At 38.0% G+C, this 72089-nt stretch overlaps 1 protein-coding gene and 2 pseudogenes across 2 annotated transcripts; 2 read left to right on the plus strand and 1 right to left on the minus strand.

The window, feature by feature from the left end:
* The first annotated feature begins 1350 nt into the window (after positions 1-1350).
* Positions 1351-30921, plus strand: REXO2 (RNA exonuclease 2). 2 transcript variants are annotated; one of them, XR_004250310.2, is made up of 9 exons: positions 1351-1563; positions 2543-2626; positions 5768-5845; positions 6454-6565; positions 7894-8002; positions 9436-9489; positions 11458-11782; positions 28778-28870; positions 30486-30921. XR_004250310.2 is itself a non-coding variant. In XM_032167464.2 (7 exons), the coding sequence occupies exons 1-7, from the start codon at positions 1417-1419 to the stop codon at positions 11585-11587; spliced, it is 714 nt and encodes a 237-aa protein (XP_032023355.1). In that variant the 5' UTR covers positions 1351-1416; the 3' UTR covers positions 11588-11895. The 2 variants fall into 2 exon arrangements, 1 of the variants encoding a protein (XP_032023355.1); XM_032167464.2 differs by lacking the exons at positions 28778-28870; positions 30486-30921 and having other exon boundaries at positions 11458-11895.
* On the plus strand, positions 13770-15934 carry LOC116476207 (nocturnin-like; annotated as a pseudogene).
* A 36684-nt stretch (positions 30922-67605) lies between the features above and the next one.
* Positions 67606-68263, minus strand: LOC116476208 (NXPE family member 2-like; annotated as a pseudogene).
* Between the last annotated feature and the right edge of the window lie 3826 nt (positions 68264-72089).

Below are 72089 nucleotides of genomic sequence, written 5' to 3' on the forward strand. Positions count from 1 at the left end.
AGAGCAGGCAGAATTGTTTTAGTTCATTTTAAGTTAGTTTGCTGCATAGATTTGTTATAGGAGGACGAAATTTAACTTTGAGAACTTTTAAGAACAGAGTAGCAAGTTGTCATCATGCAGTCACCTAATAGCTGAACTGAGATGCAGGCCGCGTTTCATAAGGAATAAGGGATAATCCTTGGCCAAATTGTCAGAGGCATTTGAAGAGTAACCCTATCTTGATTAGGGGCTGGGTAAAATAACACCGAGACCTACTGGGCTGCATTCCTAGGAGGTTAGGCATTCTAAGTACTAGGAAGAGATAGGTCAGCATAAGATACAAGTCACAAAGACCTTGCTGATAAAACAGGGTGCTGTAAAGAAGCTGGCCAAATCCCACTAAAACCAAGATGACAAAGTGACCTCTCATCCTCACTACTCATTACACACTAATTATAATACGTTAGCATGCTAAAAGACACTCCCACCAGCGCCATGTCAGTTCACAGATGCCATGGCAACCTTAGGAAGTTACCCTATATGATCTAAAAGCGGAGGAACCCTCAGTTCCCGGAATTGTCCACCCCTTTCCCAGAGAACTTATGAATAATCCACCCCTTGTTTAGCATATAATCAAGAAATAACTGTAAGTATACTCAGTCGCCCATGCCCCTGATCTGCCTACGGAGTAGGCATTCTTTTATTTCTTTACTTTTAATAAACTTGCTTTCACTTTATGGACTCGCCCTGAATCCTTTCTTGCAGGAGGTCCAAGAACCCACTCTTTGGGTCTGGATCTGGACCCCTTTCCCTAAGAAAATGAAGGAAGGTAACTAACTTTGACTGAACACCTAATACGTACTAAATTATTTGTCAGACAAGATCTTATTTAAATATTTCTAAATGATTTGATGATAATGTTAATGGCCTTCTGGCCCCCAAAAGCACACTGCCTCTTGGTCCCAAATAAATGAGGAAAATATCCAGTTTGTGGAATAGAGGGGCAGGTAAGTAAAAAAAGAAAAAGAAATGCAAAGAAGGAAAGAGATGCATGAAAAAAATGTCATACATAGATAATCAGATCTTTTCCAACCAACTAAAGAGTTCTTTTTTAACTGCGCGGTTACAGCTAACCAAAACTCAGGAAATAACTCCTGGAAGCAAACAAACTTAGCAGTGAAAAACAAGCGCGTCCAGTAACACCCGAAAAACACGTGGCGGGGGTGGGGCATCCGGTCGCAACCGCAGGTGAGACTCTAAGTCCCATCATTCCCTTCGGCAGCCAAGCCAGGCTGTTGAGGGCGAGCCGGCGCACCGCAAGCTGGGACGTGTGGTTTCAGCTCGTGCGCCTCCCCGCGGGTTTGCGACGTTTAGCGACTATTGCGCCTGCGCCAGCGCCGGCTGCGCGACTGGGGCCGTGGCTGCTGGTCCCGGGTGATGCTAGGCGGCTCCCTGGGCTCCAGGCTGTTGCGGGGTGTAGGTGGGAGTCGCGGACGGTTCGGGGCGCGAGGTGTCCGCGAAGGTGGCGCAGCCATGGCGGCAGGGGAGAGCATGGCTCAGCGGATGGTCTGGGTTGACCTGGAGGTGAGTGAGGTCGTCGGGGGGCTTGGGGAGGCGAGTGAGATTTCGCGCGTGGAACCGAGGAGCCGAGTCCGTCCTGGGAGAGCGGTGGGGGTCTGGGTCCCAGGTGTGGCAGGTGAGCGCGGCCGGTCAGGGGCGGTGCAGGGCAAGTCCGGAGGCAGGAGTCCTGCGGGTGTTGGGCGCCGTGCTGCGCTGTAGGGCTTCTTTCCACAAGGGAGGAGTCCTCCGTGTGGCTTCCTCTCCTCCCTACCCCTCCGCCCAGATGTGGACTTTTCCTAACGCTCTGGCGTCTCTGGGCTTGGGTCACTGGAGTGAGGGCGGGGGCAGCGGCTCTGTTCCCAGCCTCCCCCAACTAAATCCTTAAAGGACCCTAGGTCGTTAGAGGCAGACGGGACTCCGGAGATGACTCAGCCTTACCCTTCATTCCATAAGTGAGAACATTGAGGCCCACAGAAAGGATTCAACTCATTTAAGGTCGTGCTGTTAGTGAGAGTCTGAGTTGGGACCTGAACCCAGTTCCTATCCCTTCAGGCTTTCCATGCCCGAAACAAGGGCTCCTCCCTCCGTTGAGCCTCAGTTTATATGAAGTGAGGATAATAACAGTAGTTTTTCCATTAGATTGTGAAGATCAGGTGGTGTAATTAATGTGAAAACTTTGTAAACTCTGCAGAGACGTGGTGGTGGTAGTTACCCAACTCTTCCAAAATTGAGTGATGTCAGCACTCAGTTTTACTTACTTTGCATCTGTCCCGGAGTAGAATCTCAGTGCTTGACAAATAGCAGGCCCTTGGTAAATGTTTGTTGAATAAACGAGGACTCGTGTTTAGTACCTTCAGTAGTTGCCCGAGGAGCATTCTTCTCTTCTGTTTCGGCTACGGATTACAAGCTGACTATGTTTGAGGGAATTCTTGTTAAATAAACTTGGATAAAGGAGGCCAGAATGATGGCTTTGTGTGTGTTATATATTTATTTTTAATTGCAGATGACAGGATTGGACATTGAGAAGGACCAGATTATTGAGATGGCCTGTCTGATAACTGACTCTGATCTCAACATTTTGGCTGAAGTACGTGATGCCAAGTAATACAGTCATACTTTTTAAAGGGCACTGGAAATACAACCATCATTTTTGCAGCTTCTTTATTCAAAAAATAAGAAAGTTGAGGTCTATATGGGTTAAGGTAATGTGCTACGTCATGGTGGTACTAGAACCAAACTAATCCGTCTCACAGCCTAGTGAAAAATTAATTAAAAATTAAACATTATTTTTTAATTAACCATGCCAGGAATTTACAGAAACATAAATTCTGTCATTTACTGAGAGCTTACTGTATGCCAAATACAGTTTCTGTGTGCTTTATATGTCTTTGTTCTTAGTTCTCACAGCAACTATAAGTTAGTTATTGTTAGAATGCTCATTTGATAGATGAGGACGCTTGAGCATAGAGATGTTGGGTAATTTGTCTGAGGCCCCAGTGGCTATTTATTGGGGGAGCCAATAGTTCAACTCAGGCTGTCTCAGTAAGGTGCTTCTAACAAGTAGAACAGCCAGCTGTCCTCCCATCAGATTTGGTGACTCGTGCCAATGTTTGCGTCTTTATATCATAACCTTGACTTTAACTTGACTCCATATTTACAGTTCTGCGTTTTCAGCTAGGACGTGTGATTCTTCTAGATCAGTATTAAGATTTTAGAATTTCTGTTAATGCACACCCGTAAAGTGTTCTCTTGTTGACAGATTGGGCATGATTAAGGTTTTTGCGTGCTACTTCCAACTGAAACATTTAGCAAAACAAATAAAACACACCTGCTGCATTTCAACCACTCATGAAACATTTAATAAGGATGTGACACCATCTGGTAGGTGGTGAAATCCCTGACCCTGAATAATTCTGTTTTATACTGTCAGCAGTATTCACAGCCAGAAACTCCAGAATAGGAATAAAGTAGGGATATTAGTGGAAAAGAGAGTCTTGTTAAAATAAGTTCCTAGAGGGTAGCGTTGATACGTTACTGGCACTGGATAAATTTCGTAAATCTGCAGTTAACACTTTTGTTTGTTTTGCTGTGTAGGTAAAAGAGGTGAGGACGTATTTCTAGATGAATGACTGCGTTTGTGGAGTACCAGGGTTATCCTCCCCACATATCAGCTGTAGGAAAATCATGAGACTTTGTATTTCTCATCATAACAACTTTTTTTGACTTTGTATAAATAAAGCCCTGAGTTTTAGATTTGGTTGTTTTTTTCTGTTACTTGGGGTTTACTGGAGATGAATAGTGAAGAGAAGTGTCTTTAATTTACCAGCCAAACTTACCCTTGGCTGAAGAAGAGTGTTTCCTTTAGACTGTTGATATAATGTGAAATACTGACAGTTTAATGGACCGGTAGGTTGATATGTACCCTGGAGGAAATTTGGGTATGTATTCACACAGCTGCAGATGAATGCAGCATTTGTAAATGGACTAAGTCAGATGAGGATAAAGATGTTAAAAAAAAAAAAAAAAAAGCTTAGGGGCTATCAGTTCTGCAGTATGTTTTATTTTATAAGAGTCTGAGAAAAATGTTTTATGCTGGTAGAAGAGCAGGCATCCTACTCTGAAAATTTTTCTGTAGGTGTGGTCCCTTGGCTTGCTAAATTGGGATCTAGAATAGGTATCTAGCATTAGATCTGTAGTTGTTTGATTTTTCCATCATTGTTAGTATTTTTTTTTAATAGTATGAGTATTTTTTTTCATTTTCATAGGTTTGGGTTTTCTTTTTCCTTCGTGACTATCATAAAACATCTGTTATCCGAGCAGAATTTTTTGTTTCTTCGCAGAGATTGCCAACACCAGTTTTCTTGTTTGGCTAAACCTCCTTTTTAGTAGTAGGATGTCAGGCGTATTTTAATTGAATTCTAGCCATTTCTTTCAGTGATTGTGAACTGTTCTTACCACCTTAGTAGTAATAATACCTTGGATTTATAGAATACTTTTCTACCAGAGAGTTCAAAGAGCTCATATCTATAATTTCTTTTATCCTGTTAACATTTCTATGAGGGAAGGGGTACAGTTTATTACTATCACTGTCTTACAGAGGGAGAAGCTAAGGTGACTTGCTTTAATGCCATAGCTACTGTTAACTGCCAGGACTTATCTGAGAGACTCACACTTGGATGTTCTATGAAGTGGAGCTGAGAATTTGAGGGCTACTTTGTGTTTTGGATATCCACAATTACCTCTTTAAATTTTTTTTTAAATATAAAAATACTGTTAAACAGTGTAACTATCCAAAGTATGTGTGTAGTAAACTACTGGATTTTTGTCCTGTTCTATTGCTCCTTCTTACTGCAAATTTATGTATTGTCTTGATATTTTGTATGCTTATAGAAATGCGTTTTTTTTTTAAAACAAGTGTAAATGAAATCATACCTATACATATATGGTTTTGCAATTGTTTTTTTCACCTGCAATATAGATACCTTTTTTTTTTTTAAAGAGATAGGGTCTCACCCTGTCACCCAGGCTGGAGTGCAGTGGCATGTAGCTCACTGTAACCTCGAACTCCTGGGTTCAAGTAATCTTCCTGCCTCAGCCTCCTGAGAAGCTAGGACTGTAGGGGTTGTGCCACCAGGCCCACCTAATTTTTTTTTTTTTTTTTTTTTAATTTTGTAGAAATGAGGTCTTGCTACGTTGCCTGGACTGGTCTTGAACTACTGGCCTCAAGTGATCCTCCCACCTCAGCCTCCCAGAGTGCTGGGATTACCATGCTTGGCCTAGACACTTTTCAAAATGAACTCATAATCAAGGGTTGACAGACTTTTCTGGAAAGGGCAAGTTATTAAATTGTTTAGGCTTTGAGTGCAGTCACATTTTCTCGTCATATGTTCTTTTTTTTTTAAACAATCTTTTACAAATGTAAAAATCATTCTTAGCTTTCTAGCTATTAAAAAATAGCTGAAGTGTGGGGCCATAGTTTGCTGACCCTTGATAGATATCTGTGTCATCTATTTGTAGGATTTGAGTTTTCAGTGGTGTGTGTGTGTTGGTGTGTTCTATTTTGCCTTAATGAACAGTGCTGGAATGAAGGAGGAACACTTTTAAAGTATCCTTATCTCTTACTTTCTTTGATATGTATATTTAGTCCTTAAAACAGCTTAAACTTTCCCTCTGAAAGTAAGGTTATTCCTGTTGGTTCTTGGTGACTGATGGCGTTTCCCATCCACAGGGTCCTAACCTGATTATAAAACAACCAGATGAGTTGCTGGACAGCATGTCAGATTGGTGTAAGGAGCATCACGGGAAGGTAACATTACCAAATAACAGGATTGCTGCTTTGGGGATCAGTAACAAGCTTTTTGCTCCCACACCTGAATCCGGTACCATTGTTGGATGGTATTTTAAAAAGGCTTAGAGAAGATTGCACGGCAAGCCTGGGGAACTGCTTGCTTGTTTACTTTTCATCTTTGGGACCTCTCGAGATCATCTTCTCCTGAATGTCCTCTTTTTTTTCTCTCCTACATTCAGTCTGTCGCGAACGCATTGTGGATTGTCAAGTATTACTCAAGTCAGTCTTTTGGATAAGGTTAGACATCAACGTTCAGAGAAGGGGGATTGCTGCTCTCCTGTTAATAGTTGTTTCTTCCCAGAGGTTAATATCCTTGGACTTTGAACACCATCTTTTTTGACTGTGGACATGCCGTTAACAGTCAGGATCATAACTAAGTTGGCTTGGATTCTTTAAGAAAAAAAAAATGGTGCAAAGATGGCAGTTGCAATTTGAACTTGAGTTCTAAAAAGGGTCTATTTGTGGTTATATTTGCCCATTTTAAAAGTGAAGTTTCATTTCTGGATGCCTTTGAAAACTGACTTCACATGTGTTTTTGGTGGGGGGCTGGGGATTCTCTCTTGCAGTCTGGCCTTACCAAGGCAGTGAAGGAGAGTACAATTACATTGCAGCAGGCAGAGTATGAATTTCTGTCCTTTGTACGACAGCAGACTCCTCCAGGGCTCTGTCCACTTGCAGGTAAAATCCAATCCTATGTATATCTTATAGTCTTCCATATGTAGTGGTTCAAGAGACTGCAGTTCCAGAAAGACCAGCTGAGCCCATCCATGTCTTCCACTTAACCCTGCTTTGGGTTACACATCTTAACTTTTCTGTTCAAGTTTCTTTGTGTAGTTTATAGCATGAGTATTGGGAAAATGCCCTGAAACCTGACGTGAGATCTGGGAAACACAAACTTACTCAATAAAAATTTCTCCCATGTTTTTATGATGGAAAAATTTCACATGCACAGAGGAGTGGATTTAGTAATTGTTAACCTTGTGTCATGTTTGTTTTACCTATTTTTTGTTGGACATTTTAAAGGAAATTGCAGGCATCAGGACACTTCATTCCTAAATACTTCATCAAAACTCCTAAGAATGAAGACATTTTCTTATGTAATACGATGTCATTGCATTGAAGATAATTAAACATTATTCAGTATCATATGATATCTAGTCCACATTAGATGTTCCCCAAAATATTTGTTTTTGAACCAGGATTCAGTCAAGGCTCGTGCATTTCATTTAGTTATATTTCTTTAGTCTCTTATTGTAAAACTTTCCACCTATTATTTTTCCCCTGTGACATTGACTTACCCTCTAAAGAGACCAGGCCTGTTCTACCAGCATTTTTAAAGGGGTGACATTGCCAGAGGGAAGTTCATGTTTCTCTGAAGGTATATGTGCCTTTGTATATGTAAGTCGATGTGGTAGCTAATACTGTTCTTAAACATTTATAAAAATAAGTTTGGCATTTAGTACTAGAGCATATATTGTGTAAATGTTTCTGCCAGCCAGTGTGGCTGATATCTATTTTAAAGGTCTCATTTAAAATTTAGTGTTTTTAGTATAAGTTACTTTTTGGAAACATAAATATGCATATGATTTGTTTAAAAATTTGAATTGTAAATAAAGGTTTATCTACCTATGTGATTCAGTTAAATTTTTAGTGTTAGTGGTATGAATTTTGTGACATTGGGAGAAAGTTTGCATATCTGGTATGACCTTAAAAAGTAACAAATAGATTTGTGCATTACATCAAGCATGTGGAATGATAGATTTGTCCTTCTGTTCATGACAGGTCATTTACAAATTTATAATGAGCTAAACTGACTAAGTACTTGGAAATCTGTACTTGTAAGCTAATCACATTTACCCAAACCTGATTTAGAAATATAGAGGTGCTTTTAGGAATTGTTTGAATTTTAAAAAATCATCTCCATTTCAAATACATTTTATGAATTTTGATATCCTGTTGTATACTACTAGAAATATAGAGACGCAGTATGCTTCGTGTCTTTCTAGGAAATTCAGTTCATGAAGATAAGAAGTTTCTTGACAAATACATGCCCCAGTTCATGAAACATCTTCATTATAGAATAATTGATGTGAGCACTGTTAAAGAACTGTGCAGGTAAGGGCTATATTTGGGATCCATTAAATTACCTCATTTAGCATGTTTTAATTGAGAATTTGTGGAAAGTAATTGGATAGAGCTGTAGAACTAAGGCTGCCAAGTGGGTTCATATCTTCCTCATCCCATTCTTGCTTGTATAGGACCTTAACTTATCCTGGACTGGTGAGAATTGGGAGAAACAATGTCAGACATGTTCCCAGTAAATTAGCCAATGCCTGGCACAAAATAAGTGCTCAATACATTTTCTGAATTGATTAATATTATATGGAAGTCTTCTGACTGGGAGCATATAGATGAAAAACTCTTAAGTACTTTAGAAAGTAGTACATTGACATATGTGTAAAAAACGCACCCTAAAAATATACTCTATGATGACTTCTATAGTGAAAATGTGCATATGGACTACTGAGGTCACAAGGGAAGCAGCATCTAACTGCTGGAGCAAGAGGAAGAGGAATGGGGAGTCAGAGAAACCTTTACGTAGCAAGGAAATAGCTTTGAAATTGAGATGTGAAGAAGAATGGAAGTCTTCCAGGCATTTTATTGAGGAGGGAGCATTCAGAGAGAGCAGACAGAAGTATAAGAATGTGAGGGAGCAGGAAGCTAAGGCAAAATGTGTTAAATGAATCCCAAACCAATCATTAATGTTGGAGTGCAAAGCATGAGGTTGGAGAAAGTGGGAGGTGGTTCTAGGGCCTCAAGGGCTTGCATGCCATGCCAGTGAAGTTCACTATGATCTTGCAAGGAATGGGGTTTCTTTGAGAAAGTGTAGGTAGAAGAGTGAGTGATACGATCGTTCTGATTCGAAGGTGGCAAGAAAAGTGGTAGAGAGATAGAAAGGAGCCTTTTCTGCCATCTTGGAGAGAAGAATGAACTGGAGAAAGGGCAGGGCATGGAAATGAGGGGCTTGTATGATAAAAACGTGAGAGGGTCAGTTGACACTCAGTGTTCGAATGAGGTGGTGTGAAAAGGAAGAGGTATAATGTGATTCTGATGTTTCTAGTTTGAGCAGCTTTGGTGGATGATGGCAGTGTTCAAATAAAAAGGAGAAGAGGAAGAGTAGATATGGTGGATGGGGCAGGGGAGGTGCTGAGGATGGTGGGTGTGTTTTGATATATGTTGAATTAGAAGTGTCTGGTAGATTTTTAGATGGAGATATCTAGTGGGCAGTTGCATATCCATGACAGAAACTCTAGGGAGGGCTGGGCTGGATTTCCAGATTTAGCAGTCTTATACACTGATAAGCTTGCTCATAGAAAGTATATAGAAGAAAGAGAGGAGAGGGTGGAGGATAGAGGCCCCGGCAAAGAAGCAACTTGAGAATCATGACTCAAATGCCATTTTCAATGTTAATGGATTACTTGAAGGAGGTAATTGTTCAGTGTATTTGAGACAGCTTCCTTTGAGAGTTCCATTTCTGCTGTGTGTAGACGCTGGTATCCAGAAGAATATGAATTTGCACCAAAGAAGGCTGCTTCTCATAGGTAAGTTTGAGTTCTACCAAGCGTTTATCCAGTCTGACACACACTAACTCCCAAATTCCTGACTGCTTGAAATAATGTCCCTTAACTCTTTTTTCTCAGGGAAAAGATAAAGTTCAACTAGCATAAACATAACATTGTTTTACTGTTAGGAATTATGGTCAGGATTCCAGCGTTCCATTCTGAGAGGGTTATGTAGCCTTTATTGCTGTTTTAAAACTCTTAGATAGCTTGGTTTATAGGTATAATGAAACAATCTGTAATCTTTCTAGTAATGAACCATGTTAACTTTCTTCCCACAGAGGATATGGACTTGCAGCCTTTTGAAATTAGAACACTTTTTGTGTGCAATTGTGTAATATAGTTGCCTACTTTGACACTTGTTATAGTTTTTCTGATTGTTTCTCTTATGTCTGTAGCCTTAGGTACAAGTAGACAAGGAATTTAAAGATCTTGTATATTTATGTGTCCCGTACTGGTTCTTTTCTTTTTGATTTTGTAGTCTTTCAGGAGAAACATGAAACCTGATGGGAAGTTTAGCAGCTGGATTCTAAGAGTAGCATTTATTAAACCATTTACTGAACCCCTACAATGTACCTTGCACAGTTGTAGGCAAATAGAGAAAGACCAATCCCTAAAGAGTCTGGCATTCTTACGTTATTTTATTGAGTGTATGTAGACTGTAGCACAGACATACAGGCCTAGACTACCTTATCTGAAACAGCTGGGGTATGTTTTGGATTTCAGAATTTTTCAGATTTTAGAAAGGTGATACTACATCTGTATTGTTTATTATCTTGTAGCATCCCTAACAAGGTTTGAGAAGCAGCCCATAATAAAACACATAGGTATTCTGCAGTGAAACGTGTATATTCACACCAAATGGCATAACTAATGATGACTGTCAATAGCCTCACATTAAGATTGCTCAGGTTTTGCTACATAATAGGTTATGTAAGTACTGTGGGTTTTCAGGTATGTTTTGGATTTCAGTTTTGTGGATAAGCGATTGTGTGCCTTTATTTAGCCAGAGGCTATAATTTTGGCAGCTTCAGCTCTGACATATATCCAAGTCCTGGGAAGAAAGCAGATGGTTGCCTTAGCCACACAAATAATTGTCATAAAACTCTTGCACTAAAATTTGTGCAGGGAATTCTCTAGAAGTGGCCCTTGGCCCATGATTCAGAGCTTATTGATTTACTTGCACACTGTTCTAATAATCTTGGTTACCTGATTTCTCAGACTGCAACAGATGAGAAACAACATGTTCGAAGAAAAGAAAGGCTCTTAGGTGGAGGCAGGCTGCCACTGATTATAGCACAAATCACCATGAGAGAGGAGGTAGATCCTCTGGTATGGTTAGGTACTGTTTGATAATTGATGTTTATTATGATGACTGAGTCATGACTACGTTCAAGTATGTCAGTCTATTTTGTTCAGGGACATCATCAAGTATTGGGCAGTGTTTCTCAAACTGTGTTCCATGAGCTGTTTATAAGTATTCTACAAATGTGGTCAATTAAGTTTTAGAAATACTAAAATTTATTAATTTTAGAAAATGAATATGTTAGAAATATAGGACAGCTTCCTTTTGGGAATTCATAATACACATTAGTATATTAAATGCTTTGCAACTTTTTACTTCAGTAAAAAGTTTAATCTAGTTTTTCCTAAACTTCTTTGACCGTGGAATTATTTTTTCTCCCTGTGGAACATGTCACCATCTTATGGAACAATTCGGGAAACTGTAATCTTTTATATTTTACACATTTTTTTGTCAAAAGTTTTTAAAAAAACAAAACATTTAAAGAAAATTGCTTTTCTGAAATGTTCTACTTTTGATGATGCTAGACAGTGACATTCACAGTAGCACCCATTGTTCTTAAGTCATTTTTTAAAAGTTGTACTTTTAAAATGACTTTCATCTCCTGGTTTTGGACAGTTCATTCATTGTGGTATGTTTGCTTATAGGGCACTTGATGACATTAGTGAAAGCATCAAAGAGCTTCAGTTTTACCGAAATAACATCTTCAAGAAGAAAATAGATGAAAAGAAGAGGAAAATTATAGAAAATGGGGAAAATGAGAAGACCGTGAGTTGATGCCAGTTGTCATGCTGCCACTACATAGCTATCTGGAGGCAACTTCTGGTGGTTTTTTTTTTTTTCTCACGCTGATGGCTTGGCAGAGCACCTTCGGTTAACTTGCATCTCCAGATTGATTACTCAAGCAGACAGCACACGAAATACTATTTTTCTCCTAATATGCTGTTTCCATTATGACACAGCAGCTCCTTTGTAAGTACCAGGTCATGTCCATCCCTTGGTACATATATGCATTTGCTTTTAAACCATTTCTTTTGTTTAAATAAATAAATAAGTAAATAAAGCTAGTTCTATTGAAATGCAAACCTTTTTGTACCATCTATTCTTTAGTAGTTTAATCATTGGGAAAAGATGGCTTTTTCTTTTTTAAGTGGTATGGCTAATGTTTAAACTCTTGTAATGCAATTAGGAATGCGTTAATAAGTTCATGTCAAACAGGAAGTGAATATGTTTTGCTTTAGAATAACCGCGGATAAATTTAAAGAAGCAGATGTTGGCTCGTTGTTAGAGTTATTGAATTAACAGCACTGGACTAGGCTACTCTGCTACATTCAGGAAATTCAATTCAGACGGATTCTGTAACTAAGGTTTATTGCAAGTAATAATTAGGGCTTATTTGTATGCACAGCAGTGACTGCGTGGTTTACAGAATGTAAATAGCTTGTTGCCCTAGTTCTAATGGTCAGTAAGTAGCTGAGAAAGGATTTCAATTCGAACATACTAATTCCTAAGTTTACATATTCTAGACCACAGTACTAAGGTGATTTCCTAGCCAGAGTGTGCAATAGAATCATCTGTAGAACACATCTCATTGCTTTGTGCAGCTCATTCTGACAAATTCCCCTTGAAGACAAATCAGAATTGGGAAAGGCCCACAGGTTACTTTCCTTTCCTTGAGAACCACTAGGTGAGAAGACTTCTGTGGTGATGTCAAATTACATTTCTATTCTGTTACAGATATGAATATGGTAGCGTGATCCTGATGTGTGATAGTTACAGATAGATCACTAGCTAGTAGATCAGAATAACCCCATAGTATTTTCATCTGAGTAACATTTTAACATGTACTAAGTTGTGTTACCTATACTATAGCTGTATCAGTGGAGAGAGGGATTGTAGTGTAACTTTTTCCAAATGACTGAATTAAGACTGAAATTCATGAGTCTACTAAGAATGAATTTATGAAAACATAAGTCTGCTGATCTTTTTGACCACTTCTTTCTGGAATGGCATGGGTTTTAGCTCATGCACCAACTTCAGTGGCTTGGAAGGCAGGATTGGGTGGTACGGTTAACCCTTGGACAACACAGGTTTGAACTGCAGAGGTCTACTTACATGCAGATTTTCTTCTGCTTCTGCCACTTCCAGGACAGCAAGACCAACGCCTCCGCTTTCTCCTTCTCAGTCCACTAATGTAAAGATCATGAGGATGAAAACCTTTATGATGACCCACTTCCACTTAATGAATAGTAAATTTATTTTCTCTTCCTTAAGATTTTCTTAACATTTTCTTTTCTGAGAGCTTACTTTTATTGTAAGAGTATAACATATATATTGTTCCTGATGTTTGTATAAAAAACATATTATCTATTACATACAACATACAAAATCTATGTTAATTGACTGTTTATATTATCAGTAAGGCTTCTGGTCAGTAGTAGGCTATTAGTAGTTAAGTTTTGCGGGAGTCAAAAATTATACACAGATTTTTGCCTGCACAAAGATTTGGCACCCCTAACCCCCACGTTGTTCAGGGGTCAACTGTAGTTAAGAACAGGGCTCTTGAATCAAACTCTTAATTCAAGTTCAGGCTCCTGACATACTGAGTGACTTTGGCAAGTTGCTTTTCTAAGTCTCAGTTTCCGTATCTGTAAAATGAGGTTAATAACGTTACTTAATGAATTGTTGTTAGAATTAATTTAAATGCTATTCATACAGTTCTGAGCTCAGCACAGTGAGCATCTTGTAATGATAGCTAATGAATATTGATAATAGAGGGTACTATGATTAGTTATGAGGCTGGAGGCACTATCTTAAATCAGCGTTCACTTAATGCCTATGACTGCCTACATTGTGCTGAGGACTGTAGTAGACTTCACTAATAGTGTGACCTTGACTTGGTTTAGTGTTTCCAACTAAATTTGGCAAAAGGGTCTTTGCCCTTACTTGGCTTTCAGGAATGTTAAATTCTAATGTGATGATAGATAAGAAGACACTGGGCTTAAGAAAGGTTCGTAGGAACCAGATACTGCTATTAATGCCTCAAGGTTTCTTCCACACAGCTAGCTGGTTTATTCACCAGTTTAACTGTTCAAGCCAGTTTAAAAATTTTTAACTCCTGGTGTTACTGCTTTAATGCTGTCTTCTGTATCTTAATTGTGTAGCTAATTCTATTGTCCTTTAATGGAGCTTGTGTTGAATTTTAATAAAATAACTGGCAGCCTGTGAGTTAAGCAAAACCAGTCTAGTACAGGTATATATGAAGACATGCTGGTTCAGTGATTAGTTCATTATTTTTAAGTTAAGTTTAAATTTGTAGTGCTGGTATTTAGGATTTCACAGGGGATTCCTGAAGCTATGAAGTAATTTCTGTGAAATGAACTGCAGTGCAAATTGGTTTAAATAGAACTACAGCTTGAAAAATGATCAGTATATTTGCTTAGTAGAGCTTGCCATTCTAGTGCTCTTGGGAGGCCTCTCATTTGGTGGTTCTTTCTGTGCAGTAATTGTCCTGCAAGCTATGTTCTTAGGATCGTCCAGGTATATTTCCCCCCTATTAAACTCAAGGTGAATTAATCAGTACACATGCATTTTGACTTACAGTGGGGTTACACCCAGCAAACCCATTGTAAGTTGAAACTATTAAGTAAAAAATGCATTTAATAAATTCAGCCTATCAAACATGTTAGCCTAGCCTACCTTAAATGTGCTCAGATCACTTACATTAGCCTATAGTTGGGCAAAATCATCTTAACAGAAAGCCTATTTTATAATAAAGTGTTGAATATATCATGTAACTTAATACTGTAAAGAAGGTGAAAAGCAGAACCGTTGTATGGGTAGTCGAAGTACAATTGAAATAGTATGAGCAGACTGGTGCTCTCGCCAAGACACTGAACAGCAGTGCTGCCTCCTGCACCCAGAGTGTTTGCTATTACCTGACCTAGAACATCTGGAGCCCACAGATCCTGAAGAGCAGCTTTTTGAGGAATGCAGGGCTGTCCTGGATACTTAACCTCCCTGGTTCCAGAGAGGTTTTGTGGATCTGGGGACAGACTCCAGTAACTACCTATCTGTTAAAGAGTCATGCAATGGAACAACTTTGTCCAAGCTCTTGGAAAGACAAAGAAAACTTTGTACAATGCCGTGTTGAAGCACTCAAGTGAGAAGAAAGGAAGCTTCTCACGCTAGAAGAAATCCTATTCTACCAGCCTGATATATTTTGCCTCCAAGAGGTAGAAAAGTATTTTGAAACCTTCCAACCACTCCTCAGGAGGCTGGGCTATCAAGGCACATTTTTTTTCCCCCAAGCCCTGGTCATCTTGTCTAGGTACAGAACACAGCAGTGGATCAGACAGCTGTGCCTAATTTTTCCTCCAAAACCAAATCAAGCTAGTGAACAGTGCCAATATTAGGCTGATGGCCATGACATTGAAAACTGATCAGGTGGCCATTGCACCGTTCCTAGAGTGCAAGGAGTCAGACCAACAGTTCTGCATCGGTGTCACCCATGTAAAAGCACACACTGGCTGGGAGTGATTTTGATCAGCTCAAGGCTGTGACCTTCTTCAGAACCTGCAAAATGTCACTCAAGGGCCAAGATTCCCCTTGTTGTTTGAGGGGATTTCAATGCAGAACCAACACAAGAGGCCTAGAAACACTTTGCCTCCTCCAGCCTCAACCTGAACAGTGCCTACAAGCCCCTGAGTGCTGGTGGGCAGTCAGAACCCCCATATACTACCAGGAAGATCTGGACCCCAGGGGAGGGCAGGCACACCCTGGATTACATCTGGTATTCTAAACATGCTCTAAATGTAAGGTCAGCTCTTGATCTGCTCACCAAAGAACAGATTGGATCCAACTGGCTACCATCCTTCAGACCACTGGTCTCTGGTGTGTGACTTCAGATTTAATGAGGAATCTGATGGACTTATATAAACACTTGTTTTTGTCTTTTTAATCACAAGAGTCTTAACCAGGGATGTTTCAGGAAACTGAAATAGGATAAGAAGTTGCCTAATGAAGGATAGAAACATGGGAAGTTTTTGTCATTTCACTTTTTATATTTCTAGCATGCCCTTGGGAAAGGATCCCATTAGTTCACAAATCTATAGCAAAAAGGTTTTTGCTTTTGCACTCCAGTTTTGGCTTGTATTGTTTTATTTTCCTTAGCATTACATTTTGATTGTTTAAGGGCATTAAATTGGCTTGTTTTAGCTGGGCACAGTGGCTCATGCCTGTAATTCCAGCACTGTGAGAGGCTGAGGTGGGAGGACTGCTTGAGGCCAGGAGTTTTAGACCAACCTGGGCAACATAGCAAGAGCTTGTCTCTATTTCTTAAATACATAAATAATTAAGAAAAAATGGCTAATTTTGAAGCTTTTTCAGTTTGAGGATGCTATAAAAACTCAGAATTGCTTGAATCCTCCATAATTAATAAGTATATAGGAGCAGTTTCTCTAGATAGCATGTCAAGGTATTTGTGAGTTAAAGAAATGTCAACGAGGCCAGGTGTGGTGGCTCACGCCTGTAATCCCAGCACTTTGGGAGGCCAAGGCGGGAGGATCATGAGGTCAAGAGATTGAGACCATCCTGGCCAACATGGTGAAACCCCGTCTGTACTAAAAATACAAAAAATCAGCTGGACGTGGTGGTGCAGGCCTGTAGTCTCAGCTACTCGGGTGACTGAGGCAGGAGAATCGCTTGAACCTGGGAGGTGGAGGTTGCAGTGAGCTAAGATGGAGCCACTGCACTCCAGCATGGCGACAGAGCAAGACTCCATCTCAAAAAAAAAAAAAAAAAAAAAAAAAAAAAAAAAAAAGTCAACAAGATATGCATGGAGATATTTTAAAAAAAATTCACATAAAATTAAGTAAGAAATTATAGCATTATGAACTTTTTAGAACCATGCAAGACACAAATTATAGAGAAATTAGTTTTTGATAATTTTCTTAAAGCTTAAAAATATTTTCATTTGGGCTTTAATAAAATGTGTACAAAGAACTATTTAGCCTGAAGGGGGTTTTGTTTGTTATTCAGGTGTAAGTAAGTATCGGGTCTCCTTCATACATTATAAATAATCTTTGCTGTGCCTTCATGTTCCCCATTATTGTATTTCTCGAAGAGATTACAATTAGTTTTCAATTTAAACACTGTTAGTATCTAAGCTTTTTCACTGGAATAATATTGGTATACACTTGAGGTCACTCAACGTCGTCATTATTGGAATGTGCTTCTCACAATAGGTTATTTACAAGCTGAATGTGGTAGTGGCTAAGAAAGTCAGTAGGACTACTTTTCAGTGATGGGAAACTTTCTGGAAAGCCTGTTTGTTAATGGGCTGTCATTGACATTTCCTAAGATAGCCAGATACTGTGGTTCCAAACATCTACAAAAGAGAATGTAAAAAGTTAGAAAGGTAACGTAGAATTCTCTCCCATTGGTAATAAAAGTGGTAAAGATAACAGTTGAAGCCTCTTTCAAACAAAATTACCTATTGGTATTAAATTGATAAATATTTTAACCCATGAGTCATAAATACTTAAAATTAATAAATGGTCTTTTAAAGCTAAGAAAAGAAACAGAAAAGTCGTAAGTCAAACTGTAAGTTGGGGACCGTATGTCCTTTCCTGATAGTCTAAAGTCAGTGTTCTTTGAGTGCTCTTAGCCATGGTACTGAGTATGTGGGCAAGAAAGATCTCCATTTTTTAGCAGTTTAGCCATAGGAGAGGAGAATGAATCCTGAGACACCTGTGTTTTCTCATTTACAAAACAATATATCTCTGTTAAGAAACCAGCTTACAAATTTAGAGGGAAATTGATAGTTTGCTTTGCGTGAACTGCTGTTCTTGTATGTGTATGCCTTGAAGAACAAATAATAGTCGTAATGTTCAAGTGCAATTTTGTCATATTGATTGCTTTGTCGTAGTGCATCAATGTCCCAAGTTCACTCAAATGCTGTAACATTTTGAAAAATTAAGTAGCAGGGACAATGGAAAATTGGTTGTTGCAAGGATAAGCCTTATGTAGCAGATTGATGAGGGCAAAAACTGTTCTATGTCATATCTGCTTATGAGGACAAAGGCTGTTATGTTCTATATCTGCTGATGAGGACAAAAGTTATTATGCTAGGTATCTATTGATAAATACAATTGTCCCTTGGTATCCATGGGGGATTGGTTCCAGGACCTCCTGCAGATACCCAAATCCATGGATGCTGAATTCCTTGATATAAAATAGTGTTGTATTTACATAAAACCTAAGCACATCCTCCTGGATACTTTAAATCATTTCTAGATTAGTTATTGTATAATAACAAATACAATATAAATGCTATGTAAATAGTTGTGTTAATGTATTGTTTAGGGAATAATGACAAGGAAAAAAGTGTACCTATTCAGTACAGACACAATTTTTTAGAAAAATATTTTTGATCCACAAATGGTTGAAGCCACGGATGTGGAACCCGCAGGTATAGAGGGCCAGCTGTATGCTGAATGTCTATTGTGAAAATTAGTTGAGTTTTAATTATTTGAACAAAGCATTTAATTTTATGTGGCTCATAGTGAAGTATAGATAGCCATGGTAGTAGAATAAATGAAGAATTCTTCTCTGGTTGAGCAGTTTTCTATTGTGTAAAGGACTGCTGTGGCTTCAAAATTTCTTTATCTCTATAAAAACAACCCCCAAAATTAACTGGGCATAGTGCGCTTGTAGTCCCAGCTGTCAAGAGGCTGAGGTGAGAGGATCACTTGAGCCTGGGAGGCTGAGGCAAGAAGATTTCCTGAGCCCAAGAGGTCAAGGCTTCAGTGAGACATGATTGCCCTGCTGCACTCCAGCTTGGGTAATAGAGTGAGACATTGTTACAAAGAAAAAAAAAAATCGTGGGGGGATTGTAAGTTTTCATTCCACTAGAACACAAGCATTTCAGTTGACATGTCAAGTTGAATGCACAGGACCTGAGACAACTTGGTCTTCAGGGTAATTTAATCGGTTTAGCAATTTAATCACCCGGGTTATACCACTGGCTAGGCTACAGCAAACAAGTCTGTGGAGTAGGTGCTCCAAGAGTGTGGAACAAAATGTGTTATTGTACAAATGAAAGCGTACTGTGAGCAGCCTGCAGAATCCTTGGGGATCCAGGATAAGAAACATGATTTTGGTTATATGACAGTGTAACTATACTTAATGCGACTGCACTGTACCCTTAAAAATGACAAAAAGGTAAATTTATGTGATGTGTATTTTATCACATACACACCCATACATGTGCCCACAAAGATGCATAATTTTCCATGATCCATTTTCAGAATGATTCTGTTTTAGGACCAATATGTAATGGGACCAGCTTGGAGGAACTGAACTCTGGGACCCTTGCTTGTGCCCTTAGGAAGAGTAAATTCCTTTTGTTTCTCAACGTGGAGTAACAGGAAGTGGACAATTTAGGGAGGTGCTTTCTTTTATGTCATCATCAAAGTTGTATAAGGAATTGCAGTTTTGGTTTACAGATAAAGGAAATTTAACAAATTAATACGTTTTAGGAGCATGTTGCCTTCTTACCTCCACATTTAGTCATGAAATGGGGAAAGAGATGCTGCTGAATTCTGAGTTAGGTGTACTCCTTGGATAATCTAAATTAATAGGCCTATGTAGGTTGCCTTGGAACCTAGCCCTGTTTTGTTTCTGTGGAAAAACTTCCATTTTGAATTCCACTTAAACAGCTTACAATTCATGCTGAGCAATAGAATTGTTAAATTAGAGACTGCATGCAGTTTTATACTTTCACTCATCTTGGTTATACTATCTTTCCCCAAATCATTTGTTTTTCTTATGCATTTTCTTATCTTTACCCTCCTATGGGCTCTAAGATACCTTGTTAGATCATTCTACCTTATTCTGTCATCAAATTTTTTTGTGAAAATGATAGCCCAATCATTTTGTTTATAAGTAACAGCTAGCAGACAATTTCAGAATTGAAGGATAGCATAGATCTTAAGGACACTATGAAGAAAAATCTTAGCTTCGCTAAAGTGGAATAGGAGCAAAGGTTGCCACCGTTCAGCTATTTTTGTTGAAATATGAGCTTCCAGAAATGTGGGACTGGCATTACATGCCTCAGGGCCAACTCTTCCTAGAAAACCTTGTTCCTTCTTTAGGCCATCAATATTTGTTTAACACAGCTTTGGGTTTTGTGAATAGTACATTTTTTTTAAACATTATTTGGGTACTCTCTAGAAGTTGCCAACTTTTATTTTGCCAAATAAGGATGTTAAAAATACCACCTGCTATCCCCATCATTTCATAAAAGAAAAGACATTTTAAAACACACAAAGGACAGAATTTCATAATAAAGGACAGGCACTTTAAATTGAATACATTTAGTGTTGTGAAAAATTCAGTTATGTCTGTATTTTCTACATAAAAATCCAATAATGTTCTTTAAATTGATTTAAAAACACTCAGACTTCATCTGGGGCATATATCAGTCCCTCTGTTGGAGTCTGGGACTCTGGTGTATTTATGCTTGGGACTTTCGTCTGAAACCCTCTCCTACAGCATCGGAAGAGAGAGAGAAATGACATGCTGTACTACTAAAATTATTCTTGTTTTGCAAGTTATTAAATGAAAGCACTTCAGAAATCTCGAAAAAAGCCTTGTAGAATCTAGTTTAATAAAATTTTACGGTCTGTTAATGATCAGAGCATTAATGAAGATACCTTGTTCATGTGTCTCACACTACTGCTGACTTTATACAGTCTTTCTAGGAATGCTGCAGATTCTTTGGTTATTTGACCTTTGGTTTTCCACTTTTGATGTTCTGAAGTGGTTAATTGTGACCTTTAGCCATGAAGTCTGATGTTCAAACATTGCTTTTCTGAGGATGGATGGGGAGAAGGAACAGGTATGAGTTTTAAAATTATTTTAGAGTTTCAGATATTATCTGAAAATTTTATAAATAATTTTATTTGAATTAAATCCTAAATCTAGTTTAGGTTTGAATAATATAGATATGTGTTTCCTGTGGTTAATACCAGTTTTTTGAGAAAAGCATGACATACGCTTTTATACATTGAGTTACTGAAAGACTCTTGGAAATGGGATGTTGTAGACAATTGATTTTTAAAAAGTTCTAAAGTTATATGGGAGAATGGTCCATGCTTTGGAAATTTCTTCTTTGAAAATATATAGCTTAAACTACTTAAATAGGATAGCACACACCCAAATTTCTGCAGAATTAAATTAGATATTATTTGATAGAAAATTTTTGATTAAGAATTCATTGTTTTACTTAATTCATATTTATTGAGGATTCTAGTTTGTGTTGAGTATTGTAAAAATTAGGGATCTAGCAAGGACTTAGACATATCCCTACCCTCATAGAGTTTATGTTCTAATGAGCAAGCTAGACAATACATAAGTAAATAAAGAATTGTGATATGAAACAGAAAGATGTTGTGGTAAAGACAAATGATGGTGGGTGCTGAGGAGGAGAAAGGCTACTTTAAAATGGATGGTTAGCACAGGTGCCTTGATTAGGTGACAGTGTAGTCCAGGAACATGGGAAGAAGGCTGTAGGAGGCACAGAGAACAATGGCCTTGTGGTAGCGAATAACTTAGTGTATTCTTGGAACTATCAGAAAATCAACTTGGATGAAGCATGGTGAGCTAAGAAAGGGACACGCTAGGCTCTAATAGGGCCCTAGTAAATGTTTGCTTAGTGAATGAGTAAATAGATGAGTGAAAGATTTTTACAGTCTTAATTCTGGCCAGTACTTATTGCAGATAAAGAGTAATGATGAATCAGGTATAGATATCATTGAGGGTGATGGGCCAACTGGTCAACTCAGAGACTCTAGAGCAGCATCTCAGTTGGTGCCTAAATTTTAGGCTTCGTGCTACAGGCCCAGAAGTTTGATTTCAGTATATCAACAGTGGTCTAATCCCTTGAGGAGGAACTTATTCCAACCAAACACACAGGGACTGATGTGTTAATTCAGAATGCTGATCAATTTACATTGAGATCTTATTTTCTAATGACCAAAATACCGTATTAATGTATGTTGTAGGGAGCATTCCTTTTTCCAGTGTGAGGGCACTGGCAAATTGAATTAGTAACCAGAAGCCCGCTCAGTAAATTTAGAAGAGGATCAAGATCTTTGGGAGTATTTTGTGTGGGTCAAGTTGATGCTGGATGAAATATCCTTGCTCCATAGTGAAGAATAATATTACAAGTGCATGTATTTTTTTGTAGGTCATTTTTTTCTGATTATAAAATAACAGGTGTATACCTTAGAAAACAATTCTGTACAGAGAAGATCATTGTTAATATTTGTAGTTCTCTACATCAAGATCATGAAGATAATTTATATAAACTTTTATTTGCTTTTTATTTTACTTTTGCTTTTCACGTTTTGGTTTTAATACATCTGAAGTCCACATTTGGAGATTATGTGAGGTAAGGATCCAACTTAATATTTTCCAGGGAGTATACCAATTTTCCTATCCCCATTTCCAAAATATTTATCCTTTCTCCACTGGCTTGTGATATGACCTGTATCATACACCAGGTTTTCATATGGGTCTCTTTCTCAGCTTTTAAATTCTATTCCATTAGTCTTTGATCATATGCTACTGTTTTTCTTATTGTGATTTTTGTACTATGCCTTAATTTTTTAATAATGCCTTTTAGTTGGATGGTAATTATCTTGGGTTTTCTATGTGGATTATCAGGTCAGCTTCAAATAATGAACACCCTCTCTTCTCTTCCAATTGTTTTAACTTGTTTCTTCTTCTTGTCTTATATTAGCCAGAATGTCATATAGTATATTGAGCAGTAGCTATGGTGGTGGCGTTTTTATCTTATTGGACTTAAAAAGAAGTACATCAAAAGTTTCTCCCTTAATTATGATGTTTGCTATAGGGCATTGATAGATAGCCTTCAAAAAGTTAAGAAAGTTCTTTTCTTTCTAGCCTTCAAGGTTAAAAAGTTTTTAAAAATCTTAATTGCATGTGAACTTTATCAAATGCCTTTCTTATGTCTACTGAGATAATCATGTATTTTCTTCTTTAATACATTCCTGTGGTGAAATATGTTAATAGGTTTTCTGATATTAAATTATCTTTGCATTTCTAGAATAAAACCTAATAAGTATTATTAGTGTTATTTTTCTCAAATACCTGATTGGATTCTGTTAGCTCATATTTTATTGAGTGGATTTCCTTCTATGTTTGTTAGTGAAATTGGCCTATAATTTTCTTTGCTGTCCTCATCAGATAGTTTTAAAGATTGTACCAAACTGAAAAATGAATTGGGCAGTTTCCACAATTTTTCTAATTTTGGCTAAATTTATATAACATAGAAATGCTCTGTTTCAGTTCAGTGGGACTCCCTGTAAGATCATTGGGTAACACTATTTCAATTTTTCATGGTTGTCTATTCAAGTTTCCTATTTTATGTTATGCTAATTTTATTGGTAATATAGTTTTTCATTCTATTTATTGTAGGTTTTCAAAAATATTTGGCTATAGGCGTTTTATAATAAAACTACTTTTAAAGTCTTTATTATAGCTATAATTTGTTCCCTTAAGTATATTTTGTTTGTTTGCATTCTATTTTTATTTTGTTAAACTGTTATTTCCTGAGGTTATCAGCAATAGTCTTTTTCTAGAAGAAGCTTCTGATAGTATTAACCTTTTTTGTTCTATACCATTCCATTATTTTTTTCTTGGGTTCTATCTTTTCTTATTTTCTTTCTTTTTGTTTCTTTGGGTGTACTCTGTCTCTTGCTTATGTCTTCAGTTGTGCTTAGTTATTTTTCAGCTTTTCCTATTTTCTAATACATGTATTGAGAACCAATAATTTCCCTCTAACAAACTTGTCCTAATGAGCTTACACATAGAGCACTGTCTCCACCAAGTTGAAGTTAAACCTTCTTTTCAGGCACATGATAAAGAATTACAACAAATATTAGAAAATTGGAATCATTCAATGTTATGAGAACAATGCAATTAAGCTATGACTCAACAATTAAAGAGTAACTTGAAAAATTTTATATGGTTTCAAATAAAATTCAGGTCATAAATCAATTTAAATAGAAATTAGAAAATATTTTAAATTGAAGGATCATGGGAACGCTACAGATAAAAACTTTTAGGGTGCAGCTAAACAGGACTTTGAGGGAAAATTATAGCTATAAATCCTATATTAGGAAGGAATAAAAGTGAAGAGAATGTTAAAGTCATGAGCAAAAATTAATGAAATAGAAAATGAATATTCAGTAGAGCATGTTCAGTAGAGAATAGCAAGTAAGCTAAAAGGAATAATAAAACTGAAACTTTTGGCAAGATGGCTCAAGGAAAAAGAAGACGTATAGCCAGTATCAGGAATGAAAAACATTCAAGTGCTGCAAACAGGGAAAAGATAAGAAAATAATGTGAACGACCGGGCGCGGTGGCTCACGCTTGTAATCCCAGCACTTTGGGAGGCCGAGGCGGGCGAATCAAGAGGTCAGGAGATCGAGACCACGGTGAAACCCCGTCTCTACTAAAAATACAAAAAAATTAGCCAGGCGTGGTGGCGGGCGCCTGTAGTCCCAGCTACTCGGAGAGGCTGAGGCAGGAGAATGGCGTGAACCTGGGAGCCGAGATTCCGCCACTGCACTCCAGCCTGGGCGACAGAACGAGACTCTGTCTCAAAAAAAAAAAAAAAAATAATGTGAACAACACATAACATCAGGCTACAGAATGACAACCATTTCATACCTATTCCAATGTCAAAAATCAAAGGTTTGACAGTACCAAGAGTTGGAGAGGATGTGAATCAGTCGTATCACACAGTTTGTTGGTGGGAATGTACATTGATGCCGCCATTTTATGTGACAGTTTAGCATGATCTTAATAGTTAACCATTTGTATGCTCATCTGCCAAACACGTCCACCTCTAGGTTCAGGAGAAACTTGAAAATATATGCTAGGAGAAATGTACAAAAAGTTTATAGCAGCATTATTTGATAAAGCAGAAACCTGGAAATGATTCAGATGCCCATGGACAGGGGAATGGATAAAGCACATTCTCAAGTGAATATTATATGGCTACAAAATGATTGAACAATATCTATATTCAAAAATTCTACTACATAAAATTGAATGAAATAATTAAGTTCCAAAAGGTCAAATATGCTTAATATTCATGAAATAATTAAGTTCCAAAAGGTCAAATATGCTTAATATTCAAAGAGAAACTTAAACTAAGCCACATACTCTTCAGGAATATATATCTGTGTGCATATCTATTATTTATAGAGAGACATAGATATGAGTGATTGCAAGATTCAGGAAATATTTTGAGTGTGGGAGGTGGGGGATGGGATGGAGGGAAGATCACATAGCTGTATAAAAATGTCAGTTTTCTAGTTCCTATATTGGGTTCACAGTGTTTATTATTAAAAAAAAAAAGATGGCTTATATGAACCAATGATCGGAGTGTTACAAAGCAAGGATTTTGAGGCCGGGCATAGTGGCTCGTGCCTGTAATCTCAGCACTTTGAGAGGCCGAGGCAGGCGGATCACCTGAGTTCAGGAGTTTGAGACCAGCCTGGCCAACATGGCGAAACCCCATCTCTACTAAAAATACAAAAATTATCTGGGTGTGGTGGTGCGTGCCTGTAATCCCAGCTACTCGTGAGGCTGAGGTAGGAGAACTGCTTGAACCCAGGAGGTGGAGGTTGCAGTGAGCTGTGATTGGGCCACTGCATTCCAGCCTGGGAGACAGAGTGAGACTCCATCTCAAAAAAAAAAAAAAAAAGGATTTTGAACTCAATAAATATTAAAACATCAAATTAACATATTAACATTCTAAGGGAGAAAAATCATATGATCATCTTAATAGATGCAGGAAATCATTTGTTAGACGTCACCATCCATTTGTGACTAAAGGAAAAAGCAAACAAATTAGGAATACAAGGCAATTTACTTAAACCTGGCAAGGGGTATCTACAGACAACAATACTGCAGACATCAAACATCACTCTTAATGGTGCAAGTTCATAGCATTCCCAAGACTGAGGAACTTGTCAAGGATGGCTACTACCAATTCTGTTGGTCATCATACTGGAGCTAGCCCACATAGTCAATAAAGAAATTAAAGATATTAGGACTGGGGGCAAATAACAAAACTCCTCCATAGATGATTTGATTATCTACATGGAACATCCAAAAGAACCGTATACATATTTACTTTTTTTTTTTCTCAGACAGCATCTTGCTCCGTTGCCCAGGCTGGAGTGGAGTGGCACAAACATGGCCTCACTACAGCCTCCATCTCTTGGGCTCAAGTGATCCTCCTGCCTCAGCCTCCAGAGTACCTGGGACCACAGGCACACCACTATGCTTGACACATTTTTCAATTTTTTTGTAGAGATGGGGTCTCGGCGTGTTTCCCAGACTGAAAATATTTTTTAGAGATAAGAATTTGGAAAGTTAGTTGGATATGAAAACCACTACTGACCATCCTCAACCTACAATGGTTTGACTTAGTTTTTTGACATTATAATGGGTTTATTGTGGTATTAAATGCATTTTTGACTCATGATATTTTCACATTACTTTGGGTTTATCAGGACATAACCCCATTGTAATTCAATTGTATGTAGTCTGTATACAAAAATCAGTTGCATTTTAATATACCAGCAGATATCAGTTAAAAATGAAAATTTAAAAATATACCATTTACAATAGCATAGAAAAATATGAAATACATAGGAATGAGTTTAAAAAGCTATACACACATGTACACATGAGCACATAGCATAATGGAAATGACTAATAAATTCAATTGCATTAATATGAAGAATTTCTTTTCTCTAAATCTACCATAAAGGCACAAGTCACAAACTAGGTGAAGATAATTGCAAATTATATAACTGACAAAAACTCATACCTAATATACAAAAATATTTCCTACAAAAAAAAGAAAAAAGAAATCCAATAGACAAATGAAGAAAGCATGAGAACAAGTACTTCATAAAAGAGAAACTTGAATGTCCAATAAACAGGAAAAAATGTTCACCTCATTATTAATCAGGAAATTCATATTAAACTACAATAAGAAATTTATATTCCCACCACACTGGCAAATATAAAGTGTGATCATATCTGGGGTTAAGAATGTGAGTCTTAAGCACTTACTGGTGAGAATGTAAATTGGTTCAACTACTTTGGAGACTCATGTGACATTACTTAGTAAATTTAAATGTGTGTTCATCCTAAGATCCAGTGGTTCTACTTCTAGATATTTAAAGTAGAGAAAATCTTACACATATGCACAAGAAGACAAGTGTGAGGATATTCATAACAGCCCTAAAATGAAAATAACTCCAGTATTTATCATCAGTAGAATTCATAATTAATTGTGTTTATATGATACGGCAATAAAAAGATCTGCAGCTACATGCAGCAACATGGATGACTTTTACAGACAACTGTGCAAAATAAGCAGGCTACAAAAGAATAATTCCATATGATTTCATTTAAATAAAATTAAAGACCTGACAAAGCTAAGCAATGTATTTTTAGGGTGTACATAGTGGAATGATTATGAAGGAGGGGCATCAAAATCAGGATAGTGGCTTACCTTCATGAGGGAGGAAGGGTATGTGATTGGAAGAGGGCTACGCAGGAAGTTTCTAAGGTTTTGGCAATATTTCCTTCACACTAAAAATGTGTTTACCCATGTGTTTGCTTTATTATCTTTATCCTTTAAAATACACATGTGCTTTATTTCCATAGTTATTTATTTTACAATAAAAATACAATTACGTAGTCCCAGCTACTTGGGAAGCTGAGGCAGGAGGATCATTTGAATGCTGGAATTCAAGGTCAGCCTGGGCAATATAGCAAGACCCTGTCTCTAAAAAATAAATGAAAAATAAATTTAAAAGTTTCAATGTGATAATGTATGAAGAACTTAACGGCATGGCGCATAGAAAATACTCAATAAATATTTATTATTGTTTTGTTATTAATATCAAAATGTTTCACTCTATATCTAGTTATAGCTGCAGCCCATACATTTTTCAGGTACTGCTTTTATTTAGCTTGAAGTCTTTAACAAATTTCCCTCCTGCTTTAAAACAAGTATTATTTAGTAGACTATTTTAGTTTTCAGGCATATAGGATTGTTCAATCAATCTCTCTCTTTGTCTTATAATAGTGCTGCATTAGACTCAGAAGATGTGGTCTGTATGAAGGTAATTTTTCTGACAGTTATTGAATAAATTTATTTGTAGCTTGAGAAAAGAAAATGTACTTAGATGAATAAAAAATACCTTTGTTGAAATTCCTGCAGTGAAAATAATTTCAGTATTGTAATTCTGTAACTCTCTACTCTTCCTTTCTCTATTAGTCTTGATTTTAGTATCTCTATTTTTGAAAACCCAAGCCTTCTTAGTATCGTAACCATGATGATACTATATAAAAGACTATGATTTTGTGTTTATGTGTATTGTTTAGTATTGATTTATACCACCACCAGCAGTGTAAGAGAGTGTCCGTTTCCTTGTCCCTGGTGAGCAGCATTGGATAATATTTAAAAATAATTTCTGGCAATTGGATTTTTTTTCTGTTACATTTATTCCTTTACTTGTTAGTAAACTTTAATTTCTTGAATATATATATATATATAGTCCAATTTTCATTCTATGTGAATATTTATATACTTTACTAATTTTCTATTGTGAGAGTAGTGTTTTTGGTTTATTTTTTTCAAAAATTAATTTGTAAAACCAGTTTATATATTTAGGATGGTATCATTCCTTGTTGCAATTTTCTTCTCCCCAGTTTGGAACTGGCTTTAAAATTTCAACTTATTCTTTTTTACCTATCGTCTTTTCTTCCTCTTCTTCAGGAGCAAATATTCCCAGCCTTTTCTTCTTCTTTCATGTAGAGCAGTTTAGTCTTCTTTTATTGCAGGGGGAAGATGGTCATTTGGCCGTGATGATGTGGCCCCGATTGCAGAATTGAGTTGAAGGCCGAAGCATGTGAGCTCTGATCCTTGCCAGTTCCGTAAGTCAACAAATAACACATCCATTTAGACAGCTTCCAGACAACAGATAGCTGTGAAATATAATCTCCTTTATGATACAATAGTGATCCTAAATTTAAGTATGTCAAGCATTTATAACCTTCTGACTCCTTGCAAAATTTTATCTCAAGTGATTTCAATATACTGTGCATACTTTATCAGGCAATCCAAAGGTAAACATCTATCTGTAGTGAAAGCATAACACTGACGTTTGTCAAAGGTCAAAGATTCAGAGATTTAACTTATTAATAAATCTATAAGCTGTTAGTATTTTTATACTGTGGTGGTAAGAAAATTTGCAGGATTTTTAAAAACATGTTTTAGTTCTTACCAAGAGTTCCTAAGTACATTGTTTTTCTAGTAAAATCCAGTTTGTTCCAAATTTTTGACTGAGAAAAGCTAAATCTTTTCTTTTTGGGAAGAAAAGTTCAGTTTTTAAGGAGCTCTAGTCCTAAAAATATCAAGGATAGAGGCTTAGGAATTATGTAAGCCTCCACAGACTTCCCCACATTCCCCAAACTACTTAAGATGATCCCCAGATAGGACCAGCCCTAAATGAGCCCTGGAAATAGGGAAGAAGGCTATCTGTATGCCTCAGTACTAGGGACCATCTACTTACTGTCACACAGGAGGCGTTATGCTGAAAGGGGACATTAGAACTGGCCTGCAATGTTGCTTTTTCAAAACTATCGGCGGGTGCAGTGGCTCATGCCTGTAATCCCAGCCCTTTGGGAGGCAGAAGCAGGCAGATGGCTTGAGTCCAGGAGGTGGAGGCCAGCCTGGGAAACATGGTGAAACCCCATCTCTACAAAAAATAAAAAAATTTTGCCGGGTGTGGTTGTGCGCACCTGTAGTCCCAACTACTTGGGAGGCTGAGGTCGGAGGATCACTTGAACTTGGGAGGCAGAGGTTGCAGTGAGCCGAGATCGTGTTGCTGCATTCCAGCCTGGGTGAGAGAGAGACACCCTATCTCGAAAAACAAAACAAAACAAAACGAAACAAAAAAACAGATCCCTAAGAAATAAATAGAAGAAATTATGGGAGAACCTAATGATAACCCTTCATTTAGAGCAAGGGTGTCCAATCTTTTGGCTTTCCTGGGCCACATTGGAAGAATTGTCTTGGGCCACACATAAAATACGCTAATACTGATGTTAGCTGATGAGCTAAAAAAAAAAATTGCAAAAAAATCTCATTATATTTTAAGAAAGTTTATGAATTTGTGTTGGGCTACATTTAACGCCGTTCTGGGCCACAGGTTGGACACGTTTGATTTAGAGGGATGAGAGCTAGAGGTGGGGTGGGCTTGGGACAGAAAGTGAGCTCTCTCTGCTGTGAATCAGCAGCATCTGAAGCAGTGGGCTGGGAGACCCCAGGGTAAGTGTGGCCACATTAAGTAGTAGTCTGTGGCAATGGGGCTTCTGACATACCACTGGGCTTTTGCATGGTGCAGTGGCTAGTGGCCCAGAAAGGAGAAAGGGTCACATAATAATTGCCATAGAACACTTATTTAACAAATGCTGATGTAGCCTTTATTACCTCCCAGGGATTGTTTTAAATTATTGGTTCTTAACTGGAGGTGGTTTTGCTCCCCAGGGGACATTTGGAAATGTCTGGAGATATTTTTGTTGGCACAACTGGGAGGAGACTGCTACTGGCATCTAGTACGTTAGAGACCAAGGATTCTACTGAACATTCTAAAATGCACAGGATAGTCCCCACAACAGATTATCAGTCCCCAAATACAGTGTCAAGATTACAAACCCTGTTTCAAATATTTAATAAATATTAACTCATTTAATCTTCATAGCAACCCTGTGAAAGCTGCTCATTTTTCAGGTAAGGAAATGGAGGCAGATAAATAACTTGCCCAGTGTCATATCTGATGGAGACTCCAGGCCAAAGGGAAATATGCATGTTTGAAAAATGCAAACATTCTAGAGAAGAGCAATTACATTACTACTAGCCTAAATAAAATTTAAGGTGAAATGATTTACAGACGGTAATTTTTTAACAAAAAGGCATAATTCACAATGAAAATAGTTATAAAACTTTGGACACTAAATAGTATAACCCTGAAATATATAAAACAAAATCTGTTAGAATGTAAGGAGTAATTTAAATACAGTGCTAGCTTTTTTTTTTTTTTTTTTTTTTTTTTTTTTTGAGGTGGAGTCTTGCTCCATCGCCCAGGCTGGAGTACTGTGGTGCGATCTCGACTCACTGCAAGCTCCGCCTCCTGGGTTCGTGTCATTCTCCTGCCTCAGTCTCCCGAGTAGCTAGGACTACAGGCGCCTGCCACCACGCCCGGCTAATTTTTTGTGTATTTTTAGTAGAGACAGGGTTTCACCGTGTTAGCCAGGATGGTCTTGATCTCTTGACCTTGCGATCTGCCTGCCTCGGCTTCCCAAAGTGCTAGAATTACAGGCTTGAGCCACCGCGCCTGGCCACGTGCTAGCTTTTTAAGAATAGCTTTATTGAAGTATAATCAACATACAATAAACTGCACAAATTAGAAGTATAAAATTTCATACTTTTCTTTTTTTTTTTGAGACGGAGTCTCGCACTGTCGCCTGGGCTGGAGTGCAGTGGTGCGATCTCGGATCACTGCAACCTCCGCCTCCCGGGTTCAAGCAATTCTCTTGCTTCAGCCTCCTGAGTAGCTGGGATTACATGCACCCCCCACCATACCCAGCTAATTTTTGTATTTTTAGTAGAGACGGGATTTCACCGTGTTGGCCAGGCTGGTCTCGAACTCCTGACCTCCTGATTCTCCCACCTCAATATATGTCTATGCCTGTGAAATAATGCCACAGTTAAAATAATGAACATTTCCACCATTCCAAAAGTTTCCTCGTGCCTGTTTATAATCCCTCCTTCCACCCATTTCATGCCCTTTCTCCAATTCTGTCAACCAGTGATCTTCTTTCTGTCTTTATAGATGAGTTTGCATCTTCTAGAGTTTTATATAAGTGAAATTATGCAGCAGATACTCTTTTTTTGTATGTATTCTTTCACTCAGCATATTTATTTTGTGATATCCATGTTTTTGCAAGTATCAACAGTTCATTCCTTTTTATTGCTAAGGAGCGTTTCATTGTATGGATATACCACAATTTGTATATCGATTTACCTTTTGATGGACATTTGGGTTGTTTCTATTTTTGGCTATTATAAATAAAGATGCTGTGAACATTCATGAACAAGTCTTTGTATGGACATATGTTTTGTTTCTCTTGGAAGAATACCTACGAATGGAATGGCTGGGTTATATGGTGAGTATGAGTTTAACATTTCAGGAAACTGCTAAACTGTTTACTAAAGTTATTGTTCCATTTTATATTCTCACCAGCAATGTGAGAGAATTCCAGTTACTCCATATCCTTGCCAACATTTAATATGCTTACTCATTAGGATTTTAGACATTTAAATAGGTGTATAGTGGTGTCTCATTGTGATTAGATAATATATTGTGGTATATTTATACAATAGAGTGCTATTTAGCAATGAAAAGGAATGGACTTACAGGTGGAATCCAAAAAGTCAAACTCATAGAAGCAGAGAATAGAATGGTGGTTGTCAAGGACTTGGGGCAAAACGAATGGGGAGATGCTGGTGAAAGGGTACAAATTTCAGTTAGACAAGATGAGAAAGTTCTGGAGACCTATTGTACAGATGGCGACTATAGTTAATAATGTTTTGTATACTTGAAAATTGTTAAGATATTAGATATTTAATGCCCACACTACAAAACAGTAAGTATGTGAGGCAATGGATGTATTAAATCGCTTAATTTAATCATTTCACAATGTATACATATACCAAAACATTACATGTACACTGTAAATATGCGTAATTTAAATTTGTCAGGTATACCTTAATAAAATGGTGGAGGTACAAAGAAAGACATCACCCTCCACAAAAAAGGAAAGAATACTCAATAGTAAACCTGAAATTTTGGAGTTCTGTGGGAGGAAAAGTGTATGAATAGTACAATAAAGTTATTGTAAGAAAAAGAAAAAGGAATGGCTACTGACATGTGCAGCGATATGGGTGAAACTTCAAATACTATGCTGAGTGAATGAACCCAGACTGGGAGTAAATACTCTATGATTCTATTTATATAAAATTCTAGAACATGAAAATATTGGGTAACCTAATTCAAGTATTGAATTCAATACTTGAACAATTCAAGTATTATTATCTCCTTATGTATAAAAGAAAAAGAATCCCTTTGTTTTTGTTAGAGCATGGTAAGTTGGTTTGGCTAAAAAGGACAAAGTTCTCGATAAGTAAAGTATTGCTTTGCCTTTGGTGATCAGAGTGAGCTTAACAAAGAGTGGTACCTAGTAAAACAGTTTTACATCCCTCGGTGTTGCACGGAAACCTTTAACATACCTAAATAGCTATGGACTAGAGTCCCTGCTATATCTGCTGGCCGTTGTTTGACACTGCCTCCTCCCCCACCCCAAGTAAGAAAGAGGTTGTAGTAACACCATTTGTCACACACACATAGTTCATCCTAGATTCACCAGGTAATGAGGGTGGACATTTGTATTTGGTAATTGCTTTTACCCAAAGCAATAATAGTACTTCTCATATCTCTGTGACAGGGAGGTAGTTACAATTTGGAGCCAGATACTTAAATTAACTCTCACGGAGTCTCGGAGATAGGGGCACTGTCTTCCTTGATGTTTACATTTCAAAGAGATGGCTTCCAGGTCCTTGAGAAAGACATTCCTTGGTTGTAAAGCTGGCAAGAAGGTTTGTTTAGCTTTTGAAAAGATTTACAGCTATCTCAAAGAATTTACAATTGCAAATTTTTTAAAGCAAATGCTCCAGGAAAAGGGAGAGGAGGTGTCTTTCCCTTTCTCTCCCTTTTTACACCAGGATTTTTATTTTTTTATTTTTTTTTTGGATTTGGATTTACCCTTACAGTACTTATAATCTGAAATTCCTTGAATGTGGTCCAAAGTATATTTCTGTTCATTTGATCTCACTGGAGACTAGAGAAGAGTCTCCAAATATAATTTAACTTTGAAAAGTAAGCTTTCTCCTTCAGGCCACTAATTAACTTACTCCAATTATTGTTATCCAAGCCGTTTCTTGGTTTGTTCACTATCTCTACAAAGGAAGGCATTTTTAGGTAAGTTTAACCAACCCTGCTTTGGAGAAAGCCCTTCAAATTAAGTTCTCTTTTATTCTGGCAATGCCAATGAATATTAAATGTCAGATGTTGTGCCTATTGTCCCGGGCGCCAGGGACAAATGGTAAAAAAGACAGGCATGCTTCTGTTCCCTCTGGAGTTTATGTTCTGGCAGGGAATGAGACATTTAACCAGTGGTATTACCAGCAGGAGCCAGTGCCATGAGTGTGACTCATGGAAAAGCACAAAGTGCCATCTATAGGACAATATTGTGAAATGTCCTAACCTAGAACTGCAAGAGGTCAAATTATGGAGGGCCTGCAAACCTTAATAAAGATTTAGGATTAAAAATTCAGTGCCTTGAGCCTGTTCCTAGAGCTTTTGATTCTTTGGGTTTGGTGCAGCTCAAGAGCCCATACTTTAACAAGCTCCTCTATAGGATTCTGATGCAATTAGTCCCAGTACTTTCCTTTGGACACTCTGGGCTATAAACCCTTTGAACGTTTTAAAGCCAGAGATTGGTATAATTGGATTTGAATGGATTGGTGGAAGGATGGGGCAAGAATGGTTGTAAGGGATTTAGGGAGCTACTGTAGTAGTTAGGCAAAGAATGAGGGTAGCTTGGACTAGTGGGCATATAGAGAAGGGACATCTATATCACTAAGCATTTGAGAAATATTCAGGAGTGGAATAGGATCTTGTGATTGTTTAAATGTGAAAGGAGTTGCTGAGGCAGATGAAGGAATCAAGGATGACTCCCAGGTTTCAGACTTGAGTAATGGGCTGGGTGGTGGTGTCATTTTCTGAGATGGTGAACACTGGGAGGAAGAGCAGTTGGAATTGAGGTATAGGAAGGAGGAGTTAATATTTTGGACACAGAGACAGCCATGCAGAGATGTTTAGTAGGCAGTTAGATCCAGCAGTTTGAAGCTTAGGAGAGAGGGCTGGAGTTTGCATGTAGATTTGAGAGTGGACAGCTGAGAGATGGCAATTGGAGGGCAATGGATGAGACCCCATGGTGTTAGTTTGTTTTGCATTGCTATAAAGGAATACCCAAGCCTGCATAATTTATAAAGAAAAGAGGTTTATTTGGCTCACAGTTCTGCAGGCTGTACAAGAAGCATAGGGGGACATCCACTTCTGATGAGGGGGTCAGGAAGCTTATAATCATGGTGGAAGGTGAAGAGGGAGCAGATGTGTCACATGGAGAGAGAAGGAGCAAGAGAGACATCAGGCTTTTAAAAATAACCAGCTCTCCTGTGAACTAATGATAACTCACTCATTACTGTGGGGAGCACACCAAGCCATTTGTGAGGAGTCCAACCCCATGACCCAAACATTTCCCACTAGGCCTCATCTCCAACACTGGGGATCACATTTCAACATGAAATTTGGAGGGGGACACACATCCAAACCGTACCACCGCCCAAACAAAGCCTCTAGATGGAGAAGGAAAGAAGATCCAGAAGGAAGCCAGAGCAATGTCAGACTATGTTTTGGTCAAGGAAGAGGAAGAAGAGCCAGCAGTAGATACTAAAAAGGAACAGCTAGGGAGATGGAAGGAAAACTGGGAGATTATGGTATCCATGTAAATACCTATGGAGAATGGTCCCTAGTGATTTTCTATATTTGTAATTTAGCCAAAGCACATTCAAAACATTGCAGCATCCTTTCCAATCACATTTTCTGGAGGGTGGATATTCTTAGTGCACATATATGGTTCTATTCCAGGGACCAGTCACACTTACGCTGAGCACTTAAAAAATATTCTATTCTTTAGGATAAGAGAGTTATTACAGCCACAAAGGCTACCAAGTCCCTCTCCTTCCAAATGTACATCTCTCATGTTTTCCATCTCACTTTGGTGTCTGAACTTCTCAGGAGCAGACCCTCAATGGCCTTTTGACTTGTAGATGAAAACATCGATAGGAAAGGGTGATGACAACGACTGGGTTGTCTCTTGCTACCAGGTCAATTTCTTGGGTGATATATTCATATATTCATCTTTTAGGTCAGATGCGGTGGCTCATACCTGTAATCCCAGCACTTTGGAAGGCTGGGGTGGGTGGATTGCTTGAGCTCAGGAGTTTTAGATCAGCCTGGGCAACAGGGCAAAACCCTGTCTCTATAAAAAATACAAAAATTATCCAGGCATGGTGGTGTGCACCTGTAGTCCCAGCTACTCCAGAGACTGAGGTAGGAGAATCACCTGAGCACTGGAGGTCGAGCCTGCAGTGAGCTGAGATGGTGCCACTGCACTTCAGCTTGGGCATCAGAGTGAGACCCTGTCTCAAAAGAAAAAAAAAAAATTCATCTTTCAGTGAGAAACTCTTCAGAGTGATAGATGGGAGTCCATGTCTTTTCCACTGAATGTGAATGTCCTGCATTTTGAGATACATGATTTTTAAGTAATCTAGTTCCCTAATAATTTTTTAAAAATTAATATTGATGAAAAATAAACAATAGATTTTTTTTTTTTCAAAGGAAAGCATCTATCACTTTAAAATGTGTGACTGTATTGGCCATATATCTGCTAAATCTTGCAAGTGTATGAGTAGGGTGGTATATAAATAAAGTAGAGCTCAGGGAACTGTCTAGCCTTTACCCTATCTGTAATCCCTTGGCCAATCACTTGGCCAAGTGATTGGCTCAGGGGTGGCCACATGACTCATACAGATTTCTTTCTAGTATAGATAAATGAATGTTGGGGAGAAAATTCTTTCTTTCCTATTGTGGTTGCTAAACTAAAAAGACGTTAATCTGGTCCATGAGCAGCCACCTTTCCTGCTGCATGTGAGAGCTTTTCTGAAGAAGGAAGGTAGCGCACAACCAGAAGCAAAGTTGAAAAATGGAGAGAGATGAGCTCTGATGACACTGTGTGAGAGGTGAGTCTAGCTGTCATTTTGAATCCCTTATTTACCAGTTATGTGATAATGACCTTTCTTACCTAAGCTAATTGACTTACTTAAGCTTTTACCATTAGCAACTGAAAGTATCCTAATTAATACAGCGACCGTTGGTTAAGGTATTCACTTTATTGTTGTGGGAGACCCTTATTAAATACCCCTTATGGGCCTGAAGCCCACTATCCTATCCCTGTGCAATTACCATAACAAAAAAATAGGATAATTAATTTGCGACTTTTTAATTTTAAGTTACTTCAGAACAGTATGCTCCTTTTCAGGAAAATAATTATTAACAACAAGGGAGGGCAGTATTCGCTAGGTTCCTTTGAGAAATCTCTAGAGATGATACTTGCTTGCCGTTTTAATGTTTTAGCTAGGGGACGGAGAGGGACCTGCCTCAAACAAGATACCAGAGTTATGATTGGATTTGTCGAGATCCCTTTATTTCTATCCCAGGGGATAAATAAAAGGAGGCAGAACCCTTGTGCTGTTATGTCCACAAAACTTGGGTGTTTAACCCTCAGGACCAGGTGAGTTCCTAGCTTAGTGTGGGGCAGTGGCAGAAAGGTTTCCCACTTTTGACAGAAGGCTTAAAACTGTGATATAATATTTGAGTAATACTTAGTGTTGCCTGAGGAGAATGATCAGAGAGCTTTGATTGGTCTTTTGTGTCTTGGTGTCCTGAAATTTCTATCTCATTGCTTAACAGGTTTCAAAGTAAGCCTAGCACAGAGAAAGAACTCATCTCAGATTTTGGTAAGGTTTTAAAACACATAAGATAATTTAATTTAGAGCATTGTTGCCTAAAAAGAGCAGTACACTGGCTCAGATAAATTAAAATGGCAACAATAGCACTTTCCTTAGAACATGTGAAGAGGGCAGATACTTTTAATGTTTTGTGTGTGTGTGAAAAAGGAAGTGAAATTTTAAAAATAAAAAATACAAATCTAAAAGGTGAATGACACCTGGTAAGAACAACAATATAGATCACATTTAAGGAAATTCATAAAATTAAACTTGAATTTTAAAGTTAAGTTAGAAGACATATAATTTAAAAACCTTTGGGAAGTAGTAAATCTACTGGTACAGTGTAGAAGTCTCCCATGTAGTAATTCAGTTTCCTTTTCAAATGGTCATTGATGGCATTTAATTCTGTCTGTTGGCAAATTTTTGAAATCTGTCTCCCTTCTAAAGGGAACTGAGGACTTCATCTCAATTGTGTACTTTTCATTCACTTTTTCACTCTCCGGTAAAACAAATACCCCTCATAAGCAATATTCAACACCAGTATGTTTATACACCACCCTTCCTATACACTTGCAAGTACCTGTAGCGAAAGATTCAACCATCTTTTCCTCCTCCCTCGGCATTGAAGGAACATAGCACAGGTACCATTAAGAATAGCCATACACAAATTGAGAGAGGCTTTAATCCATCTTTCAACTGAAATGTACGAAAGATGGATTAAAGCCTCTCTCATTTTGTGCTCCTGAGCAAGTGGTGGCTGGCATGCACACATTTATTGAGTGCCTGTACCGTGTCAGTAGCTATGCAAGGTTGAGAGGATACAGAGATGAAAAAAATATATTTCCTGCTGTTAAGTAGTTCACAGCTTATTGTAAATTCAAATACAAAACACAGCAGTGTATAGGCTCCTCAGCATTGAGGCTGAGGTTAGGAATGCAGCTGTTAGCTCCAAAACAAGACAGTTGGCTGACCTGGGATTCACATTCAAGACACTGGCCTTGTCAAAATTGCAGTTTAATAAACTGAGTTAAGCAACTAGAACTATCTGTTCAGTCTCAGTGTTACCCTGAGTACTCATGAAAGAATTTCAGAAGAAATTCCTAGGCAATTTCCTCTTTACAGACAAAGCAATCCTAACATGATTTTTTATTTGGGACTTAGAGCATATTTTTCATTAGTTTTGACTATATTTTCAACATTTACATATCCTCTTTCTCCCTTCCTCCCTGCATAACAGTCAATTATGTTTCTTCAGTTATTCATCCCTGTTTGAAAGCAGGTGCAAGGTGCCTTAGTTAATACAGCTGCAACTACTAAGGTCTTGCATGGCCACCTTAGCCCCATAATGTCATCAGCTACTATCACATTTGTCTAATCTGTCAATCCCATGCCTTCCACCACTGTATTTTGAATCTGAGTACACTAAGACTTTCTCCAACACTTCTCTACTCTGTATGCGTGTCATTTCATAAGAAGCTTTGTTCCCATAGGAGGTGTGGTTGCCTTCAGAGATCTGAGAATGTACAATCAATCCACAGAGATTTTTTTCAGCCAATTGTTAGTTGTAATTTCACATCATTGGATTACAACAATTAGGTTCCTCCCACTGCTCCCAGCATCCAGCTACTAATAATTCTACTCCTCCTTCACTTCCTAGAGCTTGTCATTCACAAAGTTTCTACTTAGGAAACCTTGTGAAACTTACTTTATATTCTCTTTGCTTTTCATTTTTCATTTACTGCTACCCTAATCTATAGTTTGTATATTCCTTATAAACATAAGTTACGAAAGCAACAGTAAGATTTTACAATTTCAATAAATAGATTTGTTAAAATACTTAAATTGTTCAGGAAATAGCAACTGACATATCTTGAGCCAGACTGCTTTGGTTTAAACCCCAGCTCTGCCACTCATTGGTTCGGCTACTCATTTGGACTCTTTAAATATCTGAAAAATGAGTATAATAATAACATATAGATAGTATTACATAGTGGTTAGAGTGAGAGGATTCTGGCGTTGGGTTCAAATCTTAGCTCTGTCACTTCTTTGCTGTATAATCTTGATCCAATTTACGTAAGTTTTCTAAAGCACAGTTTGCTCTTTTATCCAAGGATAATGATAGCACCTGCCTTAGGACATTGTTGTATAAATGCGAGGCCTTAAGCCCAGTGCCTGGCACATCTTAGTACTAAACACATGGTCGCTGTTCTTAGGAAAAACACATAACAGAGTTAAAATTGATCAACTAAAACTCAGATATATAGCTTTCTAACTTTTCTGTGTCTGGCTTAATATTGTTCCTGTTGTTGATGGTGTAGGGGAAAAAGTAAAAGTTCCCATCCCAGGCTATAGTCTATTACAGTTTAAGTGGGTATCTTTCAGATGACTCCCACATTTCTTTTGTTGGTAGAATGGAAAGTCTTAGAGAATTCCTGTCCCTGCCATACCCCTGTGATCACACTCCCTTCCTTCTTCACTTTCCCTGATTGGTCTCTGGGCAGAGAAAGAAGCTTGCATCACCTCGTGGTAGTAGGAGTTCCATCCCAAGAGGACTGTTCCTCTGCTGGTTCCCACTGACCCCTGGCTGATGTGTAACTCATGCTACCTCAACTTTGAGTGTCTGATGCTATTCTTTCTGTATCTACCACTGATGCTTTTATGGGATGGAGAACTTGGGAAAGTTCTCCATCATGTCTCCCTGATGACTGAGCCCCCACTGGGCTCCTACTGATGCCAATGACCTAATGTGACTCAGCAACACTCCTCTTCCATACCCCTCCCCTATCCCTTTGTATTGTTCAACTCTGCCGTCCTTTCCAATTGACTAATGGAATTATATATCCTGCAAATTATTCAGTTATTAAAATTCCAAGTGGAAAGTGAAATTCAAGTCCCCCCTTAACTTTTGGCATCACCTCAAACTATCTGGGATATTTTTATTGCACTTTCCCTAAGTTTGGGATGTTGGGGGTAGAATTGAGGACGTCCTTGATGACTGCGTGTGCTCTCTCCCTCTCTCTTTTTCTTTCTCCTCTCTGGGCTTGTTTTCCCAGTGCCCAAAAGGTCTTCTACTTTTCCTCTCTAGGTAGCGGGAATGCCATATCTTTTTTGTTGTCTACTCCGTGGCTTTTTGTAAGATTCTGATCAAGTTGGCCAGACTTGACTCTCTTGATTTATGATCTACAATATATGAAGGGATATTAGAAACCCCCGTTATTCTCCTTAAAAAACAAACTAAGTTAGCTTTCACGTCTTTTCTGTTTCTGCGGGCTAGAATTCTGGTTTGAACATTTAAACTGAGCAACACTTCTCTTTCCACCTGAAATGATGAATATTGTTGATTAGGTAGGTGGGACTTGCAGGATAACACGACATATGGGAAATGAAATTTATATCACTTTAGTATTTCAACAATATTCTTATTTCTATTTGTTTATAGAATGATAAAAAAGCAGAAAAATAATCATTCATAATTCCATCTCCAAGAAATAGTCACTGTTAATAGTATTTCCTAGCTGGGTGCTAACTGGGTGACTTAGAGCAAGTTGATTTATCACTTTGATCCTTAGTGTCCTTTTCTGCTAAATGGGAATAACTCTTCCTCCCCCTCCCAGAGAGGGTTGTTTTGATTCAAAATGATATTTTTTTAAATTTCAAATTTTTGTGGTAACATAATAGGTGTATGTATTTATGGGGTATATGAGATATTTTGATATAGGCATACAATGTGTATTAAACACATCAGGGTAAAAGGGGTATCCATCACCTCAAGCATTTATACTTTCCTTGTGTTATAAACAATTCAATTATATATTTCTAGTTATTTTTATTTTTTGAGACAGTCTCTTACTCTGTTGCCCAGGCTGGAGTGTAGTGGCACGATCTCGGCTCACTGCATCCTCCGCCTCCCAGGTTGAAGCAATTCTCCTGCCTCAGCTTCCCGAGCAGCTGGTATTACAGGTGCCCACCATCACGACTGGCTAATTTTTGTCTTTTTTTTAAGTAGAGATGGGGTTTCACCATGTTGGCCAGGCTGGTCTCGAACTCCTGACCTCAAGTGATCCTCCCATCTCGGCCTCCCAAAGTGTTGGGATTACAGGCGTGAACCACCACGCCTGGCCATTCTAGTTTTTAAATGTACATTATTGTTGACTATAGTCACCCTGTTGTGCTGTCAAATAATAAATCTTATTTATCCACTATATTTTTGTACCCATTAATCATCCCCACTCCCCAAACACACTACCCTTCCCAGTGTCTGGTAACCATCCTTCTCTCTATCTCCATGAGTTCAATTGTTTTAAGTTTTTAGCTCCCACAAGTAAGTGAGAACATGTGAAGTTTTTCTTTCTGCCTGGCGTATTTCACTTAACATAATGACCTCGAGTTCCATCCATGATGTTGCAAATGACAGGACCTCATTCTTTTTTATGGCTAAATAGTACTCTATTGTGTATATGTACTACATTTTCTTTATTCATTCATCTGTTGATGGACACTTAGGTTGATCCTAACTTTTGGCTATTGTGCTGCGATAAACATGAGAGTGTAGATATTTCTTTAATATACTGATTTCCTTTTTTGGGGGTATATACTTAGCAGTGGAATTGCTGGATTGTATGATAGTTCTATTTTTGTTTTTTTGAGGAACTACCAAACTGTTCTTCATAGTGGTTGTACTAATTTACATTCCCACCAACAGTGTACAAGGGTTCCTTTTTCTCCACATTCTCACCAGCATTTGTTATTGCCTGTGCTTTGGATAAAAGCCATTTTATTATAACTGGGGCAAGGTGATATCTCATTGTAGTTTTGGTTTGCATTTCTCTGATGATCAATAAGGTTGAGCATGTTTTCATATACCTGTTTGCCATTCCTATGTCTTCTTTGTAGAAATGTCTGTTCATATCTTTTGCCCATTTTTAAATTGGATTATTAGATATTTTCCTATAGAGTCATTTGAGCTCCTTGTATATTCATGTTATTAATGCCTTGTCAGGTGAGTAGGTTGCAAATATTTTCTCCCATTCTGTGGGTTGTCTCTTCACTTTGTGGATTGTTGCCTTTGCTGTACAGAGGCTTTGTAATTTGATGTGATCCCATTTGTCCATTTTTGCTTTGGTTGCCTGTGATTATGTATTATAGTCAAGAAATCCTTGACTACTCCAGTGTCCTGGAGAGTTTCCCCAATGTTTTCTTCTGGTAGTTTCACAGTTTGAGGTATTAGATTTAAATGTTTAATCCATTTTGATTTGATGCTTGTTTATGGTGAGAGATAGGGATTGTTTCATTTTTCTGCATATGGATATCCAGTTTTCCCAGCATCATTTATTGAATAGACTGTCCTTTCCCCAATGTATATTCTTGGTACCTTTGTCAAAAATGAGTTCATTGTAGATGTATGGATTTGTTTCTGGGTTCTCTATTCTGTTCTATTGGTCTGTGTGTTTCTTGTTATGCCAGTACTATGCTGTCTTGTTTATAATACGTCTGTAGTATAGCTTGAAGTCAGGCAATGTGATTTCTCCAGTTCTGTTCTTTTTGCTCATGATAGCTTTGGCTACTCTGGGTCTTCTTTGTGGTTCTGTGTACATTTTAGGATTTTTTTTTCTATTTCTGTGAAGAATATTATTGGTATTTTGATAGAAATTGCATTGAATCTGAAGATTGCTTTGGGCAGTATGCACATTTTAACAATATTGATTCTACCAATCAATGAAAATGGAATATCTTTCCTTTTTGTATAAAAAAATTTCTTGCATCAGTGTTTTATAGTTTTCATTATAGAGAGCTTTCACTTCTTTGGTTAAATTTATTCCCAGGTATTTAATTTTATTTATAACTATTGTAAATTGAATTACTTTCTTGATTTCTTTTTCAGGTTGTTCACTATTGGTATACAGAGATGCTACTGATTTTTGTATGTCGATTTTGTATCCTGCAAGTTTACTGAATTTTCATATCAGTTCTAATAGTTATTTGGTGGAATCTTTAGGTTTTTCCAAATACAAGCTCACATCATCTGCAAACAAGGATAATTTGACTTCTTCCTAATTGCTATAAAATTTCCTTTCCAGTTTGGATGCCTTTTATTTGTTTCTCTTGTCTGATTGCTCTAGCTAGGACTTCCCATCCTATGTTGGACAACAGTTGTAAAACTGGGCATACTTGTCTTGTTCCAGACCTTAGACAAAAGGCTTCAAGATTTTCTCCATTCAGTATGATACTAGCTATGGGTCTGTGGCACATTACTTTTATTGTGTTGAGGTCTGTTCCTTCTATACCCAGTTTTATTAAGGGTTTTTATCATGAAAGGATGTTGAATTTTATCAAATGCTTTTTCAGCATTAATTGAAGTGATTGTATGGTTTTTATATGGGATATGATGTATCACATTGATTTGCATATGTTGAGCCATCCTTGCATCCCTGGGGTAAATCCCACTTGGTTATGATGAATGATCATTTTAATGTGTTGTTGAATTTGGTTTGCTAGTATTTTGTTGAGGATTTTTGCATCAGTGTTTATCAGTGATATTGACCTTTTGTTTTCCCTTTTTGATACATTATTATCTGGTTTTGGTGTCAAACAGCCTTCATAGAATGAGTTTGGAAGTATTCTAACCTCCTTTATTTTTTGGAATAGTATGAGTAAGATTGCTATTCATTCTTTAAACACTTGGGAGAATTCAGCAATGAAGCCTTCAGGTCCTGGGCTTTTCTTTGCTGGGAGACTTTTTATTATGGCTTCAATGTTATTACTTGTGATTGGCCTGTTTAGGTTTTGGATTTATTCATGGCTTAATGTTGGGAGGTTTTATGTGCCTAGGAATTTATCAATTACTTCTAGGTTTTCCAATTTATTGGCATGTGGTTGCTCATAGTAGCCTCTAATGATCCTTTGAATTCATGTAGTTTCGGTTTTAATGTCTCCTTTTTCTTCTTTATTTATTTGGATCTTCTCTCTTTTTTTCTTAGTTGAGCTAAAGGTTTGTCAATTTTTTATCTTTTAAAAACATCAACTTTCCTAGTTGGAAGTAAAGCACTCCTCAGCAAATGTAAAAGAACAGAAATTATAACAAACTGCTCTCTCAGACTACAGTGCAATCAAACTAGAACTCAGGATTAAGAAACTCACTCGAAACCGCTCAACTACATGGAAACTGAACAACCTGCTTCTGAATGACTACTGGGTACATAATGAAATGAAGGCAGAAATAAAGATGTTCTTTGAAACCAACGAGAACAAAGACACAACATACCAGAATCTCTGGGACACATTCAAAGCAGTGTGTAGAGGGAAATTTATAAGACTAAATGCCCACAAGAGAAAGCAGGAAAGATCAAAAATTGACACCCTAACATCACAATTAAAAGAACTAGAGAAGCAAGAGCAAACACATTCAAAAGCTAGCAGAAGGCAAGAAATAACTAAGATCAGAGCAGAACTGAAGGAGATAGAGACACAAAAAACCCTTCAAAAAATCAATGAATCCAAGAGCTGGTTTTTTGACAAGATCAACAAAATTGATAGACCACTAGCAAGACTAATAAAGAAGAAAAGAGAGAAGAATCAAATAGATGCAATAAAAAATGACAAAGGGGATATCGCCACCGATCCCACAGAAATACAAACTACCATCAGAGAATACTATAAACACCTCTATGCAAATAAACTAGAAAATCTAGAAGAAATTGATAAATTCCTTGACACATACACCCTCCCAAGCCTAAACTAGGAAGAAGTTGAATCTCTGAATAGACCAATAACAGGCTCTGAAATTGAGGCAATAATTAATAGCTTACCAACCAAAAAAAGTCCAGAAGCAGATGGATTCACAGCCGAATTCTACCAGAAGTACAAAGAGGAGCTGGTACCATTCCTTCTGAAACTATTCCAGTCAATAGAAAAAGAGGGAATCCTCCCTAACTCATTTTATGAGGCCAGCATCATCCTGATACCAAAGTCTGGCAGAGACATAACCAAAAAAGAGAATTTTAGACCAATATCCTTGATGAACATTGATGCAAAAATCCTCAATAAAATACTGGCAAACCAAATCCAGCAGCACATCAAAAAGCTTATCCACCATGATCAAGTGGGCGTCATCCCTGGGATGCAAGGCTGGTTCAACATACAAAAATGAATAAATGTAATCCAGCATATAAACAGAACCAAAAACCACATGATTATCTCAATAGATGCAGAAAAGGCCTTGGACAAAATTCAACCATCCTTCATGCTAAAAACTCTCAATAAATTAGGTATTGATGGGATGTATCTCAAAATAATAAGAGCTATCTATGACAACCCCACAGCCAATATCATACTGAATGGGCAAAAACTGGAAGCATTCCCTTTGAAAACTGGCACAAGACAGGGATGCCCTCTCTCACCACTCCTATTCAACATAGTGTTGGAAGTTCTGGCCAGGGCAATCAGGCAGGAGAAGGGAATAAAGGGTATTCAATTAGGAAAAGAGGAAGTCAAATTGTCCCTGTTTGCAGATGACATGATTGTATATCTAGAAAACCCCATTCTCTCAGCCTAAAATCTCCTCAAGCTGATAAGCAACTTCAGCAAAGTCTCAGGATACAAATCAATGTGCAAAAATCACAAGCATTCTTATACACCAATAACAGACAATAAGAGAGCCAAATCTTGAGTGAACTCCCATTCACAATTGCATCAAAGAGAATAAAATAGCTAGGAATCCAACTTAAAAGGGATGTGAAGGACCTCTTCAAGGAGAACTACAAACCACTGCTCAATGAAATAAAAGAGGATACAATCAAATGGAAGAACATTCCATGCTCATGGGTAGGAAGAATCAATATTGTGAAAATGGCCATACTGCCCAAGGTAATTTATAGATTCAATGCCATCCCCATCAAACTACCAATGACTTTCTTCACAGATTTGGAAAAAACTACTTGAAAGTTCATATGGAACCAAAAAAGAGCCCACGTCGCCAAGTCAATCCTAAGCCAAAAGAACAAAGCTGGAGGCATCACGCTACCTGACTTCAAAGTATACTACAAGGCTACAGTAACCAAAACAGCATGGTACTGGTACCAAAACAGAGATATAGATGAATAGAACAGAACAGAGCCCTCAGAAATAATGCCACATATCTACAACTATCTGATCTTTGACAAACCTGACAAAAACAAGCAATGGGGAAAGGATTCCCTATTTAATAAATGGTGCTGGGAAAACTGGCTAGCCACATGTAGAAAGCTGAAACTGGATCCCTTCCTTACACCTTATACAAAAATTATTTCAAGATGGATTAAAGACTTAAATGTTAGACCTAAAACCATAAAAGCCCTATAAGAAAACCTAGGCAATACCATTCAGGACATAGGCATGGGTAAGGACTTTATGTCTAAAACACCAAAAGCAATGGCAACAAAAGCCAAAATTGACAAATGGGATCTAATTAAACTCAAGAGCTTCTGCACAGCAAAAGAAACTACCATCAGAGTGAACAGGCAACCTACAGAATGGGAGAAAATTTTTGCAACCTACTCATCTGACAAAGGGCTAATATCCAGAATCTACAATGAACTCAAACAAATTTACACGAAAAAAACAACCCCATCAAAAAGTGGACGAAGGATATGAACAGACACTTCTCAAAAGAAGACATTTATGCAGCCAAAAAACACATGAAAAAATGCTCATCATCACTGGCCATCAGAGAAATGCAAATCAAAACCATACTGAGATAGCATCTCACACCAGTTAGAATGGAGATCATTAAAAAGTCAGGAAACAAGTGCTGGAGAGGATGTGGAGAAATAGGAACACTTTTACACTGTTGGTGGGACTGTAAACTTGTTCAACCATTGTGGAAGTCAGTGTGGCGATTCCTCAGGGATCTAGAACTAGAAATACCATTTGAACCAGCCATCCCATTACTGGGTATATACCCAAAACATTATAAATCATGATGCTATAAAGACACATGCACACGTATGTTTATTGTGGCACTATTCACAATAGCAAAGACTTGGAACCAACCCAAATGTCCAACAACGATAGACTGGATTAAGAAAATGTGGCACATATACACCATGGAATACTATGCAGCCATAAAAAATGATGAGTTCATGTCCTTTGTAGGGACATGGATGAAGCTGGAAACCATCATTCTCAGCAAACTATCGCAAGGACAAAAAACCAAACACCGCATGTTCTCACTCATAGGTGGGAATTGAACAATGAGAACACGTGGACACAGGAAGGGGAACATCACACACTGGGGCCTGTTGTGGGGTAGGGGAAGAGGGGAGGGATAGCATTAGGAGATATACCTAATGCTAAATGACGAGTTAATGGGTGCAGCACACCAACATGGCACATGTATACATAAGTAAGAAACCAGTACGTTGTGCACATGTACCCTAAAACTTAAAGTATAATAATAATAAAAATAAAAAATAAAAACATCGACTTTCCATTTTGTTGATACTTTGTATTTTTTGTTTGAATTTTATTTCTGCTCTGATCTTTATTATTTAAGAGCATATTGTTTAATTTTCATGTATTTGTATAGTTTCCAAAAATCCCTCTTGTTATCGATTTGTAGTTTTATTCCATTGTTTTCAGAAAGATACTTGATATAATTTCAGTTTTGAAAAAATCTTTAAAGGCTTTTTTGTGGCCTAACATATGGTCCATCCTTGAGAATTATCCATGTGCTGACAAGAATGTGTATTCTGCAGGCATTGGATGGAATGTTCTCTAAATATCTGTTAGGTCAACTTGATCTGTAGTGCAGATTAAGTCCAATGTTTCTTTTTCTTTTTGTTTTTGACATGGACTCTCGCTCCATCACCCAGGCTGGAGTGCTAGTGGCATGATCTCGGCTCACTGCAAGCTCTGCATCCTGGGTTCACGCCATTCTCCTGCCTCAGCCTCCCAAGTAGCTGGGACTACAGGCACCCACCACCATGCCCAGCTAATTTTTTTGTATTTTTAGTAGAGACAGGGTTTCATGGTGTTAGCCAGGATGGTCTCAATCTCCTGACCTCGTGGTCTGCCTGCCTCGGCCTCCCAAAGTGCTGGGATTACAGGCATGCGCCACCGTGCCTGGCCTAAGTCCAATGTTTCTTTGTTGATTTTCTGTCTGGATGATCTGTCTAAATTTTCCAACTATTATCGTATTGGGATTTTTGTTCTCTTTAGCTCTAATAATATTTGTTTTACATATCTGGGTGCTCCAATGTTGAGTACTTATATATTCTCAATTGTTATATCCTCTTTCTGAATTGACCATTTTATTATTACATAATGCCCTTCTTTGTCTCTTTTTATAGTTTTTGTCTTGAAATCTATTTTATTTAATATAAGTATAGCTACTCCTGCTATACTTAAAAACTTTTTGGTTTCCATTAGCATGAAATGTCCTTTTCCATCCCTTTATTTACAGTCTATGTACGTCTTATGGTGAAGTATATTTCTTGTAGGCAACAGATTATTTGGTCTCCTTTCAGCCACTCTGTTACTTTTGATTGAAGAGTTTAGTTTATTTACATTCAATGTTATTATTGATGAACAAGGGCTTACTCCTGCCATTTTGTTGTTTTCTGTTTGCTTTCTGGTCTTCTCTTCCTTCTTTCCCTTCTTCATGTCTTCCTTTTAGTGAAGGTGATTTTCTCAGTGGTATGTTTTAACTTCTTGCTTTTTATTTTGTGTAACTGTTGTATGTTTTTTGATTTGTTACTGTGAGGTTTTCAAATAATATAACCCATCATTTTGAACTGATGACAACTTAACACTGTGCAAACAACAAAATAACAAGCCAAGAGTAAACTAATGTGCACACTACACTTTATCTTCTTGCTTTTTAACTTTTTATTGTTTTTATTTATATTGTATACTGCCTATGTCTTGAAAAGTTGTAGTTATTATTTTTTATTTGTTCATCATTTAGTCTTTCTACTCATGATATAGTTTATACACTACAATTATGGTGTTATAATATTCTGTATTTTTCTGTGTTTTTACTATTATTAATGAATACCTTTACATGATTTTATGTTGCTCATTTGCATCCTTTTTTTTCCAGACTGAAGAACTCCCTTTATCATTTCTTATAGAAAAGGTCTGCTATTGATGAAATCCTTCAGCTTTTGTTTGGGAAAGTCTTAGTTTCTCCTTCATATTTGAAGGATTTTTTTGCTGGATATACTATTCTGTGGTAAAAGTTTTTTCCTTCAGCACTTTGAATATGTTATGCCACTCACTCTTGGCCTGTAAGGTTTCCACTGAGAAGTCTGCTGCCAGACATATTAGAGCTCCATAATATGTTATTTGTTTCTTTTCTCTTGCTGCTTTTAGGATCATTTTTAAATCCTTGACCTTTGGGGGTTTGATTATTAAATGCCTTGAGGTAATCTTCTTTGGATTAAATCTGATATCCTATAACCTTCTTGTACTTGAATATTGATATATTCCCTAGGTTTGGGAAGTTCTTTGTTATTATCCCTTTGAATAAACTTTCTACCCCTATCTCTTTATTTACCTCCTCTTTAAGGCTAATACCTCTTAGATTTGCTCTTTTGAGACTCTAGATGTTGTAGGCATACTTTCTTCTTTTTTATTCTTTTTTTCTTTTGTCTCCCTGTCTGTATATTTTCAAATAGCCTGTATTCAAACTTACTAATTCTTTCTTCTGCTTGATCATTTTGCTGCTAAGAGACTATGATGCATTCTTCAATAGACCAATTGCCTTTTTCAGCTTCAGAATTTCTGCTAGATTCTTTCTAATTATTTCAATCTCTTTGTTCAATGTATCTGATATGATTCTGACTTTCTTCTCTGTTATCCTGGATTTTGTTGAGCTTCCTTAAAACAGCTATTTTGAATTCTCTGTCTGAAAGGTCGCGTATCTCTTCCTCTCTGGGATTTGTTACTGGTGTGTTTAGTTCATTTAGTAAGTTAATGTTTTCCTGAATGTTCTTGATGCATGTGGGTGTTCTTCAGTGTCTGGGCATTGAAGAGTTAGGTATTTATTGTAGTCTTCATGGTCTGGGCTTGTGTGCACCTGTCCTTCTTGGGAAGGCTTTCCAGGTGCTCGGAGGGACTTGCGTGTTGTGATGTAAGTCTTTGGTCACTGCAGACATATTGGCTGTAGGGCACATCCTAAACCCAGTAATACTGTGGCTCTTGTAGACTCAGAGGTACCACCTTGGTGGTTTTGGGTGAGATCTGGGAGAATTCTCTGGATTTCCAGGCAGACATTTTTGTTCTCTTCCTTTACTTTCACCCAAGTGAACAAAAGTCTCTGTCTTTATGCTGAGTTGCTTGGAGCTGGGGGAGGAGTGACACAAGCACCCCTGTGGCCACCACCAGTGGGACAGTGCTGGATCAGACCTGAAACCAGCACAGCACTGGGTCTCACCCAAGGCCTGCGGTGACCACTGCCTGGCTACTGCCTATGTTCACTCAAGGCTCAAGAGCCTCTACAATCAGCAGGTGGGAAATCCAGCCAGGCTTACGTCCTTCCTCACAGGGCAGTGAGAGTTCTCTCTGGCTGCTGGTGGGTCCAGAGATGCCATTCAGGGGCCAGGGCCTATAGTTGAGAACCTTAGTGCTCTATTCTACTGTGGCTGAACTGGACCCAAACCACAAGACAAAAGTTTTCTCCACTCTTTCCTCAAGCAGAAGGGTCTTTCCTCATGGCCCCCCCTACCCCAGGAGCCCACTTGGTGCTCTGCCCCACTGTAACCAAGTTGGTACCCAGGCTGCAAAACAAAGTCCCCTTTACTCTTCCTTCTTTCCTCAAGCAGAAGCAGTCTCTTCTTATAGCCACCACAGCTGAGAATGTGCTGGGTCACACCTGCAGCCAGCATGGCTCTGAGTCTCACCCAAGGCTTGAAGTGAGTACTGCCTGGCTACTATTAGCTTATTCAAGGCCCAAGGGCTCTTTAGTTAGCAGGCGATGAATTTCACCAGGACTAGGTCTTTCACTTTAACGCAAGGGGTTTCCTTATTCCCCAGGGTATGTTTAGAAATGTCTGGGAGCTAGGACCTGGAATGGGGGCTGTAGGATCCTGCCTGGTGCCCTATCCTACTGTGGCTCATCTGGTTTCCAAGTTGCAAGACAAAGTCCTCTTTACTCGTCTCTCTCCTCTCCTTGAGCACAGGAAAGAAGTCTCTCCTGGAGCCACAAGCTGCACTGCTTGGGGTTGGGAGACACATGACACAAGCACTCTCCTGGCCACAGCAGCTTGTATCTCACTTGGTCATGTGCACCCCAAGTCAGCTGACTCCAAGCCCAGCATAGCACCAGGACTTGCCCAGGAGTTGCAATCCCTGTGGCCTAGATTGCCTTTCAAATTAATTTAGGACCCCACCCCAGAGCTTTTTAGCCCTTGGTGGTGGGTCTTGCTGGAACTCAGGTCCTTACTTCTGGGATGGACAACTTGTCTCTCATTACGGCTGGTCTAAATGCTCCCTCTGTGGGTGCCAGCTGAGTTCTGTCCCATGTTGCTTTCCAGGGCAGGACTTAGTTTCAGTGCCATGTCTCACAATCACTGTGCTCTCCCTCCCCAAGTGCACAGATTTTCCCTCTATGCCATGCCACTGCTGCTGGGGAAGGGGTGGCATAGGCAATTCAAGACTGTCTTTCCTACCTTCTTCAGTTTCTCTTTCCTTAACATGATGTTAAAACCAGGTACTGTGATATCCCTCACCTGATTTTTGGTTCTTTATTGTATGGATAGTTGTTCAATTTGTTGTTTCTGCAGTGAGGAGGATGACAGGAGGCTTCCATTTGGCCATTTTGTTCCACCTCCTCAACTCTTTTTTTGTTTTATTTTGTTTTTTAATCATAGAAGTAGTTGTTATATATAATTGGTTCTGATTCTTGATTTTCTGTCCCTGTTACAATACCCAATTACTCTAATATGCATGTCTTTATAGTACATTTTGATAGTCACCTGTTGTGTAATGTTTTGATGAACAACAGACCACATATATGATGGCAGTCTCTTTTTTTTTTTTTTTTTTTTTTTTTGGGGGAGGGGTCCTCGCTCTGTCGCCCAGGCTAGAGTGCAGTGGCGCAATCTCGGCTCACTGCAAGCTCCGCCTCCCAGGTTCACGCCATTCTCCTGCCTCAGCCTCTCCGAGTAGCTGGGACTACAGGCGCCCGCCACTACGCCCGGCTAATTTTTTTGTATTTTTAGTAGAGACGGGGTTTCACCGTGGTCTCGATTTCCTGACCTCGTGATCCGCCCGCCTTGGCCTCCCAAAGTGCTGGGATTACAAGGGTGAGCCACCGCGCCCGGCCGGCAGTCTCTTAAGATTATAATGGAGCTGAAAAATTCCTATTGCCTAGTGTTGTAGTAGCTGTCATACATTGTAGTGTAATGTTACTTATGTCTTTGTGCTGATGCTGGTGTAAACAAACCTGTGCTACCAGTCATATAAAAGTATAACATAGACAATTATGTATGGTACATTATTGATAATGATAATAAACGATTATATTGCTGGTTTATGTATTTACTATATGATACTTTTTATCATTATTTCAGAGTATACTTTTTCTACTTATTAAAACAGCCTCAGGCAGGTCCTGCAGGAGGTATTCCAGAAGAGGGCATTGTTATTATAGGAGATGACCCCCCCATGTTACTGCTGCTGTGCACCTCACTGTCAGATAGTATGTGAAGGTGGAAGACAGTGATATTGATGATCCTGACTCTGTGTAGACCTAGAGTAATGTATGTGTTTGTGTCTTAATTTCTAGCAAAATTAAAAAAAATAATTTAAAATTAGAAGAAAGCTTATAAAGATGTAAAGAAAAAAGTGTTTTCGTACAGCAAGTGCAAATGTTTATAAACTCCATAATAGTGTGTATAATGTCCTAGGCCTTTGCATTTACTCATCACCACTGACTCAGTCAGAGCAACTTCCAGTCCTGCAAGCTCCATTTATGGTAAGTACCCTATACAAGTGTACCATTGTTTATCTTTTATACTATATTTTTACTGTACTTTTTATATATTTAGATATGTTTAAATACACAAATATTTATCATTGTGTTACAGTTGCCTGCAGTATTCAATACAATAAATGCTGTACAGGTTTGTAGCCTAGGAGCAATAGGCAATACCATATAGCCTAGGTATGTGGTAGGCTATGCCATCTAGGTTTGTGTAAGTACACTCTTGCACAACAACAACGTTGCTTGATGATGCGTTTCTCAGAATATATCCTTGTTATTAAGCAATGCATAACTGTATTTGGTAAAACACAAAGATATTCCACATATTTTATTATGCTATTAAGCATCTTTTAAAATAATTTATGTCAATTATAACTTGTTTATTCTTTCACATGAACATTGAAATCATGGAGTTTACTTCTTAAGCATTTCATTGGTACCTTCATTTAAATTGCCTTATGTTTATGTTATTAAACATACTAATAAACAGGTTTTCTTTTTTGGGCCTCAGTGAAGTTTGGTAGTTTTCATTATATAAGATGTTTTGCATTTCTTGTTAGGATGTTTCTTACGTATTGCATGTTTCTGATTATTGTTAAAGATGGAACTTTTTTCCTGTTAAATTTCTTAAGTGATTACTGTTGAGATCTGTGTCTATATCTATTATCTGTATCGATGTCAACATCTGTATATTGCTGGGTTTTGTATCTTTTTAAACTAGTTATCTTACTGCCTTCTACATTTTCATTTTATTTACTCAGGTTTTTCCATATAGAGAAGAATCACTTGAAAATAGAGAGACATTTGTCCCCATTTAACAATAATTTATTGTATATTTTAAAATAACTGAATGAGTGGAATTGGAATGTTTCTAACACAAAGAAATGATAAATACTTGAGGTGATAGATATCCCAATTATCCTGATTTGATCATTAGACATCATATGTTTGTATCAGTATATCACATGTACTACATAAATGTGTGTAACTATTATGTATCCATAATAATTAATAAAAAATCAACAATTAAAAAATTATTGTCCTTTATTACATTGGCCATAACTTACAGAAAAATGCAAAAGAGTAATGAGCACACTGCTCTTCTTCCTAAATTTAATGAGAATGCACTCTGTATTTTATCATTAACCATAATATTGGCTATCAATATGCAATAACTATTCTCTATTAGATTAAGGAAGTTTTCTTCTATTTTCAGATGGCTTTTGTATTTATTTTAATATTGCTTTCATTTTAATTATTTTTAATCTTTGCAATTATTGAAATAATTATTTTTAATCTTCAGAGGTATTGATGTGACTAATTAATTGACTGGTGTTTTTAACATGCTGGTGGATTAGCATGTTATTTATATTAATAGCGAGATTAGTTTGTGATTTCCTTTTTTGTGCTGTATTTATGTGTGGGCTTTGGTATTAGAGTATTGGTGGTTTGGGAAAATGAATTGGAAGCATGCCATCTTTTTCTGTGCTCTGGAACAACTTAAATTGCATGTTAATTATTTTTCCTTGAAGCTTCAATAGGACTCACTTGTAAAATTGTCTGGACATGATACAGCTTTTGGAGTTATTTCTTAGGCAAAAATTTCAACTTCTCCCATGGTTATTGATATCCAGATGAACTATTTTCTCAAGTCATTTCTGTAAGTTTATATGTTTTTAGAAAATCACGTGTCTCATCCTTATTTTCAGGATTTTTAGCTTAGATTACTGTGTTTAAATTTCTTACACCATTATAACATACTTCTATATCTGTGAATAAAGCCTAATTCTTGCTTTTAATATTTTGAATGTGTTTTCTGTTGTTTAAATCTGCAAGAGGTTTGTCCATTTTATTGATATTTGCAAGGACATTAGCTCTTGGATATATTTATCAAATCTATTTTTATTTTCTAATGATTTCTCTTGATCTCTTAGGTTTTTCTCATCTTGTTTTTTTGTCATTTTTCAAATTCATTTTCACTATTTTTAAAAATGAATATATTTAAGGCTATAAAATTTCTTCTGAATATGTTCTCATATCAATTTTGATTTGTAGATTTTGCTGTATTTATAGATTTAATAGCCTGTAACTGCATTTTTAAACTTTGTAACAAATAAGTATAATTTACAAGCAATAAAATACACATATCTTAAGGGTACAATTAGATGAGTTTTTTAATGAAGTAAAATTTATAGAGAGTGAAATGCACATATGTTAATTGTGCAATTTGGTGAGTTTTGACAAATACATATGTCTGTGTAACCAACACACCACCCAAGACACAGAGTACTTTCACTACCTCAAATGTTCTCTCATGTCATCTTCCAGTCAGTTCCAACTCCTCATGGACAACTGCTGCTGATTTCTGTCCCTACTGATTCATTTCATTGATTATTGGGCTTTGTGTATATGAAATCTTACAGTATGTGCTCTTTTGTGTCTGGCTTCTTTCCCTCAGCAAAGTGATTTTGAGGTTAATCCATAGTGTTGCTTATATCAGCAGTTCATTCTTTTTTTTTTTTTTAATTGCTGAGTAGCATTCCATGGTATGACTATACTACAATTTGTTGTCCTGTCTCTAGATGAACTTTTGGGTTGTTTCAAGTTTTTTGGCTATTACGCATAAAGTTGATATAGGAATTCCTTTAAAAATCTTTCTGTGGACATGTTTTCATTTTTGGGGGGTGCATATTTAGTGGAATTTCTGGGCCAAGGGGTATGGTTAATTTTATCAGAAACTGACAAACTGTTTTCTAGTGTTTGTACCATATATATTCCATACAGAAATGCATGAGACTTCCATTTATTCCACATCAGTATTAATAATTGGTATTGTCAGTCTTTTAAGTTTTAGCAACTTTATTGGTACAAAGTAGCATATCATGTGTTTTTAATTTGTATTTTCTTGATGGATAATGATATTGAACATCCTTTTGTGTGCTTTTGGCCATTCATATACTTTTGTAGGGTGAAAGTTTAGTTCAGTCCTTTTTTCCGTTAAAAAAATGGGTTGTATGTTTTCTTTGTTATTTGAGTTGTAAGCGTTCTCCACATATTCTGGATATAAGTTGTTTGTCAGATTTATGTATTGTAAATATTTTCTTCTAGTCTGTGATTTACCTTTTTTACAGTGTCTTGAAGAATAGAAGACCTTAGTTTTAATGCAGTTCATTTTTATCACTTTTTCTTCTATGATTATTGCTTTTTGTGTTTTACTTAAGAAATCCTTACTTACCTAAATATCGTAAATTCGTTTTCTTCTTACAGCTTTATAGTTTTGTCCTTGATCCCATCATTCATTCCAAACTAATTTTTATATTTGGTATGAAGTAGCATTAATTAGTATGAAGGAGAGGTAAGGGTTCATTATTTTTTTTTCGCATTTGGATATCCAGTTGTTCCAACACCATTTGTAGAAAAGACTGTCCATTCCCTATGGAATTATTTTGGTGCCTTTGTTGAAAATCGGTTGAGTGAGTGTATTTTGTGGGTCTTTTTCTGGACTTTCTATTCTATTTCTATACTTGCAGTTTGAAGTTTCTATATTTGATACTCTGACCCATGAATTATTCAATTATTTAGGAATATGCTGACACCTTTAATGACAACTCTAACTTATGACACAGAAAAGCATTATTTTAGGGCAATGTCAGTAATGACACCGAATAGGTATTCACCTGAGTAGGAATGTCCATCCTTTAAAAGAATTCTGAAACCTAGCAGTATACATGGGGAGTTTTTTAAAACAATACAGATTTTGGAACCCCACCCTAGACCTAATTTTCACTGTAGAAACTGGAGAGTTTCTGTTTTTAGAAAGCTCTTCCAGGTGATTCTGAGACATCCAGTCATTTTGGAAGCCATTGTTCTAAGCACTACCCCTTACAGCAAAAAGCAGACTTAGGGTTACTCTCCAAGCCCTCAGTGGATTCAAAGCTTTTCATTATTTCAATGTACAGAATCAACCCTCAAGAAAGAGGAAGAGACAATTAGCCTGTTTTTCCCTCGAGCATTGAAATCACCACAAATCTCAGGTTATCTTTGAATGACCTTTTAACTTGAGAGAATATAATATTTATGGTTATTGTAGTACATTTAAGGTATTCTACAAGTTACAAAAACCATTGAATTCTGAGTGACTGTTCTGCTGTTCAAATATAGTGACTTAAAGATTCAGGGAGGAATCTTTGGGACTATGAAAGTCAGTGTCTTATTTATTCCAGGGCTAATGGATCAGAAAAGCTCCAAAAAGGCCAAGAGATCTGTCAAATGAAGTGCACTATAGCTCAAGATCAGAGAGAAGGGCTTTGGAGGTAAGAAGGGCTTTGGAAGAGACTTAGTATCTCAATGTATCAGTGAGAACATTAAAAAAAAAAAAACCTGTAGCCTCTCAGTAGATATTATATATATTAAATCACCATCTTCTCTTAGACCAGTGGTTCTTAACTAGAGGTGATTTTGTATTCTAGGGGATATCTAGTTTTTGTTTTTCACAATTAGGAGGTGTGCTAACTGGCATTTAGTGGGTAGAGACCAGAGATGCTGCTAAACATGTTACAATGCACAAGACAGCTTCCCACAACAAAGAATTATTCAGCCCAAAATGTCAGTAGTGCAATGGTTAGGAAACCCTGTCTTAAGCAAATAATGTGAAAGAAGATTTTTCCACAAGGGACTACTTGGCAGCTACTTTTGACAGCCCAGAGATTTCCCAAAGCAATATGTCCCATATCAAGTTCATGTTCTTTCCAGCCAAACCCTAGACTTCTTTTATTCTTCTCTATCTCAGGAAAAAGTACCAGCATTCATTCTATTGTGAATACAAGAAATGTGTGACTCCTTTTATATCTCTTGGGTGTTCTGTACTGTGCCTAGGTGTAGATTTACTTCTCTTTATACTGCTTGGGGCTCACTGGGAATCTTAATCTAAAGATTCACATATTTCTTCTAGAAAATTCTTAATTATCTTTTCCACTCCCCACAAAAAAGGCTCATTCTAGACTTTCTCATTACATACTTTAAGTCTCTAGCCTTCTATTTTATATTTCCATCTTCTTTGTACCATATTCTGAGTAATTTATTCAGGTCTATCTTCAGTTTCACTATTTCTATCTTCATCTTCGTCTAATATGATGTTTGACCCATCCGCAGAATTTATAAGATTAGGGACTTTCTAAGATTATGGGACTTTATAATATTACTGTTATTTGCTATTTTAATGACTATATTTTTCATATCTGGAAGTATTGTTTAGTATTTTTGCCAACGTGTGCGATGTTTTTCCTAGTTTCTTCTTTCACATATATTTGATTCTATTTTGTAATTTTAAATGCTTGTAGTCTTCAGTGTTGACTCTCATATGAATTTCTTGGAGATCTAATTCCGTGAAATCCTTCTGTTTTTGCTTATGGTAGATGGTTTTCTTGTGTAATTCTAGATTATGATCTTATGATTGGTAGGACATTGCCTATGAAAACCTATGTGGTTTGGCTTTTGTGTGTGAATTCAGAAAGAGTTTGATTTGTTTCTTTTAAGTTTCCCTGGGAGAATTATTATCCCCAGCTTGCTTACTTATTTATTTACTTTTTTAGCCACTGAGAGTGGCTAGGAGTGGAAAAGCAATGAATACTGAGTCACAGTGGAGAAATGTATCTTCAAGGCTCCCAGATAAAGTGTTCTTGGCACCTATGATTGGGCCTGAAAGATCACACATAGGATTTCGGCTAGGAGCTGGACTCCTCAGAGATTAGATACTTTTTTTTCCATAAGAAATTGAGCAGGCCAAGAAAAAAGCTTCAGATGCTGGTATTTGGGGGTATAAGTCCTGATGAATAGACCTGTTTGCCACCTCATCACTGCACAGTGAGATTGCCCTATTAATCAGTCCCATCCATATACACAGAGCATCCAGGTGGCTTTTTAAGTGGATATCATAATGGTTTGAGGAGATGGCCAAGGATTTCAGGTATTTGATGAACATTTCCTGTGTGAAAGAGAAACCAAATAGTCACACAGATAAAAGGAACCTGGAAGAGACAGAGACAATTTCAAGAATAAAATAAAACTTTAAATAAAATGTGTATTGGTAATAAAATGAATATATTCATAGAAATCAGGGAAAATGTTGTATCCAGGAAACAACTGAATTCTGTGAAAAAGAACATTCAGAGAACAAGTAGGATCTTTTTAAGATGAAAAAAATTGATGACTAAAAAAAACCATCAATAGAAGTGCCAAAAGATATGTCAAGATAATTTTGCAGAAAATATAGCAAAATTATAAAGAGGTATAAAGTTTAAAAATTAAGAAGCTTAGAAGATAAATCCAAGAGATACGATATTGAAGTATCAGGAATTACAGAAGAAGAGAATAGAGAAATTGGCAGGGAGGCCATTATCAAATAAATAATAATAATAATACATTAACAAAGAAATAATAATACAGTATCAAAATTAAGAACACTGGTCTCTGGTTTGAAAAGATCCATAGTGTATCCAATACAATAAATGAAAAAGTCTCTACTGTCAGACCTGATCTCTGCAGGGTAGTCTTGCACATTAGACAGGGCTGGTCCAACCTGAGCACTCTTTGGTCTACTGGCCTCTCCCAGGGCCCCAGCCTGGCCTTGCCTGCTTACAGGGCAGTCTCGGGGGGCTCTGGAGGCCCACACCATAACTTCTGTGCCTGTGGACTGTGCCTGACTAGTGGAAAGCTCCAGAGAGGTCACCTCTATGGCCACACATCAGCCTGCAAGTTTCCCCCCATACTGCAGCTTCCCCTGAGCCCATGGCAACTCCCCACATCACTTTGTTGATGTGTGTTTGCTGGTGTGGGTTTTGCTTCATTTGCCCTGCCAGTAGCAGTGCAGTATGAATCCCCCCTAACTCCCAGTGATGGCTCTTGCAGACAAATCCTTCGCTGGCACAGAGCCAGGAAGCCCCACTTAGCCAGTGCCCCACCCTTGCACTAATCCTGTACAGAAAACAGGGGATCCTCCCACACCCTGAATGATCACTCCTGCTTATGGGGCACAGAGAAGGCACCCAAACCTGCGTCACCCCAAGCCAATACCACCCCTAGTGCAACAGCACACACAGTCTCCAGCAGGGCGCCCCCCACACCCTCACCAACTGCCTTGCCTCTACCGCTGCGGTGAATGCCCACCAAGGAGGCAGGCACCCCCACATTCTCTAGCACTATGCTGTTGCTGCCGCACCCTGGCACCCCAGCACAGTGGACTCCAAACCTTGAGGAGCCAGAGAGCAAAGTCAGGCCCAATACAAGTCCCCTACAGTTACAGCATGCACTCCAGGAGTTGGGAGCTGAGTGTTGGCCCCCTAAATCTCCCAGAAATGAAGACAGCTGGCTTAATATGCCTTATTCCACAATCAGACCCTCAAAGTCATCAAATAGGACAAAGGAAAAAAATCCAAAAGTCAGTAACCTCAAAGATTGAAGGTAGATAAGCCCACAAAGATGAGAAATAATCGGCTCAAGGAATGCTGAAAACTCAACAAGCTCGAGTGCCTTCTTTCCTCCAAAGGATCTCATCATCTCTCCAGCACGAGTTTGAAACCCAGCTGAGGCTGTGATGGCTGAAATGACAGAAGTAGAATTTAGAATATGGACAGGTGTGAAGTTCAGTGAACTACAGGAGTACATTGTAACCCAATACAAGGAAGCTACAAATTAGGATAAAGCATTGCAGGAACTGACACACAAAATAGCCAGTATAGAGAAGAATGTAGTTGTCCTGATAGAAGTGAAAAACACACTATAAGACTTTCATAATGCAAGTATTAATAGCAGAATAGACCAAGCAGAGGAAAGACTCTCAGAGCTTGAAGACTGGCTTTCTGAAATAAGACAGGCAGACAAGAATAGAGAAAAAAAAAAAAAAAAGGAATGAACAAAACCTCTGAGAAATATGGGATTATGTAAAGAGACTGAATGTACAACTGATTGGTGTACCTGAAAGAAATGGGGAGAATGGAACCCACGTGGAAGACATTTCAGGATATCAGCCATGAGAACTTTCCCAATCTAGCTAGAGAGGCCAACATTCAAATTCAGGAAATGCAGAGAACCCCAGTAAAATGCTTCACAAAAAGACTATCCCCAAGACACATGATTATCAGATTCTCCAAGGTCAAAATGAAAGAAAAAAATGTTAAAGGCAGCCAGAGAGAAAGGCCAGGTCACATACAAAGGGAAGCCCATCAGGCTAACAGCAGACCTCTCAGCTGAAACCCTATGAGCCAGAAGAGATTGAGGGTCAATATTCAAAATTTCTTAAAGAAAAGGAATTCCAACGTAGAATTTCATATCTAGCCAAACTAAGCTTCATAACCGAAGGAGAAATGAAATCCTTTTCAGACAAGCAAATGCCAAGGGAATTTCTTACCACCAGATCTGCCTTACAAGAGCTCCTGAAGGAAGCAATATGGAAAGGAAAGACTGTTACCAGCCACTACAAAAACACACTGAAGTACACAGACCAGTGACACTATAAAGCAACCACATAAACAAGTCTGCAAAATAACCAGCCAACATCATGATGACAGAATTACATCCCCATATACCAATAATAACCTTGAATGTAAATGGGCTAAATGCCCCATTTAAAAGACACAGAGTGGCAAGCTGGATAGAGAACAAAGATTTCTTGGTATTGTGTCTTCAAGAGATCCATCTCACATGCAATGATACACTTAGGCCCAAAATAAAGAAATGGAGAAAAATCTACCAAGCAAATGGAAAACAGAAAAAAAACAGGGGTTGCAATCCTAGTTTCTAACAAAACAGACTTTAAACCAAGAAAGATAAAACAAACAAACAAAATAGACAAAGAAGTTAAAAAGTTCAAATGATAAAGAGTTCAATTCAACAAGAAGATCTAGCCAACTTAAATACATATACACCCAACACAGGAGCAGCCAGATTCATAAAGCAAGTTCTTAGAGACCTTCAAAGAAACTTAGACTCTCATGCAATAACTGTGGGAGACTTTAATGCCCCACTGACAATATTAGACAGATCATTGAGACAGAAAATTAACAGAGGTATTCAGGAACTGAACTCAGCACTGCCACAAAAAGAATAAAATACCTAGGAATACACCTAACTAAGGAGGTGAAATATCTCTACAAGGAGAACTACAAAACACTGTTCAAAGAAATCAGAGCTGACACAAACAAATGGGAAAACATTTCATGCTCATGTATAGGGAGAGTCAATATTGTTAAATGGCCATACTGCCCAAATCAATTTGTAGATTCAATACTATTCCTATTCAACTACCATTGAAATTCTTCACAGAACTAGGAAAAACTATTTTAAAATTTGTGTGAAACCAAAAGTGAGCCTGAATAGCCAAGGCAATCCTAAGCAAAAAGAACAAACTGGAGGCATCATGCTACCTGACTGCAAACTATACTACAGGGCTACAATAACTAAAACAGCAGGGTATTGGTATAAGAACATACACACAGACCAATGGCACAGAATAGAGAACTCAGGAATAAGACCGCATACCTACAACCATCTGATCTTTGACAAGTCTGACAGAAACAAGTAATGGAGAAAGGATTCCCTATTCAATAAATGGTGCTGGGATAGCTGGCTAGCCATATGCAGAAGATTGAAACTGGATTCCTTCCTTACACCTTATACAAAAATTGTCTCAAGATGGATTAAAGACCGTCTTTAAATGTAAAACCCCAAACTATAAAAACGTTAGAAGAAAATCTAGGCAATAACCATTCACAACATAGGCACAGGCAAAGATTTCATGATGAAGATTCCAAAAGCAATTGCAACAAAAGCAAAAATTGACAAATAGGATCTAACTAAACTAAATAGCACAGCAAAAAACAAAAACAAAAACAAACCCTATCAACAGAGTAAGAAGACAACCTACAGAATGAGAGGCAATTTTTGCAAATAATGCATCTGACAAAGGCTTAATGTCCAGCATTTATAAGGAACTTAAACAAATTTACAAGAAAAAATCAACCCCATTAAAAAGTGGGCAAAGGACATGAAGAGACACTTTTCAAAAGAAGACACACATGGCCAACAAACATGAAAACAAAGCTCAACATCACTGATTATTAGAGAAATGCAAATCAAAACCACAGTGAGATACCATCTCACCCCAGTCAATATGGCTATTACAAAAAGTCAAAACAAACAAACAAAAAACAACAACAGATGCCAGCAAGATTGTGGAGAAAAGGGAATGTTTTTACACTGTTAGTGGGAGTGTAAATTAGTTCAGCCATTGTGGAAGACAGTGTGACAATTCCTTAAAGACCTAAACATAGAAATACCAGTCGACCCAGCAGTCCCATTGCTGGGTATACACCCAAAGGAATATAAATCATTCTGTTATAAAGACACATGCATGCATATGCTCGTTGCGACACTACTCACGGTAGCAAAGACATGGAATCAACCCAAATGTCCATCAGTGATAGACTGGCTAAATAAAATGTGGTACCTATACACCATGGAATACTATGCAGCCATAAAAAGAATGAGATCATGTCCTTTGCAGGGACTTGGATAGAGCTGGAGGCCATTATCCTTAGCAAACTAACACGGAAACAGAAAACCAGATACCACATGTTCTCACTTATAAGTGGAAGCTAAATGACGAAGACACATGGACACATAGAGGGGAACAAGACACACAGGGGCCTATTGGAGGGTTGGGGGTGGGAGGAGAGGAAGAGGATGAGGAAAAACAACTATTGGGTACTAGACTTAATACCTGGGTGATTAAATAATCTGTACAACAAACTCCCATGACACAAGCTTACCTATGTAACAAACCTGTACATGTACCCCTGAACTTAAAATAAAAGTTAAAAAAGAGTAAGAGTCCCTAATCCTACCTACCCAAAGTCATGTTATAACACCATTATAAAGAGATGATTTTAAGAGAAAAAAGAAGCGAGAGAGAAAAACAGATAACATAGCATGTATTATGAATTATAATGGCACTGAACTCTGTAGTTACAAAAAGCCAGCAAGTAATAGACTTTAAAGTTCTGGTGGAAAATTTTTATAAATCTAAAATTCTAAACCCAGCCAAATAACCAACAAATGTAAAGGTAGAATGAAGATATTTTTAGATATGCAAGAAGTAAAAATAAAATTTTCTTTTCCATTTTATATATTTATTTGAGACAGGGTCTTGCTCTGTCACCCAGGCTGGAGTGCAGTGGTGTGATCATAGTCATAGCTCACTGCAGCCTCGAACTCCTAGGCTTATGTGATCCTCCCCCTTTAGCTTCCCAAGTAGGGCAGGTGCACACCACCATGCCCAGCTAATTTTTAATTTTTTGTAGTGATGGGTCTCCCTTTGTTGCCCAAGCTGGTCTCAAAGTGATCCTCCTGCCTTAGGCTCCCAAATGCTAGGCTTACAGGTGTGAGCCACCACACCCAGCCTTTTCCCTTTCTTAGAAAGTTTTTAGAAGATATGCTTGGGCCAAGTGAGCAGTGAACTCAGAAAACAATAGATGTTTCCAAGAGTAGTGGTGAAGGAGTCCCATGTTGATAGCTGAGCCACGGTTAGAAAGCAGTCATTGCCAACAGGAATAGATGAATAAAGGACTCTGGGAAAGATTTCTGCAGGCATAAAGAGAGACTTGGCACATTATCTGATAGTGCTGGTATTTTGGAAAATAAAATTTGGAGAAATTTGGCAGATATGATACAGGATGTCGACAAATTAGAGATAAATACATAGAAAACCAAGCAAATAAAAAAGACAATTATTAATTTTAGTAAAACAAAAAATTGTTGGGCACAGTGGCTCATGCCTGTAATCCCAGCACTTTGGGAGGCCGAGGCAAGTGGATCACGAGGTCACGAGATCAAGACCATCTTGGCTAACATGGTGAAACCCCATCTCTACTAAAAATACAAAAAATTAACCAGGTGTGGTGGTGGGCACCTGTAGTCCCAGCTACTTGGGAGGCTGAGGCAGAAGAATGGTGTGAACCTGGGAGGCGGAGCTTGCAGTGAGCCGAGATCATGCCACTGCACTCCAGCCTGGGCAACAGAGCAAGACTCTGTCTCAAAAAAAAAAAAAAAAAATTACAAATTTTTGGGCAGAGAAAAGAAGGTGTACTACTTGGCTCAGCAGATATTAAAATTTAATTAGTAATGTAAACACTAACTTGATTTAAACACTGTACATAATTATAATGAGAAAATGTAGTGAAGGAAAATGAACTGTGTGAAGAGAATGAAGTCTTCTACTACCAACTGAGGAAATTAATAGAAAATACCAAGAGGGATAAACCAAGAAATAACAGTGTTGTAAACATTGTTGGCCACCTACTCAGAATCCTTCCTACTAACAATGTAGGGTGGCAATATGCTTACTGGAAAAATATGAATTTTCCTGCTTTTATTGCCATTAAGAGTGGTTGCGTTACACATTCTGGCCAGTTCTGCATGATCAGAAGTCACTGGGTGGGGCTTCTAGGAAGCCTTGTTAGAAGTGGGCAGATGTGTCTGGAACGTGCCTTTGTCTCTCACTCTTTTCCCTTCCTCTTCTTGCCTGGAACACAGTTGCATAGCCAGAGGGAGCACATCTCTCTTGAGACTCCGAGGCCATAAGCATGAGAAAGAAAGTCACATGTCAGGGAGGCTGAGCAGAAAGAGGGGTCTCAGAGAGGTCCTTGATGGCATAATGGGGAGCTAGCTGCTGTCTCGGCCCTGGATTGCCTCTGGGCTTCTTTCACCTAAAAAAAAAATCAACTCATCATTTGTTCAGAAAACTGAGATTCATGTAGCTGAAGAAGATACATAAGCACAATATTTAGAAAGTGTGGTGGTAAATAGTTGGTATGGTTTGGATATTTATCCCCTCCAAATCTCATGTTGAAATGTGATCCCCAATATTGGAGGTGGGGCCTGGCGAAAGGTGTTTGGCTCATGGGGGCTGATCCATCACAAATGGCTTGGTGCCCTCCCTGTGGCTTTGAGTGGTACTGAGTTCAGGTGACAGCAGGTTGTTTAAGGGAGGCTGGCACCTCCTGTCTCTCCTGCTCTCTCTCCTGCCATGTGACATGCTGGGTCCTCCTTTGCTTTCCGTGAGTGGAAGTTTCCTGAGGCCTCGTCAGAATCAGGTGCTGGTGCCATGTTTATACAGCCTGTGGGACCATGAGCCAAATGAACCTCTTTCCTTTATAAATTACCCACTCTCAGGTATTCCTTTATAGCAATGCAAAACAAACTCGTATCATAGTTTAAAACAGTCATATAATTCAAAGTGGTTGCATCTGGGGGAGGGGAGAGCATGGTAGAAAGTGCTGGGATTTTTTTGGTATAGTTGATGCTGTAGTTAGCTCAATTTGATGTTTTGGATAATGTGTATGTATAAGTTCAATGAAATACAAGTTAATAAGAAAAAAGAAAAATGTTTCTGAATGGGATGCTTGGATAGCTTCCTGTTTTACTTGAAATAAACTCTAAACTCCTTTAATAGATTTTCCATGATCCGGCTGGCCCTGGACACCTTCCTGCCTCATCTTTTGTCACTTCCCCCCCCGCCCCATCTAATTCCCAGCCATGTTGTCTTCTGTCAGTTTTGTGAACACTTTCAGTACATGTCACATGAAGCTTCCTCTGGGTCAGTCAGGGTCCCAGCAGGAAATGGATGTTAGCATCAAACTTGGTAGCCACCGAAGTTTAATAAAGGGTGGAGTTGAAGGACACCAACAAGAGGTGATGCAGCACTCTGGGGCTCGCGATAGTCGGGAGCCATCCATCCTCAGGCTTGAAGGACTAAAGAGAGCAGCTGTGTGGGGAACGTCACCTGATAGGACTGTGACCTTTGGAAGAACAAGGCTGGTACCCAATGTGTATTTGGACACAAAGATTGCCATGTTCACTGTTAATTAAAGTGATTGGGGCAGTTGTTATAGGAAAACATCCTGCCTACTTGAACATTGTGTTGGAAGGATTGTTTAATCTTGTGTGAAAGGTGACACAGGTAGTCACATGGGCCACGGCCTCTCAGGGAACACGTTGAGGCCTCATGCAGTAGAAGGCTTCTTGGGTATGCAGGTACTGGCACAATTCAGCACTTGAGTTTGAAACCAGAGCGCAATCAGTATTGACCTGAGAGGCGCCACTGGAAAACTGGCCCGTGAAGATGATCCTGTCACAGTCTTGGTGTCTCGCCCTCCAGAGAGTCAATGCTCCTTCACTGGGTTGGGTGAGCAGCAGACACAGGGGTATCTGACGCCCCCCAAAACAAAGTAAATCTGATCAGTTAGGTGCCATTGTTGATCACCTTTCCTGAAGCACCTGCCATCAGGGCTGGGGAGGACATCCTGGCCCTCAGGAAATCCCTGCCATATTGCTTCCTGTGTCCCAAGTGGTCTCTCACCTCCAGCAGGATGTCCAGCTGGTCCCCCCTGTAGTGCGTGTCTCGAGGGTTGAGGATGGTGGCTGTGCTGTGTGCAGCACTGCTGGTCGTGTTCATGTGGGTGAAAGGTCTGGGTGGGATCAGCTGGTCTAGTTTCTCCATGATTTCCTTTATTCTTAGCTTAGTCTCTGCTGCTGAAACTTCTGGACAACAGTGGTGCTTCATGGTAGGAGAGAATATTAGGAAGGTATCCCTGTGATGAAGAAAGATAGGCATCTCTTGTCTTCACCAAAACTGAAATGGCAAAGAATGTGACTTATTATGTGTATGAAGCTGAACCTGTCCTTATTTCATTAACCTTAATAATGGATTTATATCTTTATTCATATATAACTACTGAAGTGTTCAATCTAGAAATTGGCCATAATTAAAATGCTGAAAGTTTTGAGTAAATCACACGAGTCAGTTGTTCCATTTGTACTTTAACCACTTATTCCATAGGATGTTAAAAACCCATTTAAAAAACCCACTGAACCTAAAAATATATGGCTGAGAAAAAATTATTTGATTAAAAAATGGTTACAATAGCAAATTGAAAGAAGTAATTATTAAGAAATATTGCAGTGCTTCTGAGTCTTAATAGAATGAAAGGAAAAATCATAATGAAAAAATTAACATTTTCAACAGTGAAATGCAAAGACTTTTTTGTAAAAATTCATTTAATTTTGAATGGGTATCATGTGAGCGTGGTACAAAACTCAAAAGACACAAAAAGGAATGAAGTGTGGAAATAAATTTCTCTTTCATTCTTGTCTCTTGCCACATAGTTTTACCCCCCAAATTAATCACTCTTATCCTCCTTATAAATACCTGTCTAGAATCTATGTGTACATAGGTATGTGTACATGCATACATAACATATATTTTCTTTTTTAAGTAAAATGCGTTGTTCTGTGCCTTGCTTTTTTATGTAACGATGTATTTTGAATATCTTTTCATTTCAGTACATGTTGAACTCCCTCAGTCATCCATTAAGATGGATGTGCAGCATTCTACTGTATGGATTATTTAAGCAGTCTCTCATTGCAGGACGTCTAGATTTTCTCAGTCTTTTGCTATTACAGTATTGAAAGTATAATCTTGTATTTGCATCCTGGAAATGGAATTACTATATTGAAGTTTAAAAGCATGCCCTGTTCTGAAAAATAGAAAGGTTTGTGTTTTTGTTCTGGTGATTATCTTTATTATCTTTCTTTCTTTCTTTTTTGAGACAGGGCCACTCTATCGCCCAGGCTGGAGTGCAGTGACACAATCATGGCTCACTGCAGCCTCCATCTCCTGGGCTCAAGTGATCCTCCTGCCTTAGCCTCCCAGGTAGCTGGGACCATCAGCATGCACCACCACACCCAGCTAATTTTTTGATATTTTGTAGGAATGAGGTCTCACTATGTTGCCCAAGCTGGTCTCAAACTCCTGGGCTGAAGTGATCCTCTCACCTCAGCCTCCCAAAGTATTGGGATTAGAGGCATGAAGTACCATGTCCAGCTCTGATTTTCTTTACATAACATACAAATACATATATATATATTTACATAAAATACTTAATCTTTTCTTTATTCAGCAGTGTTTGTTGACTCCCTAGCATAAACAGTGACTAAAATATTTATTTATACTTCCTTGCTCCAACTTTTTCCTCTCTGTGACTATATTTTTTGCTTATTTATCTTTGTGTTCACATCTATTTTCTTAAAAACATGTTTTAATAAACTATATCTATATATGTATCTCGTTAATATATTAAGTAATATCTTTTAAAATGAGGCTAAAAATGTTAAGGAAGTATCTCCACCTGTCCTTCACCAACTTTTTTTATTTGCAACGTTTCTGTATTGTCATAGTATGTAATATTTACATTGTTTTTCCTTTATAATATCCATAGTTTTGTTTTATTTTGTTCTTTGGTTAGTACTATAATTAAGTGGATTCAGTACTTGTCATCATTCTGTTTTTAAGAGTCTTTATCATTTATCTCTTGTTTAGCTGAAGCTAGTCTTTTATGTTTTTAAAGAAGAGCATATGAGAACTATATCCCCTGAGTTTGTTGTAATAGTTGGATTTTTTAAAAAGTTGAATCTATAAATAACCTGGGATCTATTTGATATGTGGTATGAGGTGAGAATACAAATTAACTTGTAACCTCCAGTAATGTACAAGATCTAGAGAAACAATTTTGCTTATTACTTCTTTAACCTTCAGAAGGATGAAACTATCCAAGAGACAAATTAAGAATTAATATATGCTTTCCTTTGAGGAAACTGAGAGAAAACTGAGACTTCAAACAGAAAAACATGTGTTCAGCGAATTTGAGGGTGTAGCAGAGAAAATAGTTCAAATAATTAACTGTAGGGCCCTGGTTGGGAAGAAAAGGAAATTGGAACCAGAAGGGATCTGATAAGATCAAAGAAAAGGGAAGAAACAAGGAAACAGTGCCTGGCATTTGATCTATTTTTGTTTACTGAATCTGTGACTGAATTCAGAGTTTCTGGGAGGTGCAATGAGAATGAGCTTATAGGAAATAAAGAAGAGTGAGAGGCTGTGGTTAGAAAGTAAGTATGAAAGGGCAGTCTTTCTGAAGTAGAGCAATTCAGGTGATAACAAGGTTCAAGGTGTGGCTCTCAAAGTGGGTTGTCAAAAGACATTAGATTTGCAGGTACTGGTATTTCAAAGGAAAAATCACCATAAAGCTTCAATTTTGAATTGATTTAGAGGGGGCCAAATGGAAAGGTTTTGGGAAAAGATGAAGATTTAGCCAGATACCTGATCATTCAGTGAATATGAGGCAAACAATAGATGCTGTGAGGTCAGTCCTATCTTATGTTGCTTTTACAGATTAGGTAATTAAGCAAGAAGATGTTAAGTATTTTGCCTATAGCCACACAGTTAATAACTACCAGACTCAAAATTCAAATCCAGCAGTCTGTTGCTAAGCCTGTGATCTAACGTTTCTGCTCCCAGTTGTGTTTGGGGTGGGGGTGCGCTGTTGCTGTTAATTTTACTTGAATGCAATCCTAGGGTTGGTGGAGAGACTGAGGAGCACACAAAAGCTCCTGGACTCTGTCCTAAACTAGGTGTCGTAGGGACATTCAGGCAAGGGTAGGACACTCAAGAGCCTACTCAAGAGCAATTCAAAATTTAGTAGGAGTCACAAGTTAAGAGAAAACAGATTTAACTCTATCCATCTTGCTTACCTTGGTCTCTCAGGTTACAAAATTATAGATACAGTGACGGAGTATCAAATCTTTCCCAATTAATAAAAACCTACATGTCCATAATTCATCATCAGACAATTTAATGCTATGCTCTTGGTCTGACCTGGGATAGATTGAATTCTGAGATAGATTTTATTCCATAAGTGGAGAAAGTAAGCCTTATTATTATTATTATTATTGAAAAACTTTTTTGGAATTCCGACAGTTGTAAAAATGATCTATATAATGAGCCTTAACAGAAATGCCACATTATTTTACAAATCATCTTATCTGAAAATAAGAGCACACACAAGGAGAGGAACTGGACACAAAGCCACATGAAAAGATTGTCCCTTTTGTACATGCCGTTCCTTCTGGAATGCTTTCCCACCTTTCCCTCTGGGTTACTTTCTCTGTCCCTTCTCTTCTGCCTCTCTGAGCCCTACTTCTTCTTCTAGTCTTGGCTTAGATATCACTTCATCTGGGACGCTTTCCCCAAGCCCCCATCCCTGGGGTGGGTGACCCACGTGTTCACCCTGGGCCCCTTCCATAGCGGGCATCATGCAGTATTGCCATAGCCTGATACTTACTGGTATTCTCTCTATATCATCGTTAATGAGGACAGGGACCACACCTGTCCTGTTCAGCACTGTGTCCTCATCTCGAGGCCTACCGTGTAATAGTTGATGAGTAAATCCATGTTTATTGAATAAATGATTCTCAGACCAGAACCTTGTTCTTCCTTACAGCTGCTTCAATGTCTTCTCCGTTGGGATCTTTCAGGTTCTCAGTATATATCATTA

The sequence above is a fragment of the Hylobates moloch genome, unplaced genomic scaffold (assembly GCF_009828535.3).
Source record: "Hylobates moloch isolate HMO894 unplaced genomic scaffold, HMol_V3 SCAFFOLD_11, whole genome shotgun sequence".
Taxonomy (NCBI): Eukaryota; Metazoa; Chordata; class Mammalia; order Primates; family Hylobatidae; genus Hylobates; species Hylobates moloch.

Coding starts and splice junctions, on each gene's coding strand:
- REXO2 (XM_032167464.2), top strand. CDS start 1,417: ATGCTAGGCGGCTCCCTGGGCTCCAGGCTGTTGCGGGGTGTAGGTGGG. Junction 1,564..2,542: donor TGGTCTGGGTTGACCTGGAG/GTGAGTGAGGTC, acceptor TTTTAATTGCAG/ATGACAGGATTGGACATTGA. Junction 9,490..11,457: donor AAGAAGGCTGCTTCTCATAG/GTAAGTTTGAGT, acceptor GTTTGCTTATAG/GGCACTTGATGACATTAGTG.